We start from the raw sequence: 72,089 nt of genomic DNA, 5'->3' as shown, positions 1-72,089 counted from the left end.
TATATTTCCTACGCAGTCCTCGAGACCGATACTTGGGACTAACACCTATTATTACCACATCAGTAAAATTAGTGCACTTGCTATTTTCCGATCAAATTTTTGGCACCGTTGCCGGGGACTGCCAAAATATATGTTTAAAAAGTGACTCAATTGAAATTTTGTTGTTCTGCGACTAAAATTTTATTTTTTGTTATTTTTGTTTATTTTGATTATTACTACTAATTATCTAATCCTTGTATGCGAGGTAAGGCCTCAGCTGAATTACTTTTTGACGCAGAACCAGAAAAATCATTGTGAGTTAGACTCCAAAAAGATAGACAAGAAAGACTGGAAGCGACAGAAGAAACGCTGATAGTTTATGAGCCTGGACAAGAAGAAATTGTTTCTGTTCATTCGGAGCACTCAGATTTTGAGTCTGAAACTATGGTAGCTGATCCACTTCCCTTCGAAAGACTTCTAGGTTACTATGGAGGAGAAAATGTTCCAACCGGGCGGTTGATAATAGTAAACCAACTAGTCAACGCTGCTCACTTTCAGTTACACCCTTCAACGATACGGCAACTCGAAAGGAGACCTTTCTCTGGAAAAATCAACGAAGATGCCAATAAGCATTTACAGAGGTTTCTCGCTATGACCACATCGTTAAAAATTGAGGGGCATACTGAAGAAGCTAAAAAGTTAGTGATGTTTCCCTTCACTCTGTTAGAAGATGCTGAAGAGTGGTTTTACTCTTTGCCAACCGGGAGCATTACAATTTGGCAACAGATGGAGACAACGTTACTCAACGAGTATTTTCCTGCTTCTATGTATATCCGCAGGAGGTATGACATAGTTAATTTTAAATAGAAGGAAGGAGAATCTCTTGGAGATACATACAAGAGATTTAAACGATTGTTGGTTGCATGTCATACTCTCAATATGCATGCAAGTGAACAAATGCAAAATTTTGTGAATGGCCTCAAGATGAAGACTAAGTAACTCATCGACACAACTGCCAGTGGCTCGAACAATTTTACAACAGCCACTGTTATTAAAAATATCATTGAAGACATTGTAGCAAGTGAGCAATTGGAATTATATGGCTGTAGTGTGAGTAAACCCAAGGGAGTGATTGACTTAAAACCTGCAAATCAAGTGGTAAACATGGAAGATCAAATTGTTGTAGAGGTTGAAAGAAGACTCAAGGGTATGAATTTGGGTACTCAACAAGTAGCTCAAGTTCAATCTGGTCAGACAGTGAGTTGTGAAATTTGCAACGAACCCCATCTTACGGCACATTGCATTGCAACCGCACAACAAATTGAAGAGATAAAATTTCTAAGGCAAAAAAACCCCTATTCAAACACTTATAATCTAGGATGGAAGAATCATCTCAATTTCTCCTGGAAAGATCAGAATCAACCACGGCACCAGCACCAGCAGGGTCCTAAGAAAGCGGATTAGGAAATAGCTTTTGAAATGATGGCAGCTCACAATCTCAAATTTCAATAAGAGACCCAAAATAATCTGAGGAACACCACAACCTCCATCAAAAATCTTGAGGTTCAAATGGGTCAGATAGCACAATAACTCGCCAATGCTCAACCACAAGGTGCTTTACCAAGTGCAAATATTACAAACCCAATGGAGTATCAGAATGTGAATGTTGTCTCAACAAGAAGTCTAAGGAGGTCAAAACTAGAAGGAAAAAGAGACACCGAGTATGATGATGTTATAGAAGTAGATCTTGAAGTGTAAGAAAATAAGAAAGTGCCAGAGGAAGTGATACAACCTTTGAAGTCGACTAAAGAGAAGAGAAAAAAGAGTCAACACCATTGATTAAGGTGCCATATCCTTCGCGAGTAACAAAGAAGGATCAAAAAGAGAAAGACTTTGAGAAGTTTATCACATACTTCAAAAAGTTAGAGATCAATATTCCGTTCTTTGATGCACTCGAGAAAATGCCAATGTACCAAAAATTCATGAAGGAGGTGCTATCTAAAAAGAAACCAACAAGGGATGAAGGGATAATCGATAAGGATAAATGTTGTGCAATCTCACCAGAGAAGAGAATACCAATCAAGCAGAAGGATCCTGGATCAGTCGTAATACCGTGCACGATAAAAAACATAATTTTCAAGAAGTTTCTAATTGATTCGGGTGCTAGTGTGAGCTTAATGTCGTTATCCATCTTCAAAAAGCTCGTCATTGAAAAGGTGAGCGAAAGAGGAACATATTTGAAATTTGTAGAGCACACCATGAAAAGGTCATATGGGGTGGCAGAAGATGTATTAGTAGAAATCGTCAATTTTTTTTCCAGTTGATTTTGAGATTATGGACATCCCCGAAGAAGAAGAAGAGACCCCTATTATTCTAGGTCGACCCTTCTTGCGCACTAGTCGATGCAATGTCGATATTGAAAAAGGTACTATGACCTTGAAATCTTTTGATGAAAAAATAACTTTGAAAGTGTTAGACACCAAGAAGCAAGGTGAAAGTGGAGATAATCAATCTTTAGTTGGAATGATCAACATAGTGGGAGAAAGCAAAAGTTCAAAACCACCTCCAAAAAAGGTCTCAAGCATAATCTCTCATGTGGTAGCATCTCATGTCAAAACTCCAAAGTCCAGTCAAGAAATTAAGGAGAGAAAGAAAAAGGAACATCAAGATGAGGAGATGGAAGTTGAAAGTGACTTGAAGCACAAAGTGGTCCATCCTTTAAATCTAGATGAGTTCTGGGTTGTAGAAAGGACGAGCAACAAGGTGTGGAAGAGGAAGTAACCCCATAATAAACGGTAGTAGACCGTCGAGCCATGCGATGTTAAATGAAGCGCTTCGTGGGAGGCAACCCACGCTTTTAATAACATGGTTTTCTTTTTTTTTAGTTTTGTTTTGTTTTCAGGAAATAAAAAAGGGTATCTCTGGTGAAAGCTAGGAAGCAGCAGCTAGAGTTGCAGTACCCTCTGCGAGCCACCTCTCTCGGGCTTGTTCTTAAACATTGAGGTCAATGTTTGATTCAAGTGTGGGGGGAATTTTATTTTCTTTCTGTTTTTATTTCCAGTTATTTGTGTTTGTTTCTTGTTATATCTATGTTATTTTTTTTACCATGTGTTACAGATTGATGTGATTTACCGGATGGTTGATGGAGTGGTAGTGAAAGGATAAAATATGCAACACAAATTTGCACCTCAGGCATCCTTGAAAGTTGATACAACCGATAGTAATTGTTGGACGCAACTTGATGTCACCGAACTGAGATTGAAAGTTGGTATACCTGTATCAAAGAAGAAGCAACATGACACGACAAGTATTTTGGATCCTATAAGTTATGCCCAACATGGTGAGTGCACAAAAAGCCAGATATATATCATCATGAGAATTCAGTCAGATGTGACTTTATCACTCTGAATTTGCGTAAATTCTGCTCACATGACACTACATGATGACACACACTGAGGCACATTGTTTCTAATTTCCCTTGAGCCTCTCTAGTCTTCCCATGTTTATTTTTATCCATTTTAAAACCCTTTGAGCCTGTATCCCTTGTTTGTTATTAACCACATCTATTAACCCCTGACCAAAAAGAAAATAAAAATTTCCTACCCTGCTCAGCATAAGTGTTGTAATGTTGTTGTTAAATCTGTGCAAAAACTGTAAGTTTGGGGTGGTACACCTAAAGAAAGGCGAGTGCGAAAGAAAAAAATGAATGAAAAAAAAAAGAGAAAAGAAAAATTGGTGAGACACCAAACTGCCTTAAGAAAAGGAAGAATTAGAATTAGCACTCGCCTAAACAAAGAGACTCATTGATTTATCATACACTCAAAGAAAAATATGATTGAGGCAAAAAGAGTCGAAATAAGGGTGTGGTTAAATCCCGTGATGCTAAAAGAAGCACAAAAACAAGAACAACAACACGAATGTTGAGCCTATAACCCTCGTGTATCCTTTTCCTTGTTTATCTCAACGCACCTAAGTCCCGCTACAACCCAGAGACCTCAAAGAGCGTGTGCAATGTGTTTGTATATGAAAGTAGAGTTTATTAAAATTTAAGAGTTGACATTGCATATGATGACTTGTGAGTGAATTGCATTTTAACCCTGAGAGATTTGGTGAGAAGTGTGAAAAAGCTTACAGGTGAAGGAGTACTTTGATGTGGAAGTGAAGAGGGAAATTCAATTCATGAAACCAGAAATTTTTTTGGAAAGGTAGAAGTTGAGTTGCGAAAAACATGGTTGTATTGTGGTAAGCGCAAATTCAGGGGTGATCTTTGTTTGATTTCTCATGCATTGCTTGAGGACAAGCAATGAGCTATGTTTTGGGTTGTGATCAGTCACCAATCCTACCTATTTTCCATCAATTATTTGGCAAGAATCTATCATTTCGGTAATACTGTGGTTTGTCTTTTTATTGTTTTGTTTAAGTTATTTCATCTTTCGCAAACTTGTCTTTGTTTGATTTTTATTGGAATTAGATGCTTTTGAGACCTTGGTTTGGTAGGGTTTTGTGATATCAGATGTAAGAGAACAACTCCAAAAGAATTAGCACAAGAGCGGAAAAATTATGAAGCCTTAGGAAAAAATATGAAAAAAAGCGAAGAAGGAGCGCGCGGGCCTTATGGCCGTGTCAATTTGGCTGAGTCAATTTGGCTGAGTCAAACACGCTTATAAAAAAAGAGGCAGAGGCTAACACGGGAACCCGTGTCAAAATGACACAGCCGTGTCAGCTGAAACACTGAAAATCTTGGTTTTTTGAATACTCCAATTTTCTGATTCATTAAGGGCGTTTTAGACGTCTTACATTGAAAAAAGAATGACCTATCACTATTTAGACCTAGTCTTTAAAGAGCATTGGTATCTTTGATCATATTGGAGAGTTTTTACAATCAAGAGGAGAGCTAACAACGGTTTTGAATAACAAATATCTTCAACAAAAATCGCAATTAAAGATCAAAGCCTTCTAGAATTTTTGTAGTGTCTATCATCTTTTTTTTAACTCTTTGAATATTATGAGTAGCTAAACCCCCAATGCAAGGGGATGTCTCTGAATTGCGATTTTGATGAACCTTATTTCCATATTTCTATGTTATTGAAGTTTTTATGAGTTTACTTTATTCCGCAAATTTCTTAATGCTTTTTCTATCGGAGAAATTGTTCTTGATTTACGGTTGAGATTTAGGTCGGACAAACCAACTCAATGCACTTAGCACAATAATATTACGGTGAAACCGCTTAGGAATAAGGATTTAACCGTAGTAACCGTTAAACTCGTGATAAAAATAATTATATGCTTGATGTTAGCTTTAATAGCTAAGGAATTAGGATTAAAGATAAGCATCAAAGGTTTTCAGGTAAGGAATTTAGGAAAACATTCTTGAGATTCGGTAGTAAACCATCTTAAAAAAATTTTATAAATTTGGCTTAAAAGTTGTTACAAGGCAATTCAAACACCTAACCGTAGCATGCTCTCTCATATATTCTAAACTTTTATTTTACGCTTTGATTTAATTTGTGTCGTTCACCATTATTTCACAATAATCACTAAAACCCCCATGTTTTTTTGTTTAATTGAGTCATTAAAATAACTTATATTTTCTACACAGTCCTCGAGATCGATACTTGGGACTAACCCTTATTATTACTACATCGGTAAAATTAGTACACTTGCTATTTTCCGATCAGTCATTTAGAAAGAAAAATCAAACTTCTTCGACTAAGAGAGGCAGCTCCAAGCCTAACCTTCACCATGCATGTTCTGGATTGGTCAAACTATTTTTTCATACTGGAAGGACCTATTTACACTAATCTGATCCCAGATTTCTGGAAACACGCGTTTATGATATATAAGGATGGTCACATTGTATTTTGTGTCTTGGGTGTCCCCTTATGCATCACTTCTTCTACCATAGTTAACACTATTGGTTGTGCTGAAACTGGCACTACAGTTGAACAGTTTCATCTTAAGTACTCCTTTATTGAGAAGCTAGTTTCTCTCCATGACACGTTGTTTTGTTACGAACCTACCAACCATAAAAATCTTCTCTCCATCCATAAAATATGGTTCAATCTGTTTTTAACCAACTTTCATCCCAGAAAAGTAAAAAAGCACACTCTGTCTCATGATGATCGTCTTTGCATCTTCTTCTTGCTAAATCACGTTCATATAAACTTGCCCCAAACTATCTTCTATTTTCTACAAGAATCAATTGACATTTCAATAAGCCAATATCAATCTTTTATACCATATAGAAGAGTTTTGTCTAAAATCTTCAATAGGGTAGGAATTGTTGAAATTATCCGGAGAAATGAACCTGCTTCTGGTTGCCTTAAGGAGAAGTGTAATGTATTTAATGGGTGATATAGATCTAGTCTTCGATATTTCCTTATTCTTGTTTTTCTTTTTACTACGTTTGTAATCTCTTTCCCCTTCAATAAATTATCTATTGCTTCTATTAGTCTGTCTATCCTCTGGGAAGTGTGCTTACATCACTTATGATTGTTTTCCTCACAGATATCCCAAACATTTATTTTAACTTTATCCTTATCATTCTTTTTGATAGTGATAAAGGGGGAGAAAAACTAATGATTTTGATGATATATAATCTCATGCTCAAAGACCAAACATCATATAAAATACGCTTTTGCTACTAACCCATGTTTTATGTTTGATTCAGGAACTTTGCAAAAGTTCACTGGTTTTCATAGATAGATTGTCTTGCTAGCTATCAGAAGATCCTAAGGAATATAATTCAAAAGACGAGATCAAAATATTGGCGCCAGCAGACGTAATCAAGATCAAGATATATAGAAGATGCCCTGATGAGCTAAAGCATATGTTAGAAAAGATTTCGTTGTTTAGAAGTTATGAACTATCTAAAACGAATCTTACTTTGATATTCTAATCTCTCCATGAAAGTTAATTCTGTTATGACACTGTGATGTGTTTAGAAGTTATAAGCTTTCTAAGAAAAAGGGTTGTGAACTTACGCTTTGATATTTCGCACGCTCAATACAAATGTGCTCTGATACAACGTATGTTTCAAAAGTTGTGAACTTTTTGAAAATATGGTGAAATCAAGCTCGGATACCTTCACTATTCAGAAGTCATGGACTATTTGAAAGTAAGGTGATCTTGTGTTTATTACACCTATTGTTCAGAAGTTGTGAACTTTTTGAAAGTATGGTGTTTTTGATTTGATGCTTTAGAAGTTGAAAAACTGTCCGGAAGCAAGTCAAAGGTAATCTATAACTCAACATTTAGTTAAGAAGTTGTGAACTATCTGAAAGAATGTTAAACGTGTGCTCTAGCGATGTTTAGTTATGTTACAAAGCTCTTCAGAGGTCATGGACTATCCAAAACTTTTGTAACCAAGGTTTTGAAGGACCAGACTCTAATACTTCAGAAGTTGCAAACTTTCTAGAAGTGTAGTAAGTATGCTCTTGTTCTGGTACTATTTTAGAGGTTGTGACCCTTTTGAAGACATGGTCAAAAAACATATTCTAAAATACATGGTCTAAAGACGTCTTCTAAGACATGGTCAGAAGATATATTCTAAGACGTGGTCTAAGATATGGTCAGTAGACATGCTCTACGACATGGTCCAAGACATGCTTAGAAGACATGGTCAGAAGACATGATTTATCAGGAAAAGGTTCAAGTGCTGAACCCTCTGATGATATGTTGCTTGGCACCCTCTGGTGTGTGATCAAGCTTCTAAAAAACCAAAATTATAGTTCTGAAACTCATAGTGTTATGATAGTACGCCAAGTTCTGAGATGAAGACCACACATCTCTAGTCAGACTTTGATGAGATGTTAAATGAAGAGTTATTCCTTCTCTATACTTCATTATGCACTTCAAAATTTATTTTGTGAGTCTTGGGCTCAGGGGGGACTCTGAATAAGCTTAAATGAATTTTAAAGTATTAATATATTCAGGGGGAGCTGGTTAGATTTTATGAATTTAATTTTTATGGTGATTACTCTATATAAATTGTTCTATTAAAATACATGGTTTTTTCATCATAAAAAAAGGGGAGATTGTAAGAAAAAGATGGGTTCTTCATCCAGCCTTATGTTTTGATGATAACTTTACATGTTATCTTAAAGAACGATTGTATACACTAAGAGTTTTCTTTCTAGTATGTGGCTTTGCCTTGCAGGTTTTGACTATGGTAACAAGGCGTGTGACGTCATTAGATTCTGAACTAAACACTCTGGAAGAATACTAGTGGTTTGTTACAATGGTAGTCAGGATTCTGGAATGCTATTTCCACAACGGTTCTAAGGAAAGTTAGAACAAGAGCTTTTTATCGTGATTTTTTAAGGAAGCTTTGGAGGCCTTCTAAAGCTTTGCTTTTGTGTCCCATGTTCTGAAGATGTTGAAGACGAGGTTCTGCAGAATTAGTTTTGAAGATCTGAAGACACCGCTTCTAAAAACCAAGTGATAAAGACTCTGAAGACAAGGTTATGCTGAACAGGCTCTGAAGACTCAAAGCCTTAGGTTCTGAAGATAAAAGTTCTAATCTTCTACAACGTGCTTTAATCTACATACAATCAGAAGCCTCTGAAGACTTAGAAGATCAAGGACGACTTGCGTGTAATGGTGAGCATAAAAGTACTAACGTAAATTGTGACCTATACTCTTATATGGTGGCGTAAGGACAATCCAACCTGTACTTGTTATTTACCTTTCCCACCATGATTGTTTAGGACTTTACAGTTGTACTTTGTATTTTCTATTCTTCTCTATAAAGGAAGCCATTGGAAGAATTTGAAATAAACAATTCAGTTCTACAAAACTACACTAAGGCGCTGCACAAACTCTGTTAGAGAAATCTTTGTATAGTTTTGTATGAGCTTTTGTTCGTATCTTGCATATCATCAGTTTTGAATTGTTGTACTTAAACATTGTGTAATCTGCTTATTAGAAATATCTTGTAATACACACTTGTAATCAACATGGTTGATTAGATTCTATGAGAGACTAGGTGCTAGTCAGAAGCTTCGAGAAGACTGTGGCTACGGTCATAGTAGTTTCACAATAAGGATCAGCTGAACTTGTTGGGATTGTAAGCAAGGTTGATCATAAGCTTATTGTGGTTGTTTCCTTGAGAGACTAGGTGCTAGTCAAGAGTCTCAAGAAGACATTGGTTGCGGTCAATGTGGTTGTCTGTAATCAGTTTGGTTATAGTGGATTAAGTCCTTATTGAGAAGGCAAAATCACCTTGGCAGGTAGACTGGTGTAACTTCGTTAACATTGAACCAGGATAAAAATAATTGTGTTCATCTACTTTTATTCACTTGTTATACCTCTTGTTTTGAGTTATGAAAAAGATTATATTTGGTTTAATCCAATTACAACCCCCCTTTCTTATGTTTCTCGCACCTTCAAATAGATATTTGAAAAATAAGTGGATTTATAAGTTAAACATGAGAGCTACTAAAAGTCCCCAAGGTATAAAGCTATATTAGTTGTGAAAGGTTTCCGTTAGAGAAAGGGTGTTGATTTTAATGAGATTCTCTCACTTGTTGTACAGATGTCATCAATTAGAACTGTGTTAAGTTTTACTGCTACTATTGATTTAGATGATAAGGAAATGGATGTGAAAACGACACTTTCCTTCATGGTGATTTGGAGGAAGAGATCTACATGAAATAACCCGATGGTTTTCAAGTTAAAGACAAAGAAGATCATGTGTGTAGATTGAGAAAAAGTTTATATGGGTTAAAGCAAGCTCCAAGGCAGTGGTACAAAAAGTTTGAGTCTGTTATGTGTGATCAAGGATATCATAAGATTACTTTAGATCATTGCGTCTTTGTTAGAAAAATTTTTAACGATGACTTCATTATCATGTTGTTATATGTTGATGATATGCTTATTGTAGGGAAAAATATTTCTAACATTGACAGGTTAAAGGAGTAGTTGGGCGAGTCATTTGCCATGAAAGACATAGGAGTAGCTAAACAAATTCTTGGCATTAGAATCATGTGTGACAGAAAAGAGAATAAACGTTTGGATGTCACAAGAACATTATATCGAAAGAGTGTTGCAAAGATTCAAATTCGAAAACTCTAAGGTGATAAGCACTCCTCTTATTACATCAAAGTCCTTTGAATGAAGATGAAACGTTTGGTATGAAATATGTTTCTTATGCTACATCAAAGTCCTTTAAGTGAAGATGCAATGGTGTGAGTGCTTTTTAAAATATTAGAAATTTTCTATTTGTTGTTTTTAATAAAAATATTAAGTTTAACATTTAGTAATATTAATATATTATTGAAGATTAAATTATAATCAAAATCACACACTTTTTCAAAAAAATCATTCAAAAAATCTTTTTATAAAAAACTATTTAAAATAACTTCAAATTTAAATAATTTTTTGAAATTTTAAAAAAATATTAAAAAATAGTTATGGTAAAAAGATTATACATCTAAAGTAATATTTTAAAAAATATTTAAAACAATTTTCTATTTAAAAATATTAAAAAATTCATAATATTGTTAAACAAAAATACATAACACTATAAAAATTTTATTAAAAAAACTAAAACAAACTTCATAATCATTTTAAAAATAGTTGAAATAGTTTGTTTGATTAACTCAAAGATAGGAAGATGTAATTTCATTTTGCAATACAAAGTGATAGTATAATCTATCAAATGACTTAGTAATATTTTGAAGATCAATTTTTTTTGTTTATGGAGTCATTAAACATAACACCTAAAAACTTGTTATACTGTTAGTTGTTAGCATGATTGAAAAGTTAAAATTGATGGAATACCTTGACCAGTAGGTAGTATAGTTCAAAGAATGAAGGAGCATTTTGTCAATGTGAATCATAACGTGTCTATTGGACAACGCATGAATGAAAAAGCATGAAATCATGAGGGACATTATTGTCACTCTACAAATTTAAGAATCCCACCAAATGGTCACAGGCAACAATAACATGCATCTTTCAACTGCACACAACCGCTTCCAATAGCCTTTCAACTACGTTTTGTTCTAAAGCTTTTCCTTTTGAATAGTGTGCCACTGATTTTTCAAAAGTCATTTTTATGTTCTTTTCTTTTTCTATACACATCTTTGTGTTTGGACATCCTTTGACGCGTTTCAATTTCGACATGGAATGATGAAATTCTCGCTTTGCGTAGCTTTCAAGTTTTAAATTCCTATTTTTGTATTGTATGTGATAAAAAAAAATCCTTCTCACGAACTTTCCTATTCAGGATATTTTTGTTTTTTTTTTTTTCTATGCTTGTGTTGAATGTGGGGGTGTTCAAAAATATGGTTAATTGAATTGTATACTAGAACTGAATTGCATTGCACCATTAAAAAACTGAACCACTTAAATGGTTAATGAACTGAACCATTTAATTTAAACAATTCAAATTCAGTTTAAAACTAGTTTAAAACCAGTTTCGTTTAATAAACTGGTTCAAAAATATTTGTTTTTTCCTGAAACGAAAAATAATAATTTAGCACAAAATAATATTTAAAAAATGTTTATTTTTCAGAAAAAATTGATTTTCCGGAAAAACGAAAAATCAAATTTTTTTCGAAAAAAAATTTGAGTTTTTTTAAAATTACGAAAAATCGATTTTTCTAAAAAAAATTAAAATCGAGTTTGTCGAAAATATCAAATATCAAATTTTTCAGAAATATAAAAAAATCTACTTTAAGCTTTTTGAAAAACCCACGTTTGCGACTCCATTGCAAAATTCTATTTTCAACTTTTTGAAAAAATCATGTTACAACTTCATTGTAAAACTCTACTTTCAACTTTTCGAAAAAACCATTTTTGCAACTTCATTGCAAAACTCTAATTTCAGTTTTTCGAAAAAAATCACGTTTACAACTTCATTGCAAAACTCTACTTTTAGCTTTTAAAAAAAATACATTTGTAACTTCACTAAAAAAACTATATTTTCAGCTTTTTGAAAAATTCACGTTTGCGACTCCAAACACATCCTTACCAATTCACTTGTTTCTCACTAAAAAAGTCGTGGCGCCAAATGCACCTGTACCCAAACACTAACCTTTAACTATAAAAATTACGCCAAACGTACCCTTACAAATACACTTGTCTCTCACACATGAATTAATTGTAATCATGACTCTATTATTTTAAGTTCGGGTGAATTTCACTAAATTTTGTGATAGTATTTATATTGAAAATTTCTTTACCCACCTCCTAATGGGGGTCACTCCCAGCAAAAACCCCATTTTACCCCGCTTCGGAAATGTATTTCCAAAAAAAAAAATTTCTAAATTTTTCCAGACTTCGGAAGTGGATTTCCATAAAAATCTCAAAAATTTAGATTTTCATTAATTCGGAGATGCATCTCCGAAACAACAAAAATTAATTTAGGATATTAATTAATTCACATATCATAAATTTGATATAATTTATGAGTAATGAATAATAATAATTATATATTTTGATATAATTTATGAGTTATGAATAATAGTTATTATATATTTCTATCCTGATTTATATTTTAAATTTTAAAATAATTTTAATTAAAATAATTAAAATAATTTCACTTATAAAATAAGTTATAATTTTTTATTTATATATTTATAATAATTGTTATATATTTATAAAAAAAATTAAAAAAATGAGTGTTTTAATTTATATATTTATATAATAATTATTATATATTTATAAAAATTATTATATATTTATATATTTATATAATAATTATAAAAAAAATGAGTGTTTTAATTTATAATACTTATTATATATTTATATATTTATATAATAATTATTATATATTTATATATTATATATTTATATATTTCACTTACAAAATTAATAATTATGATTATATATTTATATATTTCTATTCTGATTCATAATTAAAAATTAAAAATGAGTTATAATTTTTTATTTAGTTTAAAAAAATTTTGTCTTAATTTTATTCAATGAATAAATTTTATATTTAATTTTATATAATTCAAAATTTACTTATGAAATTAAGATGTTTTTGATTTATATAAGTTAGTAAAATAATTTTTAACTTTAAAATTGTTTAGGAAATTTTGATTCACCTTGATTTTATTGATTCACCTTCATTTTATTGATTCACTTTCATTTTATACCTATTAATTGTATTGATTCACCTTGATTTTAATTTTTTAATAATTATTGAATTTTTTGGAAGTGTATATCCAAAACATTCCAAGACCAATTTGGTCTAGGAATATTTCGGATATGCATCTCCGAAAACACCTCTCTCCCAAAAACGGGTGTTTTCGAAAATGCATATCCGAAAACTCAAAAAGGGGGTGTTTTCGGAAATGCATCTCCGAAAACAACTTTTTTTCGTGTTTTCGGAAGTGCATTTCCGAAAACACATTTTTTTTTCCAATAAAAGTACGTTTTCGGAAATGTATTTCCGAAACAAGTGGTATTTTGGTAAATTCGCCAGAGGTGACTAAGAAGGTTATGAGGTGGGTAAAGAAATTCTCTTTATATTTGATTTTTATCACCTTGTGTTGTGTTTGTTTAGTTTTATTACAGAACCTGAAACGAGGTTTTATATATACACATCTTAGCCTGCTTATTCTTCTAACATAGTGTTGTGTTTTTAGTAATTCTAAATTTTCAATTCAGTACAAATCACTATTTTTCAATATTTACAACTCAAATAATATATATATATATATATATATATATATATATATATATATATATATATATATATTTAAAGAGAGAGAGAGAAAAATTTAAAAAAATAATTTATATAATAAATTTGACTTTTTAATTGATCGCAAACCAGTTTATAGATACAATCTGGTTCAAAACCAATTTAGAATTGAATTGGAACTGCTTTAACAGTTAATTGGTTTTTTATTAAAGTGGTTTTCAAAAATTGAACTGAACCATTAATTTGGTTCAGTTCAGTGCAGTTCTTAAACCACGAACACCCCTAGTTGAATTCGTGCTTAATGTGTTGTGATTCTGGGTAATGAAAAAGTTGGAGTTTAATGGTTTTTTATGTTGTAAGAAAAAAATTAATTTTATAAGTAAGTTTTGGATAAATAAATTATTTAATTTTTAAATTAAAAAGTGTTGAGTCGGTTATATCTATCTCGATTCAAAAATGCTTTCATGGATCTGACCACCATAAGTCGAAAACGTTCCTGATTGAGATCGGATATTAACTTAATTTATAGAATATTCTCCTAACCATTGGACCATCAGAGGGATGATGCTATTTCAAGTAACTAGTTTCAAACATAATTTGAATACTCTTATCTTTACATACTGACTTGAGCGTCAAAGTGATGACCTTGTCGGTACACCTTCGCTCCGTCGCATCAGAACCTCTCCTTTGCCGCAGCTTCCGTAACTCTCCACATTTTCGATTCCAAAACCGAACAATTGAGTCGTCTATGGGAATTGATTCTCGATTCTCGCGTACCCTACAATTCTCCATCTTTGCGTTCAATCTTCTACTATGGAGTTCTCTTTAACTTCGAAATAGAGGATTCAACAAATCGACAAAAGTTGAGTTGCACTCAATTAAAATGAATTTGAAACCGATAAAGGCATATCGATTATCCAAATCCCCCACTTTCAGTGCTTCTAAAGTTTGTCGGTCCATAGAAATGGATGGATCAAGAACTACTCGTTCCGCCATAGCGCACGAAGCCGCTCTAACGACAACTGTTGTAGCATCGTCAACCACCAATCGATCGAACACAACTCCTCCTAGTATCGATGCTAACCTAGATACTAACGCTCTTCAGCAACCATACCTAATCCTCCCAACGTTTCGGATTCCATCTCCAATTCTTATTGAACGACCTAAGATCTCACGTGGCTTTGGCATTCTTGAGGAGAACCTTAGATCTCAAGGCGCGAACGAGTTAATCAACGATATTTACAACATCGTTTAGCAACAAAACTCAAAAGTAGTAGAGGAAAGGCTCCTTCATCTAGAAGAAAGTCTCCAACATATTCAACCCCGTGTGAATACGGTGCAAGATGTCAACTCGAGAAGAAATTTTTTCGAACATCCAGAACCGTCTATAGCAAAAGAATAAAGGATGTCCAAAAATCAAAAGAATGCTCTAAAGGCGGGAAGCAAAATTCTCCTCCTCAAATTGTAACTTGTCAATAGATGGTTCAAATACTACGGCGTTGGCGATGCTTCCAAGTTCAAGTTATTTTCGTTGATGCTATTCCGATCAACCAGGTTGTGGTTCAATGGTCTTCTTGATGATTGCATCAAAACATGGATGGATTTTAAAATCGACTTACTACACATTTCACCGCATGGAAAAGGCAACTAGTTAATATTGTCACCCTTATCTGCATCGTGAAAAGAGTGAAGGAGAGATTGTGATCGTACATCAATTAATTCACTCAAGTCACAATATAAGTAGAAAGAATCGAAGAGTCTCTCCAATGGTGGATCTTCGAGAATGACCTCATTCGCGATCATCTTTTCCGCACAAAGTTAGGGAAGCAAAAGGTGAGAACAACTCAAGAGATGTTAAACCTATCTCAACCTTACATCTCATTGGATGAGAAGCTAAACACACGCTTCGATAATCCAACCTCAACTATCGATGTTAACTTTGAACGCCGATCTGGAAAGAATTATCCTAAACCCTAAAATCGATAAAGGGAAAATGAACCCCCAAAGCCGAAAAGAGATACTCATACAGAGAAATGGTACAATTACCATACTCATTACAAATTATATCTTCATCACCAGGAATAGTAATCCCCAAAGCAACGGTTCGCACACATCAGAAAAGGCTCGACTTAAGTTTCCCTCCCTAGTAAATATTTGGATAGTTGAATAATATATGGAACCTTCCCACAAAGATAATGGGTTCATGTGATTCCTTTTAACGGTCTACTGAGATCTTTTTGTCATATCGCGTTAACAAATTCAAGAGCGGGAAATAAAAGTTTTAGAGGAGAAAAATAAGTAATCTTCGAGAAAGAGGAGAAATAAAAACCTAGAAGATAAGTGACTATAGTTCTTCCTACTTTTATGAACAGACCATATGAAGCGAAAGGTGTCTTATCAACAGTCACTTCTCTCGCACGTAATACTTGAGTATTTCAGTTTCCTAGAAAGATCATATCACTCCTCCAAAAAGACATGTAGAGTTACAAAATAATGGAAGCAAAGAAAAGTATGGGCGGTAACCGATGACAAGAATCCTTCAAACCCTTTATCTTATTCCCAAGCACGAGGGCTTGGGGGAAGTTGTTTTGCACCGACCATACCTATCTCAATCTGGCCATGCCTTCATGGATCCGACCATCATAAGACAAAAATGTCATGAGTTCATATCATGTGTTTACTAAGCTTCTAGAATATTCTCCTGAACTTTGGACCATCAGAGACTCAGAAGCAGGAAATTTGTGCCTACAACGCATCCAATGGTCCTCCGCATTCCACGTCAAAAAGACAACGAAGCAATTATTCCTCTTCTATATATATACGGGATGACGTCATTTCAGGTAACAAGTTTCAAACACAATTTGAATACTCTGTCATCATTCACATACTAGCTAGAGCGTCAGAGTGCTAACCTTGCAGGTACACTCTCACTTTGTTGCATCAAAAGCACTCATCCGTCGCAACTTCCGCAACTCTCCACATTTCTGGCTTCGGAACAGAACAACAAGAAATGCATCACTTTTAAAGAAATAAAAATATAAACTGCAGTTGTTAGGATTCAAATCATATTTCCTTAATTAATTTCCCATTTGGTCATCTATTTTAATTGAGGGAATAAATGATATTTTTTAAATAAAAAATTAAAACATGGTGTGTCTAGGAATTATACCTCGGTTATTTTGAGGTGAAATCTTTTTCATTAAATATATTATTTATAGTAGTGACTCAAACTTCACAAACATTAACAACTAATGAACCCCCTCTCACTAAATCTCAGACTCCCTTAGAATTGAAAAGCAACCTAAACATGGTAATCTTGCTAGAGGTTTAAAGGGATTTCAGATGCAAACTAAAGTTGTTTAAAGGTGTTATGTGAAAAATAATTTCAAATAATTCAAATATTTTCAGAGTTTTTCAAAGTTATGATGTTATATTGTGAGCTAGAGAGAGAGGGAGAGAGAATTTGATAGATGTATGTACTAGAGATTATGCACAACAAATGAGTAAAATGACCCTCATGATTCGACTCAAAACCAAAGATTATAATTCAAGTCAAATAAGAAAATGAATTGAATCAAGAACTTACAAAATCATATTAAGCATATTTGATTTGAGTCATTGGTTCGAGTCAGTTATCCAATTCAAAAAATTCTATGATTAGAGACACTTTAACATAACCAAAACCCAAAATTTTAATTTTCGCCATGATTTGAATTACCCTCTTATGTGATTCAAATCAATCTCACACCTGATTCGAATCATGAAAATTTGTTATTCAAATCACTCTAACAAAAGAAAATCATGAATTTCATATTTATATCATTATTCAAGTGATGCATAACTCTAATTCAAATCGTATTTCTAAAATTTATTTTTTAAAAGAAAAGTGAAGTTTTCATGATTGAATCGAGAGTTAGTATGATAGGATTTATGCATTTATGAGTTTCTTTATCCAAATTTTTAACTAATTGACTTGAACCATTTCACAACATATTGAGGTACAAAGTTTTGACTTATGCATGCAAAATAGAATTTAGCAAAAAACACTCAATTTTAAGAGATGTACAATGATCTAACTGAGAGGAGATTTACTGACTAAAATGGTAAAGTAAATGATAATAAACAAGACAAGCGGCGAAACCCAAAACAATAAACTATAGAAGAGTAGAGCTTCACTATACACTATCTAATCAATTAAGAGGTCCTTCTAATAGATTATAATCAACATGCAACATCTCCTAATCAATCCAAGATATTAATAATCGACTAAGTGACATAGAATTTCAAAAGTTTACATTTTAGATTAGTTAACCGATTAATACATGAATTTAATTGTTTAACTCATTAAAATAGCCCATGGATTATTTCCTTTTTAGCCAATTTTTTCCTATATAAAATTGACTTAAACTCATTTCAAAATACGCTAGTTTTGCAAATAGAAACATTTCAAATATCTTTCTTCTCTCACTCTTTTATAAATTTGTTTTTTTCCATTAAAGTTGTCTTAGTATCAAGAGAGTGAAAAGTTCCTTCTAAGAGTTATTGTACTGGTATTGTGTTAAAAAATTTAGTTAAGAGTATAATCTCTTGTAATCATTTTGTAATAGTGTTTGAAGGTTGAAAGTTTGACTTGTCAAAAGCTTGGATTTAGGTTTTGATCTCAGCCTATATAAAAGCTCTAGGAAGGTTATTAAGTTTAACATGTGAAAAGCTCTGGTTTAGTTTTGAGTTGAGCCCGTATAAAAGCTATGTTTGTTTGTGAAAGATTTTTGGGTTGATCCTGTGCAAAAGCTCAACTTGGGTTGTTAGGTTATTTCTATTAGGGTTAATACCTATTTTCCCCCCCTGCCATATAGGCGACATTTGAAAAACCCCCCTGCAAAAAAAAAAAAGTTGCAATAATTCCCCTAACATTTGAAGATTCTCTCATTTTAAACCTTCGTCAGATCCAGTCATCCAAAATGACTACGTGGCATGTATTTTTTTTATTTTTTTAATTGTTTCTAATGACGTGGATGCCCAGGTGGCTTTTTATTTTATTTATTTATTTATTTATTTTAATGACACATGTATTTTATTTTGTTTTTATTTTTTGTTAATATAGGTTGTTAAAATGGTAAATATAAAAGCTTAAAAACATGGTCTCAATGGGACTTCAACCCAAGACCCATTGCTTACACAAAATCAATATAACCACTAGGCTGCACGTTTTTGGTTGATTTATTGGTGCCTTTTGTAATACTTATTAGATACTGAACCAGTTAGTCATTATAAACTAAAAATATTTTTATTTAGTTCAGTTAGTATAAACTAAAATAATTATATTTAATTATATTAATTAATTTATAAACTAAATCATTAATTATATTAATTATCACTAAATCATTATAAACTAAATTAACTTGTTTTAATTTAAATAGGTTTTACTAGTTTTAATTTAACTACATTAATTAAAATAGTTTTAAATTAATTAATATATATTAATATAATTTATTTAGTTTATTTTTAATTTATTTAAATAGCTACAATATTTTTTAAATTACATTATTTTATATAAATAGTATCTATATAAATAATTTATTTAATTCTAAAATAATTTTAATATTCTTAACATTAAATTTTTACAGTATATTGATGTTAAATTATTAATTATTATATAAAACATAAAAATATTTTTATTTTGTTCAGTTAGTATAAACTAAAATAATTATATTAAATATCGTTTATATTTTTAAATACTAATATTTAAATTACTATTTAAAAATTATGTACTTATAAAGTAATATATTAGTTAATAGTTAATATTTAAATTAATAATTATTAGTTAATAGTTAACGTTATTATACTAACTGAACCAAATAAAAATATTTTTAGTTTATAATGATTTAGTTTGCAAAAATGTTTTTTTTTAATATTTATTATTTGATTTTAATATTTACAACAATATTTTTTTTAATTATAGTTTTAAATTGTTTTCGTTTAAATATGTATATAAATGATTAAAACGTATTAAATTAAATAAAATATATTTAAATATTAAATAAAAACATGCGTTGTAAATTAAATAAAATATAAATAATTAAAAAATAAAGTAATAGTAAAAAGATAATTGAAATCAAGTAATAAAATTTAATACAAGTAATCAAATGGTATCACATATTATAAAAGTTATTCCAAGCACGAATATTACAAATGGTATCATGTGGCCTAGTGGTTTCAGCCATTATGTTGGGAAACTAATGTTGTGGGTTCAACTCCCACCCAAGACAAACCAAGAGAAATTTTTGGATGCTTTCTAATCTAAACTAAAAATTTATATAATAAAAAATGCTTACTTGGCAATAAAAATAATAAATAAATAATATAAAAAAGCCACATGGGCTATCCAGTCAACGAAAAAAATAAAAAAATAAAAAAAATACAAGCCACGTCAGCTTTTTAGCTGACTGGATGGGATGAAGGTACAAAATGAGAGAATCTTCAAATGTTAGGGGAATTCTTGCAACTTTTTTTTTTGCAGGGGGTTTTTCAAATGTCGCCTATATGGCAGGGGGAAAATAGGTATTAACCCTTTCTATTAATCCTGTAAAAAGCTTAAGTTTGATCTTAGTGGAAATCTCATAGGGGAAACTCTTGCGGACTAGAGTAGACCACGTGGTTTAGTCCGAACTAGGAAAATTCTCTAGTATGATCTTTATATTCCTTCTCTCTTTATTTTGTGTCTTTTATATCTTCTGTTTCTTTTTTATCTTCATTATTTTATTGTTTAACTCTCTTTTTATCCTCTCTATATCTCCGCTGCTCTATCTTTATTTTATTATTTCTAAATATAATATTAAAAGTTTTTATAAATTGATTTTTTTTTTTGGAAATTTTAAATACCACAATTCACCCCTCTTATGTTTGGAGTCTCTTGGTCAGAATAATCAAGTTTCATTTGATAAATTCAAAACTCATTATGAAAATGTCATTGAAAAAATTGCTATATTTGAGATAAATTCAGAAGTGATAGAGATGTGAAGGTTGAGAAAAACACAAGAAATGGGGGTTTGAATTGGGTTTTCAAAAAAAATTCTTTTATAAGCACTATTCACTCAAACAAATGAGATAGACAAGATAATAAAGGAGGAAGAATGACACTTTCGGTTTATACAAGTTCACCTTAAACATGGTTAATCTTTTCCATCCCCCAAGGTGATTTCGCCTTAAAAAAGAACTTAATCCACTAATCTTGAAATATTACAAACCACCTCTAAGAGTCTAGAAAGACACCTTAGTCCTCTCAAGTATACATACTAACAACCTAGTCACTTGAGGAAAACAAATCTCAAAATATTTACCACAAAAAGTGTTTACAAATAATTCTTCTAGATAAGCAAATGAAACAAAGTTTAAGATCAAATGTTTACACACAAATAATGAGCAACAACTCTTTCTTTCACGTTGATGTTTTAAATATTGTTCATCAGATTAGCTAAATACTGTTGAGAAGGACAACACGTCGCTTTCTATGCCAGCTGCCATAACAGCTTCTATGAGATCGTGTGAGACAAAGAGCACACAATTCGTACAAACGTTTGCACCATAGTGGAAATAGTACTTTATTGTTGTACCATTTATTTTTTTGTGCAAGTTTCTGATCTTTCCTTAAAAAAGATATACTTCTAATCTGAAGTAGTGAGAGCATAGAAGAGATCAAGTAACGTGAATGATCCAAGAGTATCAGAGTGTTCAGAGTCAGAACCTTGTCTTCAGAGTTGAACGCAACAACTTATTTGAATAACAAATTTTGATTTCTAAACTGGAAGAAAAATCTTATTTGAGCTTGAGATCTTGACATCTGATCTAAAAGAGTAGCTTATTTTAGAAACACTTGAAGATCCTTTTCTAACAAACATTCGACATTCTTCAAGACTGCTGATGTTTCTTTTAGAAGTGGATGCAATATTTCATTTGAGGTGTTCCAGCGCAGATTTTGATGATCTTTCTAGATGACTATCCAAAATCAAACAAAATATTATATCCGCACACTATAAAAACTATTAGAGTACAAAATTGTTACATATAAAATATATGTATTGTTATCATCAAAACTAGAGATTAACTGCAGAACCAAATTTTGTTCTAACAAGATTGAGTACCATGTCACTATGGTAGAAGAAAAATTAAAGGTAAAAATATTGATATGGGAAAAAAATTTAAGAGTGAGGAATGAGAGATCTTTATGAGGAATTTGTGTCTCAACCAACATATATTAAAAAGAAAAACCATTCTAGGCATTTGGCACTAACACATTTCATGACCCTTGTCTATATAGGTCCAATGTAGGGGGCCTTCAATATGCCACATTAATAAGACTAGATTTAGATTTCTCTATCAATATAGCATGCCAATGTATGACTACTCCACCTGAAAACCATTAGCTGGCTGTCAAGCACATCTTGAGGTATTTAAGTGACGTTGTTTCACATGGTCTTCTTCGCATGTCAGCTCTTCTTAACTAGAGTGTTTCCTATTGTGCTTAAAATGACTATGATTGAACAAGTAGTCTGAATGATAGACGTTATAATTCGGGCTAATGTGTCTTTTTTGGCCCATATTTGGTTGCTTGAAGTTCAAATAAACAACCTCTATTGGCACAGTCGAGTCCTAAAGCCAAATATCATGGTAAGACTCATATTACCTACTAACTACTTTAGATGGAGTCTCGAATCAATGAACTCCAATTCCTTCTATTTCTCTCGCAGTTCTATGTGTCAACTTAGGTGTTGTTCTACTCTCATATAATCGAGTCATTCATGTGTGAATAATATATATTGAGCTTAATATTCACTTTGACAGGGAACAAGTTTTTATCAAGAAAATGCTTGTCAAACATGTTCCTGCGTATGTACAAATTAGATACATACATACAAAGCCACTTCACACAACTCCATTTTAGAATTTATGTGTTAAAATTAAAGCAATTTGTTTAAATCCATTTTAAATTTGTGGGAGAGTAATAGTTAGTTAAGAGTACTAGTGAGACATAGTCACGAATTAGTTATAAATAAGATATGTTGTATAACTAACTCAATGATGTATTTAGTCACTATATACTAAATGAGATGTCATTTATACTCCTTCCGTTTCAAAATGAATGTCCTTTTAGCAAATAAAATTTATTTTAAAATGAATATCAGATTTTATGAAAATTTCAAATTCACCTCCAAAATTTTCAAAAAATTACAAATAATTCTCTAATAATTTTTAAATTTTACAAATTAGTCCCTTCACATTTTTAAAAATTACAAATTGGTCTCTATTTTTCATATATTTAATTTGACCCAAAAGTTTTAAAATTTTATGAAAATGACCCTAAAAATTTAACAATGAATCATTTTAATACTTCATCAAAATAAACGAATTTAAAATGATTGAATTTCAATTGAATCATTTTAATTATTTAAAATTTTAAATTTTAAAAAAAAATTCAATTACCTCATTCAAACACACTCTAAGTCAAATTAAAATAACTGAGATTTCCATTCTAACTAATTATGATTTCATTTCTTTAACTACAATTAATAAATGTGTTTAAAAATAATACTAATATTCTCATTTAATTCAACTAAATCAAATAGTTTTTAAAAAACCTGTGCCTTAAATCTAAAAAAGATAAAGTATTGTTTCATTAACCCAACTCAATTGACTCAATTGATAGTTGTATAAAGATATTAAATACAAAATTGTGAGTTCGAATCCGCGATATTCGACTCAATTAATAGTTATATAAAGATATTAAATACAAAATTTGAGTTCGAATTCGCAATATTATATAGTAGTATATATTTAAAAAGTTTTAAAAAGTAAACTATAACCAATAGACTACTTGAACAAAAAAAGAATAGAAGAGTACTAATAGTTTTGAAGACAAATTTTTTGGTCTAGAAATGATAATCTGACAAACGATTGAGTAAAGTTTTGAAGACAAATTCTTGGTTTATAGAATCATTAAAAACACCTAAAACGCGTTGTTAGTATAACACAAAAATTAAAATGGATAGAATGTATATTGAGTATTGACCATAGCTGAAAGAATGAAGGAGCACTTGTCAATGTGAAACATAACGTGTCAATTGGACAACACATGAATGAATGAAGAAATCATGAGGACATTATTGTCATTCGACAGAATCCTCCCACCAAACCAAATTTGTCACAGTCAACAATAACATGCATCCCTCAACTGCACACAACCGCTTCCAATAGCCTATCAAAATTCTCATCATAAGAACAAGACAATTTCTTGAATCTATCTATCTATAATCTATAATTTTTTAAATATTATACCTTTTATTCCAAAGCTATTACGCTGTAAGTATATTTTATTTTATCTTCTTTTTGAATATTTTTTTTGTCCATTTTTGTGTTGCTTTCCTTTTTGATGGAATTCTTGCTTTGCGTAGCTTTCAAGTTTTAAGATCCTATTTTTGTACTGTATGTGATCAAAGACCCTACTCATGAACTTGCCTATTCTGGATTTTTTTGTTTTTGTTTTTTTCTTTGCATGCGTTGAATTTTGTCTGCTTAATGATTTGTGATTCTTGGTAATGAAAAAGGTTGCAGTTTAATGGCTTTTTTCGGTGCTGTAATTGCTGATTGTTCGTAGAGATTATGTTTTTCTGCTGGAGCATTGTTAGTGTTTTTCATTGGTTATGCATGCAATGTGTTTGCTTTTTTTCTTCACAATAGAGGTTTTTGAATGTAAGATTCTAAATTGTGTTTGTTGTTACTGTTATGCTGTGATCATTTGTGTTGCATGACCTCAATTGTAAGTTGCTATGCCATTGCAGAGATTTTCTAAACCTAGAAATTGAAATATGGAGTTACTCGAGTGATGTGGATCGGTTTCTATTTTGAGTGTTTTATGCTTTAATTATGTGATGTGATATGATTTTGACGTGACATCACATTTTATTGATGGAGTGACCTCGAGGGAAAGTATTGTAGACTAATAATCTTTGTGATTTCACCTTTTTTTTTCCAAATTGATTGACCAATATGGCATCAAGAATTTCAGTTTAAGTGCACACTGTTGATTTGTTTGAGCAATATAGCACCTCTATAATGAGGCATAAGTAAATGCGAATTCTTCAAGAAAGATTGTCAGCTAAAATCTTGATTTGATACGTGATAGGTTTGTTTTTGTTTCCATCTAAAGGGCGTTGATGGATACTGCCGTTGAAGAAGATGTTGGATTCACCAAAGCCCTTGGAAGAGGGCCTATATTTTACTATGGTATGGGACACATGCTCAATGACATAACTTCCGCATGTTGGTTCACCTATCTGTTATTGTTCTTGACAGATATTGGATTTTCACCGAGGTGCATGCAATTTTATGATCAACTTGTTTCTATTTAAGGTTTTGCACTTGTTTTCGACTAGTGTAGTTAACTTTTACGCAATTGCTTGTTAATTGAAGTAATGGAATACTGAAATGTAGGATTCGAGAAAAAGTTAACTGTTGTTTGTGGCTTCGGCAAAGAGTTATCTTTACATTTCTTTCTTCATTTTCCCCTTTTCACAGGAATGCAGCTATTGTGATGCTTTCAGGTCAAGTGGCGGATGCATTTGCCACAATATTTGTTGGTGAACTGGTATTTAAACAATTCTTTTTCTTTTGACACCAGGGAAATACTTATATGCTTCCGTCGCGTGTTCCTAATATAATCATCTTTTATAACGTAGGTAACGGATATCTGTTGTGAGTTTCAACATTTAGTTTGGATGTTACACGAACTGAACACCATTTGATTGAACTAATACTAATCTAGCTTTTACTTTCATATGATTTTAAGAAACTTTAATAGTTTGTCGCTCTGTTTACTTTTGGTTCCGCTCTTTTTTTTCTTATCTGATTTTTTTTCTTCGCTTTTCAGATCTTCTTTTGATAGAAATGCTTACTTCTGTTATTTTGCTTGATAGATAGACAGATACGGACGTTTCAAGATATGGCATGGTGCCGGATCTTTATTGGTGGCTATTTCATTTTCTTCTGTTTTTGGTCGTTGTCTACCATGCACAATTCTTACTTCTGATTCAACTACTTTTGAAACCGTGAGTTACAGCATGTTTGCTGCAATTTTCAACTTGGGGTGGGCTGCTACTCAGGTCTCGCACATGTAATGACTTTTTTCAAAATTTTCTTTTTCTTTTGTAAATGTTATGAATTGCTGATTTGAAAATGTTTTCTGTTATCATTCAAAGGAAAAGATAACGAGTAGTAAATGAAAAGCATAGTTTCTCAGTTCTTCAATTTGAAGTCATGTTCATTAGTGTCTTCATTGAATTGTTTCATGAAGGTCCATGGTGAGTTGCATAACGCTGAACTCAACAAGCAGAGTTGCATTGGCTAGCTGTCGCAATGCTTTTACCATGGTAAGCTTTTCGATAAAGTTATTTATAGATATAAAAGAAATAGGTTGCATGTTCGTATTTCTTGCTAATGCATATAGTTATATCTTTATAGGTTGCCAACCTGAGTTTATATGCAATTGCTCTGATAGTATTCACTGTTGTCAATGGAAAAACGTATGCTAATGTTGAGAATCAGGTATGTTTAAGATGAAATATTTTTTGGTTTTGGATCTATCAATGATCGTATGTTGTCGAGCATACTCACTTTGTGCTAATTTCAAATGAGCAGTACCGTTGGATTGCATATGTCTCGATTTTTATAGGATGTTGCTTTGTGGGCATATTTCATCTTGCGACAAAAGAACCCAGGTGTGTTTCGAGGTCTCCATTATATCTGTATAAAAACTGTCATAGAGAATAGGATTCTTCAGCCCTTTCAGTTATTGTGAAACTGAATTTTATGTTTTCTTAGTTTGCAAATGGACATATACGGAAAGACTCGTGGGAGGATTTCATGGGCTTACTGGTTCAAGAGAGTTTTATATTACCAAGTTGCTATTATTTATGTCCTCACAAGATTAGTTCTCAATGTTTCTCAGGTTAGGATATTTTTCCTCTCTTTATTTTGTGTTCATTATCTTGGAAGATGAAAGGTTTAATATGTCTCACAAGTTGAATTCAATAGTGTTTGAGGAAGACACACCTTTAAGAATATAATTCAAAGGAAACTGAAACTTCATGACTGCATTGAATTTCCAACGAAAGATAACAGTTAGATTAACAACTAAGTTAAGTACTTGTGGCATAAGCAATTTCTATAACAATAAAATGAAGTAAACAATTTTTATTCAAGTTATAAGCTGTTTTCAATTTTCATAAACTATCCTATAGAGTTTATAGAAATAAATAAGCCATATTATAAGTTGTTTCCATAAGCTTTCCCAAATGGATTATTTTCAGGCCTACCTTGCTTTCTATGTGATCAATGACCTACAAATGGCTCAATCAGCCAAAGCTTTGGTACACAACAAATTTTGTCCATTTTTAAATTCATTTCATTTTCTATATGATTATACAGTCTGAAGTTAGAACTACGATGACGCCGATAACACTATTTGATGATGATTGAATAGGTTCCTGCTATCATATACATCAGCTGTTTCATCGTATCTATCGCATTACAGGTTCGCTTATTAAAACTCTATCCTTAATAGATAGATATTTTTCTTCAATACATTTTTATGTTTTCAATTTCCGTCATTATATTTGTTTACTCTTTTGTAGGAGATTGCTTGGACTGGCAAACTTCTCAAGGCTTACTTCTCTGCTGGATGCATTCTTTGGATTTTGTGTGGTGCAGTGATCATGCTTTTAACTAAGCATATGAGTTATGCCATGTACATAATTTCAGTATTTATTGGCATAGCAAATGCCCTCATGATGGTATGATCTGGTTTTTACTTGATTAGATAGATGTCTGTCTATAAAGAAAAAAGAATCTTAAGACCATTTCTCTTGTCAATAATATAGGTAACTGGTGTAAGCATGCAAAATTTTCTAATTGGAGAGAATCTTAATGGCTGTGCTTTTGTTATTGGATCATTGAGCTTTCTGGACAAAATGTCTTGCGGGATTGCTTTATATATTCTTCAGTCTTATCAAAGTAAGTTTCTTAAATTCCTTTTATAAATTATATTATCTTTTTAATTATCTTACTGCACACGCAGAGTACACTATTTGATAACTCTACCAAAGGAGAGTTAGTCAGAGTCGCAAGTATGGTTCTAAATTGTATAAATAGTGTCTGACCGTTTTGTGTGATGGTTGCTAGTTTATATAAGGTCTAGTATGCTTTGAGTCCTTTTTGACCAATTTATTTGTCATTAATATTATGATCTATGTCTCCTTGTCTACCATAGGGCAGTTAACGAGAATCAAGTCTCTTGCTTCTATGTCTGAGTCCGGCCACTTATGGGGCCGGCCTGCTTTTCTTGGCCCATTAAGTTGGACTAGCTCAGTGTTTCCTTATTGGATGGTTTGAAACCAGGGCGGGCTCTGATGAGTCTGAGTTTAGACCCGGCCGAACTTATCTGATATGTACACTTATAAAATTTCAAATTATGAATGCAGATGTCTCTCCACAGCTCTTTGTAATTCATCAGTTCCCACCTTCAATCACAAGGCTGGGGTTGGGTCTTGTTCCTGCAGTTTGTGCATTACTTGGTGTGATAGTAACTTGCACAATGGATTTCCACCATCCTTCCAACTCTTTGACAGCACCATTATTGACATAGTTGTGTAGATGATGAAGATAATTACTATCTCTTCTACAATGTAAATGGTGTGGGTCACACTTGAAAATTTTCATCTGTTTTGACTCATCCAAAGTTTAACCTTTCTAGCAAAGTTATGTATATTTATTGAATTGTCGTTGATTATTTTGCTAACATGTAGTAAAATGTATATCATGTAACAGTATATTTGATTGAAATGAAAGATACACCAAAAATTACCATCATTCTTGCTAAACTTCTTCTTTTGATTCAGTGGTGTGCTAACAGATTTGCATTCCTCCATTTGAAATTTTTTCAGAATTTCCTTTGCATATTTTCTTTGACAAATTAACACTTCATTCTCACTTTGTTTAATCTTAATTCCAAGAAAATAGGTCATGAGACCAAGATCTGTCATTTCAAAAGCTTGCATCATTTCTTGCTTGAACTCGTCAACTAGCCTTGTGTCATCTCCTGTCACTAAAAGATCATCCACATAGAGGGAAACTATGAGAAAATTATTTCCCTTATGTTTCACATAAAGAGTGGACTCGGATAAGCTTTTTGCAAAGCCTATGCTTAATAAGTGATAATTAATTTTGCTGTACCAAGCCCTTGGCGCTTGTTTGAGGCCATAGAGAGCCTTTTTTAGAAGATATACTTTATCTTCTTCACCTTGCTTCACGAATCCTTCTGGCTGGTCTACATATATTTCTTCATGTAGCTCTCCATTTAAGAAGGCTGATTTAACATCTAACTGAAATATTTTCCAGCCATTTTGCGCAGCAACTGCTAACACCAATCTAATTGTATCTAATCTGGACACAGGAGCAAAAGTGTCAGAATAATCAACACCAAAAATTTGTGCATACCCTTTAACTACGAGTCTGGCCTTGTGCTTGTTGATTGAGCAATCTGCATTAAGCTTTGTTCTGAAAACCCATTTAACTCCAATGACTTTTCTATTTTTTGTATCATGGATATCTCCTCCTCCATTGCAATTTTCCATTTCTGGTCCTTTTGTGCTTCCTCGCAGCTAGTAGGTTCACAAACTGCTACATTACATCTTTGATAGATGTCAGATAACAGCCTTTTGCCTCTGACTGGGGGGTCGTCTTCTAATTCATCATGCAATAACTCTGTTGTTTGCTGTCCCGAATGCTTATCATCAATGTTGCCAAATAGTTTAGTTGTTCTTTGCGAGTTCTCCCAATTCCATTGTTGTTCTTCATTAAAGTGCACATCTCTAGTAACAGTCATCTTTCCGGTTTGAGGATGATACACTTTGTAGGCCTTTGAAACTGAACTGTAACCCACAAAGATGCCCGGAGTTGCCATCTTGTCAAGTTTGTCACGCTTAACCTGTGGAACATGTGCAAAACAAACACAACCAAAACACTTTAAGAAAGGTTAGTGACAGCTTATACCCATACCAAGCCTCAAATGGAGTTTTATCCTTCAAAACTTTGGTTGGAAGACGATTTTGGAGAAAAACCGTTGTGTTAGCCGCCTCTGCCCAAAATGTTTTAGGCAACTCCTTCTCATGCAGCATGCATCTAGCCATCTCCATCACCGATCTATTTCTCCTTTCACTAACCCCATTCTGCTGTGGAGTGTAAGGGGCTGTGAGTTGATGCTCAATACCAGCTTCTTCACAAAATTGATTAAATTTTGTTGATGTATACTCTGTCCCATTGTCAGATCTTAAACATTGAATCTTGCAGCCACTTTGAGTTTCCACCATTTTCTTGAACTTCATAAATACTCCAGCCACTTCATGTTTAAATTTCAAAAAGAATATTCAGCACATTCTTGTAAAATCATCTATGAAAAGAATAAAGTATAAACTACCTTGTAGTGACGGTGTTCTTTGGGGTCCTGCCACATCAGTGTGAACCAGCTGCAACTTTTGAGAAGCTCTCCAAGATGATTTGGGGAATGATTTTCTTATTTGTTTACCGAATTGACAAGCATTACAATTTGGTAAATTATCAGAAAGTATTGGCAGACCTCTTGACATGCCTTTTCTTTGCATGTTCAACATTCTTTCAAGATGACAATGGCCAAGTCTCTTGTTCCAGAGTTCTGTGGGGCTGACTTGAGTAAAATAGACCGCCTGCTCCTCGTCTGTTGGATCAAACGAGAAACTTTTACCTCTCATTTTAACCCGTAGAACTTCCCGGCCAGCAATGTCGTAGATAAGACTGTGTTGATTTTCAAAGGATACTTTAAATCCCTTTTTAATCAACTGACCTACACTTAGCAAGTTTTGGTCAATGTCAGGTACATAAAGAACATCAGATATAATTTTGATACCTGAACACGTTGAAATTGCAATGGTTCCTTTTCCTTTTGCTGTAATATAGCCACAATTCCCTATTCTGACCTTTGAAACATCAGTGGGCTTCAAATCCTTAAATAGAGTCTTGTCATATGTCATGTGGTTCGTACAACCACTATCAATCAACCAGCATTCAGAATTACTCCTCGTCGAATAGCATGTTGCAGCAAAAATATAATCTTCTTCATCTTGCTTAACAACTTGGGTATTAGCTTCATGTTGCTGCTGAAATTTGCTCCTACAAATTACAACTTCATGTCCAAGCTGATTGCATTTACTACACTTTGCGTCTGGTCGTTTCCAACATTTGTATGGTGGGTGACCCAACTTTCCGCAGTGCTGACAAGGTGGGTAGTTTTTCTTTTTACCCCTACCATTGTTTTGGTTGTTTGCACTATTTTTGCTGCCTGATGGCTGGTTCATCTTGACATGCTTATTTCTACTAGTTTCTCCATAATGGTGCTTGGCTCGTAAAGAACCTTCGACTGCACCATCTTGTCTCATCAACCTTCGCTGCTCTTGGGACTGCATAGCACTCACAAGTTCTGCCAATGTGATCTTTGAAAGATCCTTAGTATTTTCCAATGAAGTAATAGAAGCTTCAAATTTTTTAGGAGCAGTCACTAGTATTTTCTGAACTATTCTTGAATCAGAAAAATCAGAACCTAACAACCTCACCTTGTTAGCAATGTTAAGAAGTCTGTTTGCATACTCCTTAATTGTTTCAGACTCCTTCATTTTCTGCATCTCAAATTCTCTAACTAGATTCATTGCTTGCATTCCCTTGATTCTTTCATCTCCTTCAAATTCTTCTTTGAGGAAATTCCAGATCTCAAATGTCGATTTGATCGTCATGATTCTGGTGAAAATGTCTTGTGAGACAGCAGCAAACAGAGTAGCTCTTGCCTTTGACTTTCTTGCTTTCTTCTCCTTGTGATTTTTTATCTGAGCCATAGTTGGATTGTTTGGTAAAGGAAGAACTTCATAGTCTTCCTCAACGGCTTCCCAAAGGTCATTTGCTTCTAGGTGAGCCTCCATTCTTGCTGCCCAGATGTGATAATTATCACCGTTAAACCCAGGCGGTGCTAGTTTTGTGTAAGGAGTTTCAGAATCCATCTATTTGATGAATTGAAGCAAGGTTTATTATGGTGGGTTTTTACTGGGTTCACTCATAGGTCCCTCTAAGAAGAAGGCTCTAGATACCAATTTGTTAGTTTAATGGCAGAAAATAACAAATAGAGTGGCAGAGAAGTAACACAGTATGTTAAGGGAAAGGAATTGATTTTTGATCAATAATAACGTTACAATAAATAATGGAAAGGAAAAAACTGAATGCTATCCCACGTAACCAAGATTTTAGGGAATTGAATAATTAAACTAATTTGCTTCTAAAGTATAGTAACTACTACTAACTTGCTCCTAAAGTATAGCAACCACTAAGTATAGCAACCACTAATTGACTAGGTTGCTAAAAACTAAAACAATAAAATAAATAATAATAAAAAATCTAGCAGTTACAAAAGTACATGTTTAATAATAAAAATACTAAATTGTAAGTCAGATTAATTCTTAATGTAAGTTCATCATCATGATAGGCCGCAAGGGTAATGCTATATCAAAGTAATAAAAAGAGTTATATTATTCCTAGCCATCCAACGAAACATTATTTGTTGGGTAGAAGATTTATTGTGTATTATGATCATAAAAATTTGACGCACCTACTACAACAACAAATCACCATGGATAATCAACGAGAATGGATTGCCAAATTGCTTGATTTTTACTTTGATATGGTTTATGAGGTTGTTAATGCCTTATCGAGACAAGTAAGAATAAGCATAAATTAACACGATGTTATCTTACCCGATTTGGACTCAAATGGGACGCTTCTAGTAAAAAGTCTTGCATGACCCTATTCTTTAAGGGAATTATATATGCCATTCAAGATGTCCTTGTGGCTAAACTAGGCTTTTCCTTGAATGGGTGTATTTTGTCCTACAAAAACATATTGGTTATTCTGCCTAAATCCCTAATTATTGATGACTTTCTTAGAGATTTGCATTCCTGTTCTAGTGAAGGATATTTGTATTGCGAAGGAATAATGAAATGAGTGTAAGAGTTTGTAAAAGCATGGGATACTTGTCAAAGACAAAAGTATGTTGCCACCACTCTAGGGGGATTGTTGCAACCTTTTCCCATTTTAGTGTTAGTATGGAATGAAATTTCCATGGATTTCATCACTAATCTGCCTAAGAGTAATGAATTTGAATCTATTTTGGTGATAGTGGACTGCATCTCCAAGTATATCCATTTTGTACCTCTTAAACATCTTTTCATTACTCGTTCTATTGCTTTTATTTTTGTGAAAGAGGTTGTAAGAATTCATGGCGTTTCAAAGTCGACCCTTAATGATTGTGACCCTTTGTTAGTGAGTATATTTTTTTGAAGGAAATTTTCAAGTTGTTAGGCATTGTGATAAATATGTCACCAGTATATCACCCTCAAACAGATGGTCAAACAAAAAGGATAATCGATGGCTTAAAGCTTATCTATGATGTTTCATATCTAACCAACCAAAATCACAGGCTCATTGGATTACGTGGGGAGAGTTGTGCTACAATACCACTTTTCATGTCTTTACTAGTTTTATATCTTTTGAGGTGGTCAATGGCAGAAAGGAGAAGTGATGGTACATTTCTTAGAGGCAGAAACACAAACAGTGGCTCCAGAATTAATAGATAGAGATGAAGCATTTCAATAATTCAAGTTCAACTTGTAGAATGCACAACAACAAATGAAGATTCAGTCCAATAATAGGGAAGTTTGAAGTAAGGATTAGTTCTTCCTTAAGCTAAAGCCTCATAAACGGCCTGATAAAAAATTAATTTTTTTGAAAGGTCAAATAAATCACATTAAAATAGCTAGTTAAGACATAAGAAATTCCAAAACCAAAAATGATACAAAGTCTTCATTGATACATAATTTCTACACAACACCCAAAACTCTAGACACCTAAAAAAACAGTATCAAAAACTGATCTCCAAAAAAAAAAAATATAATAACACACCTAAATTCCAAATCTATTATTAGACCCCTGATACTTAAAAAGAAGATACAATGACACCACCAAGCTTTGATGATAATCATAAATAATTTTCCAATATTATACTTAGATATGTGCAACAGATTGTGAAATCCAAATATTCTATTGACAGATAAAATCTTCCCCTGACTTGGAATCCAAATGCAAAGCCTGATTGAAGGAAGAAATCATCCTACACCTGCCATATTTTCTACGAATACCTACTAGAGCCAAACAACCCAAAACAGACTGCATTGATCCACAATCGTAGCCGAACCAATTAATGATAGAAGATAATTCCCCTCCACGCCGACCACAACATCAACGTTTGATGATTAAAGAAAGGCAACATATATACATGACCAAACCACGACATAGGACACAGATGCCTATCGACTCCAAAAAAACAGCAAGGATCACTAAGCTGCCAACACCGACACCATAGATTATATGACGCCAAAAACCAAAAACACATTAAAATCGGCCCTTAACAAATTATGAACGAAACCGAAATGAAAAGCACAAGATCTTACTGAGTTTTTAAACACTCTAAACTAGTCAGAGTCGCACGGGTGTATTATTTATGGTGTAATATTTTTTTGAATGATATGAGAAAAAATATGAAATAAAAGTTGGACCAAATTATATATATAAAATAGAAATTAACCATTAGAAAAAAATTTATTAATAAGATTTTCATAGTCAATTTCACAATGTTTTGCAATTTCAACATATATTTTGAGGATGGATAATTTAATTATGATATTGTGTAAATAACTAAAAAAAATATGTAGTAATTTAGAATCTTCAAATATTAATCATGAATATATTTTGGGGCGACCGTTGTTGAACTATCGCAAATTTCTTTTAAGGGCAGTTGGGCCTACAGCCGTCGTAAAATGTTTCAGATTTTTAAAAATTTATGTCGCAACCTATATGTCGCAATTTTTTTTCTTGTAGTGTGAGATGGAGAAAAAGTTAATATTTAAAAATAAAGATTTTGTCTCTTGAATTAAAATAATGATTGATTAACTAAAATAAATATTGTCTTGTTAGTGACCCGTGAGATAAATACATTTTTCATCATGCTAATTAAATTAAAAAAATAAATTATACAAATAAATCTAAAATGAATTACTTAATTATTCAATAATTGTACAAAGAAAAAAAAATGATTCATGAGACGGAAAGAGAATAAAAAGAATTTTAACATTTGAAAAAATAAATAAAATATGTATTATGTTGATAGTGACCCGTAAACTACAACATAATATCATGTAAATTTATTTAATATTGTATCATATATATTTAAAAACATGTAAATTTAAAATGAATGATTCAATTATAAATGAATAATAATCATAAATATGCAACTATATTATATTTTCAATTGAAATTGTACTTTATAAAGAGAAAGGAAATGAGGTAGTGTATTATGTATTTAAAATTAAAAAATACATTATACAAATAAATTTAAAATGAATTACTTAATTATTAAATAATTAATCAAAGAAAAAAATTGACCCATGAGACGAAAAAAGAATAAAAAGAATTTTAACATTTAAAAAAATAAACAAAATATGTATTATGTTGATATTGACCCGTAAACTACAGCCTAATATCATATAAATTTATTTAATATTGTATAAAATATATTTAAAAATATGTAAATTTAAAATGAATGATTCAATTTTAAATGAATAATAATCATAAATATGCAACTATATTATATTTTCAATTGAAATTGTACTTTATAAGGAGAGAGAAAATGAGGTAGTGTATTATGTTGTAGAAAGTTGGTGGACCAATGAAGTGAAACACTTGTGCAAAACATAAAAAAGGTGAAGGGTTATTTTGTTAAATGTCCATTAAATAGTGTAAATTTATTTTGAGAAAAGGGCAATTTAGGGAGTTTGGTCAATCTTTTAATATATGTTAGAAAAAAAAGTAGATTCCTAGACAATTTAAGGGATTCAAGCATGTTCCACAAATCCTACATCATTTGTTTTATGTTTACTTTGAGTGTATGTCAGGGCTGGCCTCAAAAAATCGAAGGCCTCAAAATTGAAAGTTGAGTTAATAATTATAACATATAATAATTAATATATAAAGTGAATACTAACATATTAACACAAAATAGCTCTAGCGTAGTGGTAACAATATTGTTTAAGAACAACTTGGTGGTGGCTTCGTGTCATACCTCAAGCATTTTTTACAATTTTATAATTTTACTTTTCTAAAAGGACAACTTGTAGTATACATATTTTTACTTTATTGAAAAGAAAACAAATTAAAATTTAAGAAATTCAGTATTATTTTTAATTAAGTCAACATAAATAAATAGATAATAAATTAAATTATTAAAATTAAAATTATTTTGAACAACTTTATTAAAGTTAATTTAATTTCAGTATTATTGATAAAATTTTATAATTTAATTTAACTAGTTTAATTTCCCTTATAATTATAGATCAATTCTAATAAAATTTTGAAGCTTTTATTGTTATGTCTTAATGTTTTGAAAGTCTCGTTATTTTTAAAATACAAATTTTTAATGTTTATTTTAAAAATCGTAGGATCAATATATATTCTCATATTTTACAATTTTAAAATTAAGTTGTTTATTAATTAAAATACTTGTATATTAGTCATGCAGATATAAAAATCATAATTATATTAGTCAAATTTTATAGATACCGGAAACTATTTTTTAGTTTTTAATGTTGTTTATAGTTTAAATATAAAAAATATCTCCCTTTTGAATGCATCGATTCTAATATAAAATTCACATTTCATTACTTATACATTTTCACATTTTCTATTTATATTTCTTTTAGCTCTTTACTGTCGAACTTTTGTCTTCCACACGCCAGCCACCGCACCGCCGCCACCTCCGTTGACAACCACAATCACCACCATTCTCAACAAAAAGAAAAACTACAATCCAAAAAAAAAATCAAAATTAATTGCATAAATTTTTATTAGGACTCTTTTTATTATTTATCCAAGACTTCTAAAAAGGCAGGACCGACCCTATTGTGTATATGCTTACACAAACAAAGTTAGTGTAAGCTTGTGTATTTGTTTGGACGTGTTCAACCAGTTACAAAATCTTAATAAATCTGATCTTACGAAGGCTTTTACAGGTTAAGATTTACGATTTAATTGTATTAATATGATATTTTTCTGAATATCTCTTTTAGACTGTTGATCTTTGTCCTACATATGTAGTGAAAACCAATGATTTAATGCTGGTAAAATACCTAAATTTTGGATTAAGTATTATTGATCTTTTCTTATTTTGGCTATGTGTGTAGGATTCATTAGTATGTTATACTTGAGATCCATTCACTACTAGAATTCACTACTAGAAGTACTCGAATTTCCTATGGATTAACCCGCGGAATTAAGCTAAATTTCCGCAGGAAACACGTTACCTGCGGATTTTCGTCCCCAGCTAAAACCTTCGTGGGTAATATTTTCGGCAGGAAGTTCCGCAGGTAATTCCGCAGCTAAATCCGCAGGAAAAATCCGCAACAAATTTAAATTCGCAGATAAATTTGCAAGAAATTTTAATCTTAAAAAAAGAATTTTTACTTTTGAAATATTATAAATTGTATACTAAAATAACCATAATATAAAAATTAAAATTCAAAATCCTTTGAATTTAAATAAGACAAATTCGTAGAACAACTTGTTACTATAAAAAATGCTACAAAGTTAGAAACAAGTACTTACATAGTCACATTACTAAAAATGACTCAAAGAACCAAGCTACTAATGATCATTTGTCCACCCAAGTTAAAAAGATACACCAAGTCAACAAAATACACAATACAAATCAGAATTTATTTCTAAGGTCTTCTTCATCTAATTCATCGACGCCATCTTCATTTGTTTGGTCACTTTCATTAGTAGCTTCGTCCTCTCTCAGAATAGTTGGATTCCGAGAAGAAATCCCCAACTTTGCTCTGAGATTCATATAGGCAAGTTGAGAAGAAATCTCCAACTTTACTCTGAGATTTTGCAACTCAGACATCATCTGCCTTTGACTCTGCTCAAGTTCCTGAATAAAAGCTTCAAAGTAGCACTCCATCTAGTCCATTTGTTGAATATAGTATAATAAATAATTAGCAGATATGATGAAATCTGAAGAACTGGCCCTGTAAATGTGCAGTCAGCTGGCAGTGTACTATAATGTGAAATACTAAAAGCGACATACCCCTGTAAATGTGCCGAAACCTCCATTCCAGGCTATGCAGATCAATAGCTACAAGCTCTTGAGAAGGTCTCTTGTAGTCCACAGCCTGTAATTGATTATTAGCCTCACGATTAGTCTTCCAAATGAAAGAAAAAAAACAAAATACTCATTACGAGTCAAGTTTTTGTAACTAACCTGCTCAATAACATCTTCAGGCTTTGCCCATTTCCACTCTGCAAATTCTATATGAATTTTATTATCATTACTAATTTTAGTATTGTCACTTAATTATCAAAGTATGGTCAATGGATTCATATGGTGTAGCGCTAGTTTCTTAGAGAGGGATGCCGTATGTAATAAAAATGTCATGCCTATGACGTAATATACACCACTCGTTTAGAGATAATATTCAAACTTGGAATAATCCACAAGCATGTACTATATAAAGACTGACTTTGGAGTTTGTGAAGGTACTAAACCTTTGTTACTTCACTAAAACCAAATAACATGTCTTCTGCAACAGAAATAGGAACATTAAAAAGAAAATATTCAGAATTGATTTATCAAAGTTATAATATCATGCAGTTAACTCCTATTATCTAAGTACTACATGCATGTGACATTAAAGTTGTCTAAAGAAAATGTGTTGTGATTAGTATGTTTGGTAATTGATGTGATTATGTAATGCTGCTCTCAATTTTCTTCTCCTTCAACTAAAATAGCTTGGACTGACTTTAGTTACTATTTAGAAGTGAAGATGAGAGATAACAACATAACTTATATAAAAGACTTGCTAAAATTTGATATAAGCCTACGTCTAATTCTAGTGCAACTCAAACTCAACGTCAGGTATTGAACCGGAAATTCAAGAGATTTATGACTCAATCAATGAAATTCTGTCTCATTCTTTCCTTTCCTGTTTTGAGCCAGTAGTTTGATCTATGTAACATCAATTCAATTTACTGGGGAGTTTCACCATAAACCAAATGAGCCATAACAAGTTTTGTTTAGAAATGTAAAAAAACACAAGAGGGTGTTTGAAAGATGTTGGGGATGGATGGAAGAAGCAATTGAATGTGAAGCTGGGTTATTATTATCTTAATAATTTGAAAATTTTAACGAGGAAGTGGTCAATGAAGAACGTGTGATTTGGTGTTGGCTGCCTAAAAGAGAAGTCAATTCATGAACAAAATGTTAAACAAAACATAGAAAATGGCATGTGGAAATATAATATTTTAATTGTCCATGAGGTACTTGATATTTCAATTAACCACTTTATCAATTATATAACCTACAAATAAAAGTTTACATTTTGTCAATGAAAAATAGTTAGAAAACTCTTAATATTTCAAATTATATAACCTACAAATAAAAGTTTACATTTTGTCCAATTTATCAATTCTGTTTGAATTTCTAGAATTATTTTTTGAATAACCATATTTATAAAAAAAAAAATTTAGAAATAACCAATATTTCAAAATAATTACACAAATGGCCACTTTTTTGCTAAAAAAACACGTCGCCAACACTTAAATTTCATTGATGTCGCCAGGCCTATTGGCGAATGCATGCAAAAAAACAGGTGTTGTCGCCACCCCCCTCTAGCGACAACACCTCCCCTATTTTTTTTTCCCTATTTTTTTATATAATTTATTTTACCTATTATTTTTAACTATTTTTTTAGTTTGGAAAAATAATATAAATAAATAAACAAGTACCAAATACATTAATCATTAATCATAATAAAAAAAAGTAGATTAAAATTTAAAAAAGTACAAAATACATTAATGATAATATAAAATTTCTATTGACCGCGTGGACCCTGGTACGATCCGCACCCAAGTTGTCTAATAACTCGTGTAGAAGGCTCACGAGTTGGTAGTGCTCCACTATTCCTGCGACGCCCCCCTCTATTTGGTTCCTCTTGTATTTGAGTCGACGGCCCCTCAATGCATTCCGAGTCTACAAAATCTGTGAGTCGTCCTTGACCTCTAGAATTCCCGCTATAGGAAAGACGGGTGTCCGCGACGCCTTCAAAGCTTTGTCTTGGTGGGTTAAAATTTCTCCTAGTGGGTGCGGCCTCGAAGTTTGGTCCTTGGAAGTTGGTGGTGGATTCGGGAAGATTAAAATACATTGGTTGTGGTGGTGTATTGAAGTTCAATGGTTGGTTTGGGTATTGTGATGTTTGTTGGTCGAATGAGTTGTATGGCGGGTATTCTTCTTGTATGTCTATGTCGGGGATAAGTGGTGGTGATCTGGAAGAGCCCGCCATATTGTATGTCTATGTTGGAATTGTTGTTGTTGTTGGTAAATAGGTGGTTGTTGGTTTATTTGTTGTTGTTGGTAATTGGGTGGTTGTTGTTGTGGGTAATTTTGTTATTGGAAATTTGGTGGTGGTTGTTGATGTGGGAAATTTGGTGGCGATTGTTGTTGTTGGAAAATATGTGGTTGTTGTTATTATTGGAAATATGGTTGTTGTGCTCGCGGGTCTGCCAAATAGAAAGGGTTAGACACAAACATTTCAGGATTTGTGGTCGTTCTGTACCAATCGACATATTCAGCCGTTGGTTTCATTTCGGCCGGCGCCACAGGAAATTGCAGGACAGTGGTGGAACGACGAGCCCATATTTTACGGTGCTTTTTAGCGAATGTCTTTCAATTTTTTACATACCACTGTTGGCTGACCTTTTGCAGATGCCAAGGTGCCAAACACTTAGGGGGTCAGGGATACTTGATGCATGCCGAATTGGAGCTTCACACGGTCACTTTGGTGGATCTCCACAGTGGTGAATCGTATGATGGGTGATTTTACTGTCCAAACAGCCGCCTCTTTAGGGTCGGGTTCATGGCCCAATTCCAAGTACGGTCTCCAAATAAACTGCAACGAAAAAAATATTAATTTCAAATTATATAAGATAGTTTATTTTACAAATATAGTTAGAAAATGAAAAGTTTTGGTGGTATTGCATCTTGGGGTCGAAGTCGATCCAAGAGTTGGCGGTAAAAAATTATTTTGTTTACAGGCGTCTTGGTGTAATCCAAGACAGTTGCATTAAACCTAAACACATCCAAAAATAAAAATCAATATAGTTACAATTAATAATAGAATAAATACACTAATTAAAATAAGATCATTAAGTTACCTTGACGCGTAAGGGAAGATGTTAATGTGCGGGTTTTCAGGGGCTAATACCGACATTCTCCACCATCCTCATGCTTGTAGCAAGAATGCACATCCATAAAATGTACAAGTATGATTTGTTGCACTTTTACACAAGGAGCTATAGAGGTAAGCCAACACCGCCGAACCCCAACTATACGTCTTAATTTCATCAGTGTCCTCAAGCAGACACAAACACAAGTACATAAAATTGACACTATTCCCCGTGCCTTCGGGAAATAGAAACCTACCAAATAATAACATAATATACATTCTAGCTTTATATAGTTTATTTTCTTCGCTAGAAAACTGATCCAACCTAAGCTCGCTTAATACCTTGGCCCCTACCTTTTTCTCGGCCCTCACCCTCTATTAAATCTACACCCAACATTTCGACGCATAGAGCATTGGATTGTTGGACATTTCCAAACACAACTTTTCCATTTGTTAAGAGACCCAATAACATGTACACGTCCTCTAGCGTGACCTACATTCACCCGTTGGAAGGTGAAAAGTATGAGTCTCGGGCCTCCAACACTCACACAATGCTAATATAAACTTAGTATCAATTGTGGTATGTATTAAATTCATTACCTTCCCACATCCAGCACGTTCAACATAAGACACAATCCAAGGGTCGGGAGCATCCTTCGGTTTCGAACAAGATTTTAGACCCGTGCGAAACTGATGGATGCTCCCGACCCTTGGATTGTGTCTTATGTTGAGCGTGTGGGATTTGGGAAGGTAATGAATTTAATACATACCACAATTGATACTAAGTTTATATTAGCATTGTATGAGTGTTGGAGGCCCGAGACTCATACTTTTCACCTTTCAACGGGTGAATGTACCGTCACGCTAGAAGACGTGTACATGTTATTGGGTCTCTCAACAAATGGAAAAGCTGTGTTTGGAAATGTCCAACAACCCAATGCTCTATGCGTCGAAATGTTGGGTGTAGATTTAATAGAGGGTGAGGGCCGAGAAAAAGGTAGGGGGTCAACGTATTAAGCTTGCGGGCCTTCAAAGACGTTATGACGAGCTTAGATTGGATCAGTTTTCTAGCGAAGAAAATAAACTATATAAAGCTAGAATGTATATTATGTTATTATTTGGTAGGTTTTTATTTCCCGAAGGCACGGGGAATAGTGTCAATTTTATGTACTTGTGTCTGCTTGAGGACATTGATGAAATTAAGACGTATAGTTGGGGTTCGACGGTGTTGGCTTACCTCTATAGCTCCTTGTGCAAAAGTGCAACAAAGCATACTTGTACATTTTATGGATGTGCATTCTTGCTACAAGCATGGGATGGTGGAGAATGCCGGTATTAGCCCCTGAAAACCTGCACATTAACATCTTCCCTTACGCGTCAAGGTAACTTAATTATCTTATTTTAATTAGTGTATTTATTCTATTATTAATTGTAACTATATTGATTTTTATTTTTGGATGTGTTTAGGTTTAATGCAAATGGGTTGGATTACACCAAGACGCCTGTAAACAAAATAATTTTTTACCGCCAACTCTTGGATCGACTTCGACCCCAAGATGTAATACCACTAAAACTTTCCATTTTCTAACTATATTTGTAAAATAAAACTATCTTTTATAATTTGAAATTAATATTTTTTTCGTTGTAGTTTATTTGGAGACCGTACTTGGAACTGGGCCATGAACCCGACCTTAAAGAGGCGGCTGTTTGGACGGCAAAATCACCCATCATACGGTTCACCACTGTGGAGATGCACCAAAGTGACTGTGTGAAGCTCCAATTCGGCATGCATCAAAGTATCCCTGACTCCCCTGAGTGTTTGGCACCTTGGCATATGCAAAATCGCTAAAGAGCACCGTAAAATATGGGCTCGTCGTTCCACCACTGTCCTACAATTTCCTGTGACGCCGGCCGAAATGAAACCAACGGCTGAATATGTCGACTGGTACAGAACGGTCACAAATCCTGAAATGTTTGTGTCTAACCCTTTCTATTTGGCAGACCCGCGAGCACAACAACCATATTTCCAACAACAACAAAATTTCCAACAACAACAACCGCCACCAAATTTCCCACATCAACTACCACCACCAAATTTCCAACAACAAAATTACCCACAACAACAACCACCCAATTACCAACAACAACCAATTAACCAACAACCACCTATTTACCAACAAAAACAACAACAATTCCAACAATACCACCAACAACAACCATTTTCCAAGAACTCAATATGGCGGGCTCTTCCAGATCACCACCACTTACCCGACATATGCATACAAGAAGAATACACGCCATACAACTCATTCCACCAACAAACATCACAATACCCCAACCAACCATTGAACTTCAATACACCACCACAACCAATGTATTTTAACCATCCCGAATCCACCACCAACTTTCAAAGACCAAACTTCAAGGCCGCACCCACTAGGAGAAATTTCAATCCACCAAGACAAAGCTTTGAAGGCGTCGCGGGCAACCGCCTTTCCTATAGCGGGAATTCTAGAGGTCAAAGACGGCTCACAGATTTTGTAGACCCGGAATGCATTGAGGAGCCGTCGACTCAAACACAAGAGGAACCATATAGAAGGGGGCGTCGCAGGAATAGGGGAGCACTACCAACTCGTGAGCCTTCTACACGAGTTATTAGACAATCTGGGTGCGAATCTTACCAGGGTCCACGCGGTCAATAGAAATTGTATTATTATCATTAATGTATTTTGTACTTTTTTAAATTTTAATATACTTTTTTTATTATCATTAATGATTAATGTATTTGGTACTTGTTTATTTATTTATATTATTTTTCCAAACTAAATAAATAGTTAAAAATAATAGGTAAAATAAATTATATAAAAAAATTGAAGAAAAAAAATAGGAGAGGTGTTGTCGCCACCCCTGGTGGCGACAACACCTATTTTTTGCATGCATTCGCTAATGGGCCTGGCGACATCAATGAAATTTAAGTGTTGTCGCCACCCCCTGGCGATAACATGTTTTTTTAGCAAAAAAAATGGCCAATTGTGTAATTATTTTGAAATATTGGTTATTTCTAAATTTTTAAAAAAATATATGGTTATTAAAAAAAAATCGAATTTCTAAGGTACTTGAAATGTGTATGACCCCAACTAACCACTGACAGTTGCCATTAGCTAGTCAGTTACAATTCTGATTGTATTACTTCTATATTTAGCTTTCTAGAAACATGTTTAGTAGAAGGTTTCCTATTTCTATCATTACTCACTCATGCTATATGTCCCCTTAAAATTTCTAGTTTTTAAAATCATGGAGATACACATAGGACAATGGAGATACATTTGTTCAAAATGACTGGCTTTTAGTTTTTTAAGGTGTTTTTATAAGATTGACTTTTATTATATTTTATGTTCTTATTTGATAAAAATGAAAAAACATAAATTAAACTATCAGTGGGTTGTGTACATATATCTTTCTTACTACCAATATATTCAGAACATTAAAGAAATAGAAAAATAGAAAAATCACAACATTAGAGAAATATTCAGAACTAAAGCTGTAAGTTGATTACTACCAAATATTCAAAATTTCAAATCAATATTAAGCAAATAAGTTTAAGCCTCCAGGGTTTAAGTTACCATATATAGTTCCAACTCCTTGACATCTAGCTGAGAAATCCAATGTTTCTTTAACAGTCATTTCTCCAACATGAACGTCATTTTGACTAATTCCAAATATTCCAAGAGCAGATTCATTTAATGATGAGTTAATGTTGAATATACCTTGATGGTTTAATGATGCCAGAAGCATTTTTAAGAATGGTGAGTTTTGTTCTTTTAGCTATACTAATTCCAAACATTCAAAGAGCAGATTCAACAATGTTTAATGCAAAGGTGATCCTATATGATTCAAACATCACCAGTTCCATGTCTGATTCAAAACTAGAAAAATCACAACAATAAAATAATCATCAGAGAAGATTTATACAAAATATCATATTCCATTTTTCAACACTAATATATGCATATGAAGTACAGTTTCAAGAATAAAAATTGAAGTTGATTAATTTTTCTTACCTTGACAAGTTATCATGTTTTAAAACAAGCATGGCAACGAACATATCCTCTGCGGTAAATTGAAGCACAGAAAGTCCCATGACAAATGTGTCCTTGCATGCACTGCGAGGAATCTGACTCGAGCAACTCCCCGGTAACTTTGATAACAGGGAGCTTTTCCACAGCAGATTTTAACGCAGGAGGAGTCCCGTGCCGACTCGGATCGTTCTCAGCCAGTTGCTGGATCAGATCCTCAAGCCCCGGTCCAAAGAAATAATCCCCCGGATCCGCGTTGCCGGGAAACCGGAACTAACGAGCCAGATCAACACCGTCGTTGACGAAGAACTGAACATCAACAGTGAACTTTAGTAGTAACAAAGAAAAAGCTAGGTCTAACACTGGTTCTTCTCATAAAATATCACTTGACATGAATTTATAAAAAAAAGTCTCATTTCAAAATAGAATTGAGCTACAGATTTGAAGCAATTATGCCTAGGGTTATGAAAAGAGAGATTCATTCAATCATTTCAAAATAGAATTGAGTTGACAAGTAAGATGATCTCACAGGCATGCCTTTGCAGAAGCCCTATCATAACCCTTAGATAAGCAAGCTTGCTGGGAGTACAGATTCAGTTGAGAACTTTCTCAAAAATTGATTTACTCTATGCAATTCTAACACTATCAAGCAATTAGACATTCTCAAGTTATAATTCAAAATCAACATAAGTAAACTCGTTGTGGCATTTCAACAAACACCTTGTTTACAAAAATCAGTTTTCCAATTATTTTCAACATAATTAGCATGAAAACATCGAAACATAAATTATTCTCTTCATATCAATTATGCTATGGCAGAACAAAACACTAGCTAACAACTGAAAGCGAGAATCAATTACGAACAACAACTTACAAGGACAAGCCAGTGGATTCCTGCTCCCAGTAAATTCCTTCTGAAACCTTGTGATGAACTACAGAAATGAAAAGGATGAGAAAGAAACTGATTTCGTGGCACCGGAGTCTAGGATCGCCGGAGAGATGATGAAGCTCCGCCGCCGAATCAACGCCAGAGCGAAAGTGTAAGGCTGAGTGTAGCTTCTTCGTTAAACCCAGCCGCAACACACTTGGGTTAGGGTACAAAATTATGACACTTTCTTAAGTGTATTGCGTCTATTTTATCATTCTCCTTATCTTTTTCAATTTTACAATATTTTACAATATATTATTACAATCTTTATTTATTTTTCAATGAATCATATTAAGACATCTTTAAATTAGAAAAAATTAAATTTTATTTTTGTATTCAACAATTTTAAAATTATTGTTCTAGTGGTAGATTTTTGGCTCAATACCATGAAGAATGCGGTTTCGATACTCACCATTTAAATTTTGGTCAGATTTTATTTTTAATATTATAACAAAAAACAAATATATTAAATAAAATTAATAAATTATAGATAGCTCAGAGAAATATCAACTTAAGTTATTATCATACTAGCAAATTATTTGTTCCAATATAAAATTCATAGTAGGTTTGATTCCGACTTTAAATATTTAACCAAATTTTTGTTTTAAATTCTTTTATATCTTTTTTCAATTTTATTTTTCAAAATTTTCATACTTTTTTTCAAAATACAAATTAAAAAAATCTATTATTATTTTAAAAAATATTTAAATCAGTTAAGTTTTTTGAAAAAAAAAACATTTTACTTTAAAAGAAAAATATTATACAAAAGACTTTCCTGCGGATGTTTATTCAACTTAAAATGTCCGCAGTTTTTGTGTTTATACAAAAGACTTTCCTGCGGATGTTTATTCAACTTAAAATGTCCGCAGTAAAATCCGCAGAACACTTTCCTGCGGAATTACCTGCGATTTTAGATTTTTAATAGGATGTTTATTCAACTTAAAATGTCCGCAGCAAAATCCGCAAAAAACTTTCCTTTGAATTTACCTGTGGATTTTTCATATTAGATTATTGTTTAGTCAAAATATAAATTCAACAGCAAAATTCGCAGGTGCTACTGCGGAATTTTCTGCAAAAACGTGTTCCGCGGGAGGGTTTAATTTATTTAGGAATGCCACAGGAAATTCCGCAGGTATTCCTGCGGATTAATTTCTGCAGGAAATTCGACAGGTAATCCGAGTATTTCTAGTAGTGATTATTAGTCAAATCCATTGTTGTCAAACTTGAGATAAAGTTTTGCAATTCAGATGCATCTTTAACAAATTAGAAATTTTATACGAGGTAAAGTTTTACAATTCAAATGGATTTAACAACTATGCTATCCTCAGTCAACAATCATAACCTTTGTAGTTTTATTATTTCAGTAATTTTGTACTCTACATCTCATAATAAACTCTTTAACTCTCTCTTATTGCACAAACAAAAAATGTTCACTATCTAAATGGATGGAAAGTTTTTCATTACTCTATTCAACATAGGGTTGACAATGGATAGAGTTTGGGTAGGGTACTATAATATTCATCTCCATATCCATGGTTTGAAAGAATCCTCGTACCCGAGACCATAACTGTAACACCCCTTACTAACCCCGCGGTATTTTAAATAATTATTCAGAGTACATGAAATAAGGGTGTCACAATTCATAGAAAAATAAACATTCATCCAGTCATGTCATGCAATCATTGAGGCAACTTTCATTAATTAAAACAATTCATGTAAACACAGCGGATTTAAAACAAACAGGATAAGTTTAACATCTTTCAAAACTAATCCTTCCAACATCAAACATAAATAGAGTTATAAATGTAAACATCAAAACATCGCATCCCCAGTGTTACAACTATCAGAGCATGACACCTGACGCTAACTAAAACACTGACTCATGAGCTAATCCTCACCGAGTCGAACAACCGCTATCCTCAATCTGGAAATGACAACATGTAAGGGTGAGTCTCGTCATAATTAACAAATGTTATAAGGTTATAAAGCAATAACACGTCACAGTTGCATCATTCACCCAATTGTTTCATAAACAGACATTCAAAACAAGTCAAACAACAATCAACACATCATCAACATTTACAACACTAGAATACATCCAATCATGTTATAAATAATGCATATGAATGAACTGACACTATGCATGTGGTACCAACATCATCCAATGGGAATAACCCATGACCGATCCAACGTCATCCAGATACGGCCCTGCCAGCACAGATTCCACACAATGGGAATCATGCCCTTTACTGATCCAACACACCATTATGGATACAGTATCGTCAATGAATATGAATGAATGCAACATATATAACATACTTATATCATCATCATCATCATCAATATCATCATCATCATCAAGTATGTTCATATATATTAACATCATTCAATCACAATTCTATCATCATCCGTTCGCGGCGCCAACCCTGTGCACGCGGCGCCAACCGGCGATTTCAGAAACCCCAACCTGCAGAAAACAGCATTCTACACATTCCAAACTCACCCAACTCATACCAGTACGAACCTAGGGAAATAGAATGCACAAACAACACGAAAAAACACCTCATAATACATCAATTACACATCAATTGAGATCATAACAACATAGATATCATGGATTCAATTATAGGATCAAACCTCACACAATTGGACTCAATCCCTAAATCTATCATATGACTCAATCGACCCGAATTCTACATCTATTTAGCATTATCAACCCCTAACCCGATAATAGATGATAATCAGACAAGTCCCCCCTTACCTTAGACAATTTTCTTGATCCTTGGTCTCTCCCTCTACCATTCACCTTCATGTTCCTCGTTCTCAAGGCTTCTGTTCTTTCACGTTCTTTCTTTGTTCCCAATTCCAATTGTTTTATGAAATAATAATAAAATTAGTAAAAGGATTTACAAAATCACCCCCCCCCTCTTTTACTATTTCCTCATATGGCCTAAATGCCAAAAACCTTATTTATTCATTATTTCCACAAATTCTTTAATAATTCTAATTATTAATTCAATAATCAAATTAAATTAATATTTAAATTATACGGGCGTTACAACTCTCCCCCATTAAAGAGTTTTCGTCCTCGAAAACATACCTCAAGCAAAGAGTTCCAGATAGGAGTCTTTCATCTGACTTTCTAACTCCCAAGTGACGTTTCCATCAGCTGGTCCTCCCCAAGCTACTTTGACTAAAGCTATTTCCTTACCACGCAATTGCTTCAGTCTGCGATCCTCAATCCTCACAGGCAACGTTTCAACTGTTAAGTTGTCTTTAACCTGTACATCATCCACTTGGATCACATGGGACGGATCCGAAATGTACTTCCTCAATTGAGACACATGAAATACATCATGCAAATTTGCAAGCATCGGCGGTAAAGCGATACGATAAGCCACTTCTCCCACTCTTTCGGAAATTTGGAATGGTCCAATAAAACGCGGAGTCAACTTCCTTGACTTCAATGCCCGACCAATTCCTTTCATAGGAGTAACTCTCATAAACACATGATCTCCCTCTTGAAACTCAAGCACAGTCAAACCTACCTACAATACAAGTCAGGCAGGGGCATGGTGCCAAAATACTTGATACTGGGGCAAGTCAGTTTAATATTTACAGAAGGTCCTTACAAGACGAATCTCTTCAAAATCCCTACCGGCTGGGGAAAGACACTATGCATTAGCATTTTATCCTCATCAGGAGGTGATCAGTTTAAGTTCAGGTATGAGCTAAACAACTTATGAACTTGAGAATCGTCAAGGTCGTCATCCTCAACATTCAGAAGCTGAAGGTCCATTACTTGTTGGCATCCTTACAATCAAGGTGAATATGCAGAACCCTATGAAAGCCAATGCTTGTTTGGTTCCTTTGAAGTCAACACTTGCTTGACCCTTTTTAGCCCACTTCCTGGTGGCTTTCTCTCGGAGAACCAATGCTTGTTTGTTACTCTGACCGATACTTGTTTGGTGTTCTACTCAATGCTTTCCTGTTAACTCAATGAATCCATTGCTTGTTTGGAAAGTTTCAAAGCCAAGATGTGTGACAATTTGTTTGCTCTTGCATTTTCTCATCGTGGGTGAGCATCACCATCCTTTGCCATATGAAGAAACCCCGTGAAGATGTCACGCTATATCCTGGGGCATTTTTCATTTGTTTATCTTGCAGGTACGTCCTTGCAAGCGCTTCGCATCAGCATATTGGCGGACCTAGCTATGAGGGATCCTTACTCCCCAGCCGAGTGCTTCCTAATGAGAGATCCTCATTCCCCAGCTGAGTGCATTTAGATGAGGTTTTCTTTGTTCCAAGATTCTCATCCTCTCAGCAAAGCACATCTCAATGCAATCTCCGTGCTTCAGAAGCCTTATTCCCCAGTGGAATGTCTTCTCCCTAGTTGAATCATGATTGAATGGTATCTGATTCCCCAGAAAGCTCTTAATGAGGTTCCTTGCCCGAGTTCCTCATTTTCCCCAGTATATCGCTTCTCTCTCCAACAGATTGACCTGTTTTCCCCAAGAGAGTCATCTTATTCCCCGGTGGAGTTGCCTTAATAAAAGGGTTCTTATGTTAAGTTCCTTATCCCCAGCAGATCTCTCATCTCCTCAGTGGATCATTATGTAGAAGTATTCATTTTCCCCACTAAATCTTTCCTCAGCAGAGGTTCACATGTATCCTCAGCATAATCTGTTCTCATCTAAGACTTCCCCAGCGGAATGCGTCCTACACCGGCGAGTTGGTCACTCCCTGATCGCGACTTTACGTGTCTATAAATCTGATAACTGCAAGTGCACAGTCGTGTCGTGTAGTTTTAAAAGATATCGAATCCACAGGGACTATGAATCGATCTACCGTTATCTAAGGTTACTATGTAAAGCTAGGAGTACTAAAATTTCGATTGTTCCTAAGGGAAAGTGATTGTGAGAAAATAAAGAATAATAATAAAAGACAAGTATCAGTATGTATTTCGTTTAACTAAAGGTAATCCGAAGGTTCATTGGCTTTTGCATAATTAAATTAAAAATCTTTACTAATTCCAATTGATTAAAAATCCTCGTCTCAAACTTTCGCTCTGTTGATTCAGACTACTATCCTAATCCTAATGTACGCTTTCGCCATCCCATTAGATTTTAGAAGAGCTTTTTGGAAACAATGTAATTAATAAAATGCCTATTTTACGAGGTTGTTATTCATTTAAATCTCCTAATCTCAAACTTTCGCTCTGTTGACTCGGAGCAAGCTAATACCCCTAACGTACGCTTTCGCCATCCCGCTCGAGTGTAAAAACAATTTTTGAAAATAAATAAGTTCCAATTAGTTTTAATACGCTTTCGCCATCCTTAAAACTAATGTCCTATGTCTACTATCCAGTTAAAGATCTCAAACTTTCGCTCTATTGATTTTAACCTTTGACCGTCCTAATCCCTCAAACTTTCGCTCTATTGGTTTTAAGACTTACTAATTAAACTAGACATATAAACCAAAAATAAGTGATAATTAATAAAACATAATTTAAGCCAATTTATTTCGGATCCCTACGGTTAACTTACTTTACATACCGACACCTTTAGTATTTTAGCCAGACATATTAATACGATTAAACATACATATATCGGTTCGGTTCATAATAATAAGCATATTAAATGGCATATAATATATCATGCAAATAAATAATATAAATAAGGCGGTAAATAAAAAACCTGAATTAAAATAAATCTGAATTGAATTGAATCTTGAAGTACTCGAACTTCCACCACAGGTTGGCTGGATCGTTCTTCGGAATTTAAATGGCAGAAAATAAAAACAAGGAAATAAAGCGATAAATCTAACGTAAGGCTAGATCTATGAAAAGTTCACAACAATTTCCAGTGTAGAAATCGTTGTGAGAAAATAGACGGTTAAATGAAAACAGAATAAGGAAAAGCAGTTCGCGGTACAATTTCGGCAGCACTTCGTTGGCAGGAAATCGGGCCATTTGGAAGTGGGATAGCAGGTCCTATTTATAGGAGGGGATTTGCAGTTGGAATCCGTGAATTGAGGGACCTTTTTCTGACTGGGACTTGGAGACGTGCGTCTCCGATTCTTCAGGAAGACTTGAGACGTGCGTCTCAAGTGGAGAAAATCTAGGGCAGTTGGAGACGGGCGTCTCCTCTTGGTGACGTGGCTGAAGAGAACGTGGAGACGTGCGTCTCCACTTGCTTGCAGGTCTGGGCCACGCGCCTTTTGATTCATGGTGGGCTGAATATCTCTTTTGGGCCTTTTGGGTCCTAATTGCACCCTTCTTTCACTTCAGCACTCCCTTTTCATCTTTTAGGCATAAATATTGGTCATTTAAGCTCAATTTTCTTTCCTTTTCGCAAATAGTCGTAATTGAAGTGTAAAACCTGAAATAAAGCAAATACACGCGTAATATCATAATAAATTAACATAATAAACGGAAAATGCTATAAATATCTATGGATTTTAGGCTAAATATACGATATAAAATCGTGTTATCAAATTCCCCCAGACTTGAACCTTTGCTTGTCCTCAAGCAAAATAAGAAGATAAAGATAAATGAAACACACTTCCACCACGTCGTTCAGTCATACTTAGCTACATAGTGTTCTTATTCGGAAATAACGAATCTTAGCAATAAACCTATAGTAACAACACTAAACAACTCCCAGTATGCATACCAATCTGAATCATGCCATTATAGCTCGACCTATTTGACTTGTCATCATGTTTCACCCTTTTCATTCGCGCGCAATCACATTAAGCCCATTATCCTGACACGCACATAGCAGAGTAGTCGGTTAGTGACTATGATCCTTCTCATGGAGTTCTGGCACAATATGTGGTATACTCCTTAGCATTCACTTGTAGATTGTGGGGAATCGGACAATAGTCCTTCCTACCAAGTTCATTACCAGATGACTTCTGAACCAATCGACAGTGAGTTTTTAAATTCTTTGTATATGAGATCTGCGACCGTTAGGTTAAATGATCTTGTGAGGATCACCTTACTTAGTAGGCACATTTCTTTTTATGGCTGAACACATAATTATTATGAGGATCATACACTTATATTCATCGACTCTCTGCGTAGTTTGTATCTAAGACGGTGCCGACTGCTAGAATAAACTACTAAGGGTTATTTCAAAACTTAAAGTCGATGGTTTTGGTATAGCGGGTATTCAAATCGGTTACGCATACTCGGGGGTTTTAGAGTGTTGCGACAATAAGGATATTGACCAATTCAGTTTTGGTGCGTTGAGTGATTGAGTAGCTTTGTATTTCTCGAACGTGTGGGGTTTGCGTTTATCGTTTAGGAGCAAAATTTTTTTGTTATGGCTCAAGAAAATGGAAGAAATTGAAATAACTACGGAATTATACATATAAGACTTAAATTCCATAAATATTCTTTATTGAATTAGAAAAACATTACAAGGAAGGGAAATAACTGAAGGAAAAATAAAACTAAAGGAAATATAAATAATACGACTCCCCCAGACTTAGATGATGCAATGTCCTCAGTGCATAAGAACTACTCCTCATTGTTGCGGTTTCGAGAACTGCTCGCGCCTCTTGTACGAACACGGCGACGTCTATCAGGAGAGTCATTAACACGAATGTCAAGATCATGCAAATATGTGGCAATTTCAGCGTATTGACTTTCGTTCCTAATAGCATAGTCACGGTGCTCCTGTTGCATCTCTCGGATGAGCCTAATTGTTTCAGTTTGGTTTGTCTGCATAGCTTGAACGAGTTGATCTTGGCGTTGAATAGCAGCATACATGGCTTCAAGAGTGATAGGCGGAGGGTTGTTTGGAGGAGGTTGGTTGACATCAGCTTGCCCTTGGTTGAGTTCTTCTTCATTTGCATCCATAAGTTCATTAGGATGTTCTTGTTGGTCATCTTGAGGGTTGTCTTCAATAAGCCTCCAACGTTGAACATAACGGATGTTAATTCTTTCAGGACAAGGAAGGATGACATAAGGAATAGGAACTTTGTTGACGACCAAAGTGTATCGTCCATCATGGCGGGGTGAAACCAAGTGGGAATCGCGGCAGTAAGTGAGATCGAGTGACTGAGCAGGCTTCATGAGATGAGAGAGTGATAGGAGCTCGTCGCCAAGACCTAAAGCACAGGCCAAGGTAGTAATAATGCCTCCAAGCAAGAATGGATTTGTAGCGGGGGCGTTAACTAAACCTTGGATGTGTTGGAACATAAACGGTGCGGCATTGAAACGGATATTGTTAAGTGCACAGTAAAGGAAAAATAATTCATTTTGGTTTACCTTGTGGTTGTTGGATCTCGCAAAAATAATATGCCCCAAGACACGTTGAAAATAACGTATAGCGGGGTTTTGAATGTGAGAAGCATGAAGAGCTCTCCAACCGGTAGGATTTTCTCCAGTGAGATGGAACCAAAATTCAAAAGCGAGATCCTCCCAGGATCGACCATTGAGTTCTTGAAAGATTGAGCGGTGAGCAATTGGAGCATGATTAAAATGCAAATATGAAGCTACGACATCTTGATCTAGAGCATATTCACGGTTGAACATCCGAAATTGGATGCTACCGGTTGAGAATGGTTGATTAGAGGGAGTGTCGTAGTTGAAGGAACTCAAAAATTCTAAGACGAGCGGCTCATAAGTAGGTACGGGTTCGGTACAAAGATGGTGGAGGCTAGATTTAGTTAGCAAACGGGTGACACCATCAATGAGACCCAAAGTTTCTAGACACTCGGTGTTCACAAATTTTGTGGGAACAACCGAACGTTCGTAGAAAGCAACATATTTTGTTCGTTGAGCATCATCTCGGAAGATAATGTTTGAAAGGTCGGGAGGTGGTCGCTCGGGACGCTCACTACGGATTAATGAACGTGGAGGCATGGTGAGTATGGAAATGAAAAATAAAAATGTAGTGTAGAAGGGTAGAGAATGGTATGATAGTTGTGAGGAAGAAGAGTGGTGGTGGTGTGGTTTTATAGTGAGGTTTGAAAATGGGGTGGTTAATGGAGAATTAAAATGGATTAATGGTGGTGTTTGAAGTTTGAATAGAATAGAAAAATGGGAAATGAATGGAGTTTAAGAGGTGAATGATGGAGGATGAATGAGGTTAATGGAGTTTAAATGGAATAAATAGGGGAAGAATGAGGAGAATGAATTTTGAAATTCAAAATTCAAGAGGGAGAGAAGAATGGTCTGCGTGGTCAAATGCAGACTGCTGGCTTTGGGAGACGCGCGTCTCAGGCAGTCAGTCTGCTGGGGGACAGGGCATGGAGACGTGCGTCTCCTGTCCTTGCATGCTGAGGTCTGGTCCCACAGAGGTGGAGACGTGCGTCTCCTAGCTTAGGGAGGTGATCTCCACGCATGCAGTTGTCAAGACAAGTTCTGACAGATAGCAATAAGTATGGGATACTAGTTCAGAACAGTGTCATTTTTTCATACTTTAAACAGCAAAAAAAAATAGACTGAGTGAGAGATATGCATTCATGAATATATAGCAATCAGACAGCAGAATATTATAACACAGCAGCAAAATATTATAACACAGCAGCAGTAGTGAATAAAATATTGCATTTAAAATTAAACCAGTACTGAGTGTTAACAGAAGCAGAAAGCAAAAGTGCAGAAAAATGTAAATCTAAACTAGGAATAGAAATTACTAAAACTAGAAATAAAAATCTAATAATCTAAACGGTCACATCTCGCCACGTCTATTGTTGTTCTGATTAGACTGAATGTGTTTGAAAACTTCGTCGAACTGAGCATTTACGGTGTCGATAAAATCGAAGAAATGCATTTGCAAAGTGTGTAGCTCGTTGCGCACATGTTGTATATCTTGTTGTAGCGCAGTGATGGCTTGCTCGTGCGTATTCAGATTAGGCATTCTTTGATTCACCGATGCGGTAGATGTAGCGGGTTGTTGTTGCTCGACCTCGACATCAGTCATATCAACAGTGTGATCATCAACGGAATCTTCAGAACGAGTTTCAGGTTCATACTCAGATACAGGTTCATCAATAGGAAGAGGTTCATAATCAGGAATGGGTTCATCAACAGGAAGAGGTTCATAAGCTTGAGGGGTTTCAGGGGATGGCTCTCTCTCAGGAATCTGACCATAGTAAAGCCAGTTGGTAGGGTTGTGCACACTTGTCCTAGGATTCGGTAAGGTGAACTGATACCAAACTTTGTTATCAATGAGCAATTCAAAACGATCAGGTCCAAGATTACCGATGATACCTCGATTAAAGCAGAAATTGATGTCCATAGAGGTATGGGTACCAAAAGGTGTCAATCTAAGCAAAGGCACTCTCATTCCTATGGCATTAGCGATCATAGTGACAAATCCGCCAATCCTAATGGGTGAAACTTCGTCTTGCGTGATGCGCTCGAAGTTTGTTAGCATGAATGCGATGGCATTGACCGGGCGATTCTGAGATGTACAAAACATGATGAACAACTCTTCTCTAGTAACTTCAGTGACATTATCTGGTTTGCCAAAAATATAGTGAGCAAGGATCTTGTGAAAGTAGCGGAAAGCAGGATTGTGGATGTTCTCAGATTGAAATTCATTCTCTTCAGGGTTGTCGTTTCCAGTGATCTTGCCCAGTATTTTTCCAACTCCCAGTATGGAAGATTTTCTTCAGCTACTTGGGCGTATGCATCAGGTCCATGAGGTAGTTCTAACATTTCAGCAAAATCTCGGATGCAGAAATTAAACTCCATACCAAAGAGTCTAAAGAGAATAACTCCTTTTTTCAGTCCTTGTCCACAGTTTGGAAGATAGGTCAGGGAGCTCAAGAATTCCAGAGTGAGCTTCCGATAAGTGCTAAACTTGCGGAACAAGTGAGAACCAGTCCAACCGATTTGGTTAAGCAGGTGTAGGATGCTTTCTTCGATACCAAGCTTCACCATAGTTGGTTTGTGAGGATAGCAAGTCAACTCCATGTGTCTTCCAGCCAGCTTGTTAAATCTTGCTTCTTGTCCTCTACCACGGAACACAACTTCCATATTATCAGCTTCTTGCATCGTAGTTAGTAGTTAAATGAAAAACCTAGAAGTTGAAAATATTAAGATTAAGTTAGAACTAGGCTAGTGTTCATTTTAAAAAATAAAATTAAATAAAACAAGTTATGATAATAATTATAATTATAAAAAGGAAGTATTTTCTCGAATGAAGAAGGCGGCTATAATTATAATAGTTATTATAAGATGTATGAAAAATAGTAAGAAAATTAAAATCTAGAATAATTAAAAATAGAATAGTTAAATGGAAATTAAAGATTAAAAATTTTAAAAAATAAAATAGAATAAAATTAAAAAATAAAAAGAATAAATAAATGTGGGTTGTCTCCCACCAAGCGCTTTGTTTAATGTCGTAAGCTCGACGATTTTAAAATAGAAAACTATTTTTTCGAAAGAGCGGGCAGTTCGTCAAGTTTAAAAACTTCGATGTTTTCATCGTATTCGAGATGATGGTAATACTTAAGACGTTGCCCATTTACGACAAAAGGTTTGACGGTTTCTCCTTTGATTTCTATCGCTCCACTCGGAAATATGTTAGTTATTTCGAAAGGGCCAGACCATCTAGATCGTAACTTACCAGGAAATAATTTTAGTCTAGAATTAAATAAGAGCACTTTATCGCCTATGCTAAAATTTTTCCTAGATATACGCTTGTCGTGCCATTTTTTCGTTCGCTCTTTATAGATTTTGGCGTTTTCGTAAGCGTCTTGTCTAAGTTCTTCTAATTCGTTTATGTCTAGAAGTCGTTTCTCACCAGCGGCAGTGTAGTTTAGGTTTAAGTTCTTAATGGCCCAATAGGCTTTATGTTCTAACTCTACTGGTAGGTGGCATGATTTTCCATAAACGAGTTTGAATGGGGTAGTTCCTATTGGAGTTTTGAAAGCTGTTCTATAAGCCCATAAAGCTTCATTTAGCTTGGTTGACCAATCTTTCCTAGATATAGCAACAGTTTTCTCCAATATTTGTTTTATTTCGCGGTTAGATACTTCTACTTGACCGCTTGTTTGTGGATGGTATGGTGTGGCTATTCGATGATTTACTCCATATTTTCGAAGGAGTTTCTCAAGTATTCTTGAAATGAAATGGGAACCACCATCGCTAATTACCAATCTTGGCACACCGAACCTAGGAAAGATGACGTTTTTGAAAAGTTTAATAACTACTCGTGTATCGTTTGTAGGAGAAGCAATAGCTTCTATCCATTTTGAAACGTAATCGACGGCTACGAGTATATATTGATTTCCAAACGATGACGGAAACGGTCCCATGAAGTCTATTTCCCAGACGTCAAATATTTCTACTTCAAGAATGCCTTTTTGAGGCATTTCATCGCGTCTTGAAATGTTTCCAGTTCGTTGGCATCTATCACAGCTTAGTACAGCAAAATGGACGTCTTTCCACAGGTTGGGCCAGAAAAGTCCAGATTGAAGGATTTTGGCGCAGGTTCTAGATGTGCTATGGTGTCCTCCACACGGTGCAGAATGACAATGTGTTATTATGCTTCTTATCTCTTCCTCGGGTACACAACGTCTAAAGATTCCATCGGGGCCTCTTTTGAAAAGGAGTGGGTCGTCCCAATAGTAATGTTTTAGGTCATGGAAGAATTTCTTCTTCTGTTGGTAGCTTAGATCAGGAGGAAGCACACCAGCAGCTAGGTAATTTACGAAATCTGCATACCAAGGTGCGTCAGATCGGGCTAAAGCTATTTCAGCTAATTTCTCGGTTTCAGAGTTTGGACGGTATGGTTCGAATTCATTTGCTTCTAATTGGGCGATGAGTCTTTCATAAGGGAAATCATCGTCAATTGGTACTTGTTCGGGTTTCAGATTTTCCAATCGAGAGAGGTGATCTGCTACGACATTTTCAGTGCCTTTCTTATCTTTAATTTCCAGGTCGAATTCTTGTAGTAACAAGATCCATCTCAAAAGTCTTGGTTTAGCGTCCTTTTTGGTTAGGAGGTACCTAATGGCGGCGTGGTCAGTGTATATGATTATTTTGGCTCCTACCAGGTAAGAACGGAATTTGTCTAATACGAATACGACAGCTAATAATTCTTTTTCTGTCGTGGCATAATTCATCTGAGCTTCGTCTAGGGTTCTACTCGCATAATATATGACATGTAGTTTCTTATCCTTTCTTTGTCCTAGAACGGCTCCTACAGCATAATCACTTGCGTCACACATTATTTCGAAAGGCTCATTCCAGTCGGGAGGTTGCATAATTGGCGCAGAGATCAATGCTTGTTTAAGCGTTTGAAATGCTTCAGTGCATTTATCGGTGAAAATAAATTCGGCGTCTTTCATGAGTAGTTCAGTTAAGGGTTTGGTTATTTTAGAGAAATCCTTAATGAAGCGTCGGTAAAAACCAGCATGTCCCAGAAAACTTCTTATTTCTCTAACGGTTTTGGGAGGTTGAAGGTTTTCGATAATTTCGATTTTTGCTTTATCAACTTCGATTCCTCTATCGGATACGATGTGTCCAAGTACAATTCCTTGTCGAACCATGAAATGGCATTTTTCCCAATTAAGGACTAGGTTTACGCTTACGCATCGTCTAAGCACCATTTCAAGGTTTTCTAAACATGTTTCAAAACTTCCTCCACAGACAGAGAAGTCGTCCATAAAGACCTCCATTATTCCATCTAGGAAGTCGGCAAATATTGCCATCATGCATCTTTGGAAGGTCGCGGGTGCATTGCAGAGTCCAAAAGGCATTCGTCTATAAGCGAATGTACCATAAGGACAGGTGAATGTGGTCTTCTCTTGGTCGTCAGGATGGATAGGAATTTGGAAAAATCCGGAGTATCCATCCAGATAACAAAAATGTGAGTGTTTAGCTAGGCGTTCGAGCATTTGATCTATGAAAGGTAAAGGGAAATGGTCTTTTCGGGTAGCTTTATTTAGCTTCCTATAGTCAATGCACATCCTCCATCCAGTTTGGGTACGTTGTGCTACAGATTCTCCTTTTGCGTTAGTGATTACAGTGACTCCTCCTTTCTTTGGTACGACGTGAACAGGGCTAACCCATTTACTATCGGATATAGGATATATTATTCCAGCTTCTAGCAGTTTTTGGATTTCCTTTTTAACCACATCGCTCATAATAGGATTTATTCGCCTTTGATGTTCCCTAGAGGTTTTACTATCGTCTTCGAGCATAATGCGGTGCATACACATAGAAGGGCTTATACCTTTCAGATCTGATATGTTGTATCCTAAAGCGGTAGGGTATTTTCTTAGGACATTAAGTAATTTTTCAGTCTCGGTCCGTCCTAAGTTGGCGTTCACTATAACTGGTCGGTTTAGTTCTTCGTCTAGAAATTCGTATCTAAGATCGGTAGGAAGTGTCTTCAGCTCTATAGCAGGTTTCTTAGGTCCAGGTATAGGATCAGGGGTTAAAGCTAAGCATTCACTCAGGTGGTTATCTTGATATTCCTCACGCCAGTTGTCATCTTCAAAAATTGGCGGCATAGGAATTCTTAGGATTTCGGTTTCCTTATTTGGTTCGGATTTTATTTCCTTGACACACTCGTCGATTATGTCAGCAGAACAGCATGTGTCAATTATAGAAGGTGCTTTTAGGAATTGAGAAAGGATAAATTCTATTTTCTCTTCTCCTACTTCGAAAGTAAGCTTTCCTCGCTTTACATCTATAATTGCACCAGCGGTCGCTAAAAATGGTCTTCCTAAAATGATCGGGATGTTAGAATCTTCTTGGATATCCATAATGATGAAGTCAGTTGGGATGTAGAATTGACCTACACGAACAGGGATATTCTCTAACATTCCTACAGGATATTTAACTGAACGGTCTGCTAGTTGAAGAGACATTCTTGTTGCTTTAAGCTCACCTAGATTGAGTTTCTTACAGGTTGATAGAGGCATCAAACTAACACTAGCTCCTAAATCGCACAAGGCTTTCTCTATGATGGTTTTTCCAATTACGCAGGGTATAGAGAAACTACCAGGGTCTTTCAGTTTTGGAGGCATGTTGTTTTGGATGATAGCGCTACATTCAGCGGTAAGCGTTATAGTTTCGTTATCCTCGAGTTTCTTTTTGTTTGATAAGATTTCTTTTAAGAACTTAGCGTACGAAGGCATCTCAGTTATGGCTTCTGTGAATGGTATGGTTATGTTTAATTGCTTCAGAAGTTCTACAAATCTTTTAAATTGCGCTTCGGTTTTTGATTTGGCTAATCTTTGAGGGTAAGGAATTGGTGGCTTATAAGGTGGTGGTGGAACATAAGGTTTCTCTTTTTCGGGTTCCACTTCGTTATTGTTCTCATCAGTCTTAGCAGTTTGTTCGTCGGTTGTTTTCTTTTGGGTTTCCTTTGGCTCTTGTTGTGACATGGGTACGTTTTGGGTTCTAGGATCTATGGGTCCATCGTAATTAGTTCCACTTCGTAGTGTTATCGCGTTCGCATGTCCTTTAGGATTAGGTTGTGGTTGAGCAGGAAACGTGCCAGCAGGGGCAGCAGTAGGTGCTTGTTGTTGAGCTACTTGTGAGATTTGAGTTTCTAACATTTTGTTATGCGTAGCTAAAGCATCTACTTTGTTCGATAGTTGTTTTAGTTGCTCGCTATTGTGGATGTTTTGATTCAGGAAGTCTTTATTGGTTTGTTGTTGGGAAGCTATAAAGTTCTCCATCATGATTTCTAGGTTTGACTTCCTAGGGGTGTTTTGAGCAGCTACAGGCGCTTTTTGGTAGCCAGGTGGTACAGCAGGTGCTTGTCCAGGCGCGTACAACGCATTGCTGTTCTTATAAGAAAAGTTCGGGTGGTTTTTCCATCCAGGGTTGTACGTGTTAGAATAAGGGTTTCCTTGAGCGTAATTTACTTGATCAGATGGGACTCCAGTCAAGAGTTGGCATTCAGCAACTACATGCCCAGTGAATCCACAAATCTCGCAGTTAGGTGCTACAGCGGCAGCGGTGGCTGAAGGAGTGATGGTCAAATTCTCGATCTTTTGAGTTAAAGCGTCTACTTTAGCGTTAACGCGGTCTATACCACTAATTTCGTACATTCCTCCTTTGGTTTGGGCTTTCTCTAGAGCGGCGCGTTCTCCTCCCCATTGGTAATGGTTTTGTGCCATGTTCTCTATGAGTTTGTATGCTTCATCATGGGGTTTGTCCATTAATGCTCCGCCAGCAGCGGCATCTATAGTCATTTTAGTGTTATATAAGAGACCACCATAAAAGGTATGGATGATCAGCCATGGTTCGAGTCCATGATGAGGGCATATTCTAAGCATGTCCTTGTAACGTTCCCAAGCTTCGAAAAGCGATTCGTTATCTTTCTGGGTAAATCCGTTGATTTGACCTCTAAGCATAGCAGTTTTGCTAGGCGGAAAGTATCTTGCTAAGAATACTCTCTTCAATTCGTCCCACGTAGTTATGGAATTGGAAGGCAGGGATTGAAGCCACGCTCTCGCTCTATCTCTCAAGGAGAAAGGGAAAAGGCGTAATCGAATAGCTTCGGAACTAACGTTGTTGGCTTTGATAGTGTCGGCGTATTGCACGAACACAGATAAATGGAGATTGGGGTCGTCTACAGGGCTTCCAGAGAATTGATTCTGTTGAACAGCTTGGACCAGTGAAGGTTTCAGTTCGAAATTGTTCGCTTCAATCGCAGGTGGTGCGATACTTGAATGCGGTTCAGCGCGTGAAGGAGCGGCATAGTCTCTAAGAGGACGAATAGCAGCCATCTCTAACTTCGGGGTGATTTGATTGATTTGATCAGTAAAAATCAATTCCTGATTTATCGGAATTTCTGCTACTTCGGGAAGGTTGCGAGCTCGACGTTTAACGTTAATGAAACGTTCGATCTCGTTAATTCGTTGTATTAAGTCTCCTCCTTGTGAACGAGTATTTGGCATACAATCGTTCAAAAAGAAAGGGAAGAATTATCCTAGTCTCTACGATGTAACAGTGAGTTACGATATCGACTTAAATAGTCCCCGGCAACGGCGCCAAAAACTTGATCGCGACTTTACGTGTCTATAAATCTGATAACTGCAAGTGCACAGTCGTGTCGTGTAGTTTTAAAAGATATCGAATCCACAGGGACTATGAATCGATCTACCGTTATCTAAGGTTACTATGTAAAGCTAGGAGTACTAAAATTTCGATTGTTCCTAAGGGAAAGTGATTGTGAGAAAATAAAGAATAATAATAAAAGACAGGTATCAGTATGTATTTCGTTTAACTAAAGGTAATCCGAAGGTTCATTGGCTTTTGCATAATTAAATTAAAAATCTTTACTAATTCCAATTGATTAAAAATCCTCGTCTCAAACTTTCGCTCTGTTGATTCAGACTACTATCCTAATCCTAATGTACGCTTTCGCCATCCCATTAGATTTTAGAAGAGCTTTTTGGAAACAATGTAATTAATAAAATGCCTATTTTACGAGGTTTTTATTCATTTAAATCTCCTAATCTCAAACTTTCGCTCTGTTGACTCGGAGCAAGCTAATACCCCTAACGTACGCTTTCGCCATCCCGCTCGAGTGTAAAAACAATTTTTGAAAATAAATAAGTTCCAATTAGTTTTAATACGCTTTCGCCATCCTTAAAACTAATGTCCTATGTCTACTATCCAGTTAAAGATCTCAAACTTTCGCTCTATTGATTTTAACCTTTGACCGTCCTAATCCCTCAAACTTTCGCTCTATTGGTTTTAAGACTTACTAATTAAACTAGACATATAAACCAAAAATAAGTGATAATTAATAAAACATAATTTAAGCCAATTTATTTCGGATCCCTACGGTTAACTTACTTTACATACCGACACCTTTAGTATTTTAGCCAGACATATTAATACGATTAAACATACATATATCGGTTCGGTTCATAATAATAAGCATATTAAATGGCATATAATATATCATGCAAATAAATAATATAAATAAGGCGGTAAATAAAAAACCTGAATTAAAATAAATCTGAATTGAATTGAATCTTGAAGTACTCGAACTTCCACCACAGGTTGGCTGGATCGTTCTTCGGAATTTAAATGGCAGAAAATAAAAACAAGGAAATAAAGCGATAAATCTAACGTAAGGCTAGATCTATGAAAAGTTCACAACAATTTCCAGTGTAGAAATCGTTGTGAGAAAATAGACTGTTAAATGAAAACAGAATAAGGAAAAGCAGTTCGCGGTACAATTTCGGCAGCACTTCGTTGGCAGGAAATCAGGCCATTTGGAAGTGGGATAGCAGGTCCTATTTATAGGAGGGGATTTGCAGTTGGAATCCGTGAATTGAGGGACCTTTTTCTGACTGGGACTTGGAGACGTGCGTCTCCGATTCTTCAGGAAGACTTGAGACGTGCGTCTCAAGTGGAGAAAATCTAGGGCAGTTGGAGACGGGCGTCTCCTCTTGGTGACGTGGCTGAAGAGAACGTGGAGACGTGCGTCTCCACTTGCTTGCAGGTCTGGGCCACGCGCCTTTTGATTCATGGTGGGCTGAATATCTCTTTTGGGCCTTTTGGGTCCTAATTGCACCCTTCTTTCACTTCAGCACTCCCTTTTCATCTTTTAGGCATAAATATTGGTCATTTAAGCTCAATTTTCTTTCCTTTTCGCAAATAGTCGTAATTGAAGTGTAAAACCTGAAATAAAGCAAATACACGCGTAATATCATAATAAATTAACATAATAAACGGAAAATGCTATAAATATCTATGGATTTTAGGCTAAATATACGATATAAAATCGTGTTATCACTCCCCATCAGAGTTATCCCCATGACTTGTCCTTATGTCCACACCCCTAGGGTGTCGATAATTTGCTTCTCTAATGAAGTTGCCAGGGTATTCCCCAAGCAGTTAATAGGGATATCCATATCCCCAATCGGGATTTATTCCCCAAACAGAGCTCGCATCAAGATTTGATCATCTCCGGCAGATTCCTGAGCCATCTTTGCAAGCTCACATTGATGACCCTTGGTCACTCATCTTGTCCTCCCCGCAGAGTTCCATATTCTCTCCAGGACTTCTTCAGCAATTTAGTGCTCTTCCGTTGTTTCCTTAAGCAACGTCTGAATCATGCATCATTCGCATTGCATTCTCTAAGCGTGTATCGTCTTCCCTTTTGGGAACGTTATTCCATAAACATTCATACATGCATCATCCATAAGTCATATCATATCTGTTTCTTTCTGCAGGAAAGTTTATCCAGGTTCAAATGCTCCCTCAGAGAGCAATATTCGCCTAATCATTACGGGCGTTATCCTGATATTGAGATCAGAAGAGGATTGTCATTTCATCCATTGAAGACATTCCATTCCCGGCGCACACAGTTCGGAAGAGATATCTGTTCCTATCCTAATATTCAGATTCAGATTAGTTGAAGGAACCGCCTCTGGATCTCTGTCGATCTTTCGAAGGAGCAAGCCATTGATATCATCAGATCAGATAGAGATGTCTACCTGATTAACTTTGTCTTTCAGATGAAGATTGTCCTACTTATTTTCTGGCATCATGTCCAGATCAGTTTAAAGGCATTCTTTCCCCGACGTACACAGTTCGGAAGAGATATCTGTTCCTATCCTAATATCCAGATTAGTTGAAGGAATCGCCTCCAGATCTCCCGAGATCTTCCGAAGGAGCTAGCCCACTGATGCCTCAGATCAGTCGGAGATATCTCCTGATGATTTATTTCATCAGAAGAGGACTGTCTATTATTCCTGATATCGCCAGGTCAGTTGAAGACACTCCTATTCCCGATGTCCCCATATCGGTTGAGGATATTTGTTCTTATCCTAAAATTCAGTTCAGTTGAAAGAACCGCCTCCGGATCTCTAAGATCTTCCGAAGGAGCAAGCCCTCTGATGCCCCAGATCAGTCGGAAATGTCCATTCCCTGACGATTTAGTTCGTTCAGAAGAAGATATGTCTGCTCAGTCCTGATGTCCACAGATCAGTTGAAGACAATCTTGATTCCCGATGCCCCCAGATCGGTTGAGGAGGTCCATTTTCTTCCTGATGCCCCCAGATCAGTAGAAGGCACAATCCTGATGTTTCCAATCAGTTGAGGACTTCCACCCACCTGACGATTTATTTTCGTCGGAAGAAGACTTGCTTGCTCGGTCCTGATGTCCCTAGATCAGTTGAAAGCATTCTTTAAAATTCTCGATGCCCCCAGATCGGTTGAGGATATCCATTTTCTTCCTGATGTCCCCAGATCAGTAGAAGGCACAATCCTGATGTTTCCGATCAGTTGAGGATATCCACCCACCTGACGATTTATTTTCGCCAGAAGAAGACATGGCTGCTCAGTCCTGATGTCCCCAGATCAGTTGAAGACATTCTTATTTCCGATATTCAGATCGGCCAAAGACATCTATTTTGTTTTGATACACAGATCAATCGAAGATGTCGACCTTCTCTTGATTCCCAGATCAATTGAAGTTTTTCCCCCTGCCTGTGGGGTTGCCTGTTCCTTCTTATCGCAAGTTGGAGCTACTTAATTATCCAGATCAATTGAAGTTTTTTTCTCCTCGCCTGCGGGGTGGTACATTCCTTCTTTTTGCAAGATGGAATCTTCTATTGATCAAGAGCGCAAATTTTCGAGTTCATTCTGGTATTCAATCTCCTTCCACCTCAACAGTTCGAAACTTTCGTTTCTCACTCGCCAGGTTCAAGAAGTTTGAATAAGGGCAGCTGTTGCACCCCAAAATTTGCCCTCTTAATTTGAGCTATAAGTTATGATGACGTTTATTTCGTCATTCAAAAATTCAAGAAAAATAATAAAGAGTTCCTGAGGTGGTAAGGAGGTAAGGTGTGAAGAATGGTTTAAAATAGTGGGAATACGAGAAAATTCACAAGTCCTATTTGGGAGGTGATACGAGCTAATTTCTCGCGTTGTCCCCACTTTTTCGACGATATCTACAACTTTCGTGCTCGGCTCGGAAGCGAATTCTTTGAGGAAGTTCGTCAAATTTGCAAATTACTTGAGGTTTCGCAGTGAAAAACATTGTTGAATGTAGGGTTTCGGACCTCGGAAAATTCATATCTCACAATCCGCTCGTCGGATTCGCTTGAAATTTAATTGGAGCTCCGTAACATCATTACCAAGATTTCATATGTTCGGACCAAAGGCCAACTATGCACTGAAAATTCCCAGAATTTTAAGGATCATCGCGTCGTTTCGGTAAAAAGTGTGTTTTCGAGTATGTCGCGCCGAGTTCGAAAATTCATAACTTCTTCGATTTGTATCGTATGAAGTCCATTCCAGCGGCATTTTCTTGGAAATTTCGTTAGCTTCGATTCTTCGTCACACATGCCTGTTCAGATTCTGAGTCGGAGATAGAGTTTTATCTAGTTCTCTGAGCGGTGCTCACAAAATTTCGCACAGTCGCGCCAGATGAATCGACGTTTCTCGTCATTCAAACACGCGTAATTTCTTCATCGCTTATCGGATTGAGACGATTCTCGCGGCGACGAGTCAAGAATTTGGTCATCTTCATAGTGGCATTGGTTTCGTTCCGGAATTCAGAGCCGAACCGAGTTTCCTTAAAAACGAGCCAAAATGAGACGCACCGAGGGCAGTTTGGACATTTCGCGTTGACAATATATAAACATTTTGCTCTTCACAAATAAAAAAGGGGAACTCTCATAATTTCAATTCACCAAATTTTCATAAACACTTTCTCTCAATTCTCTCTCAATTCTCAAAGATCAAAACCACAAATTACATAAAGCTTTCATCAAGATTCATCAATTTTCACTAAGATCAAGAACATGGATTGAAGATCTCAAGCTCGAATTCTCTCTCTTCTCCTTGCATCTTGCGCGCCTCTCCCTCTTCTTCCTTGGATTTCGCTTTCGCGTTTGTGTCGCGTTCGTATCGTGCTCGCGTTCGTATCGTGTTCGCGCGTCGGTTAAAGATCTTCATCCGGTAAGGTTTCGAATCTTGATCAAGTGCTTAATTGTTGATGTTAACATGATTTGAATGTTAGATCTAAGTTTGTTTATGCTTAATTGAGGATTGATGATGATTAAATGTTTGATTCAAGTGTTAGATTGAAACTTTGCTTGCGATTGCATGTCGATACAAGTTTGGTGCACTATGTGTTTGTTATAATGCTTGCATGAACTTGTTTGCTTGATGATTAATGATGATGAGTTGAAATATATGTGAATTGATGCTTAATTGTAGTGGTTTGATGTTCATAATGCTGTGTGAATTGATGCCAACTCGTGCTTGATAGTATCTTTGATTGATGCATGAGTAGATTGCTCTTGAATGATGTAATTTGTTGTTTTTTGCACTTCTGACTTGAAGTAACCGGTTACCTCATTTCAAGTAACCGGTTACCTGGCTTTTTTTGGCACTTCTGACTTGAAGTAACCGGTTACCTTATTTCAAGTAACCGGTTACCTGGCTGTTTTTTGCACTTCTGACTTGAAGTAACCGGTTACCTCATCTCAAGTAACCGGTTACCTGCCTGTTTCTTCACGCTGCCTGACTGAGGTAACTGGTTACCATGTCTGGAGTAACCGGTTACTTGCCCTGTTTTTTCACTAAAATTCCTGAAGTAACCGGTTACCTCATTTCAAGTAACCGATTACCACTGAGTGTGGGCAGATTTATTTCAACTTTGAAAATTCATATCTTTTTGCTCGTAACTCCGATTTGCATGTTCTTTATATCATTGGAAAGCTTGTGAAATATACTATTTTGTGGAATGATTTGTATTGCTAAATTTTGTGTCTTCCTTGATGGTATTTTTGTCGGCTTCCGATGTAATGTTTGCATGCTTATTCGCGTATTATGCACCTTTTCCATGTTTGCTTTGTCCGTTTTATTTTAGAATAGCAATAACGCAATTCCGATTGCGGTGTCTTGTTATCTCTAACGTGTGTGCTAGTGTGCGAGGCTTTTGAACGGTCACCGATCGATGCTCATTCTATGAGTGTTCCGCTTTACTTGCGGGACACGATTTCATTCGCTTGCTTTGTGTTCTCATCCTGGAGACACATTCCTATTACTTTATATCTGCTTGTTTGGTTTGCCTGTCCCTCTTGCAGGTGTATTGTGATTATGCTCGACGCGCATGTCGACCTTTGTGTGCTTTTGTGGCTAATCGGTGTGCTGACCATTTGCTTTTCCTTTGCTAGCTCGCTCGCGGGATTCGAGTTTCTTCGCTTTTGCTTCGCTTTATTTTACGGATCATCATCCGTTTGGTATTGATTCCGTTTCATTTTATCTTTCTCGCACTTTATCCCTTTCCCGCATCATCCTTTAACATGAGAAGTAGGACCTAGACATGCATCTAGCCAAGCCCTCGAAAGAGGCTCTGTTTTTGTTGGTGTGTTTACATTTGTGCTTTGCGGCAGGGAGTCACGGTGTAATAAGTCCTATATGGCACTCCGTTAAGTCCTCATGGAAGGCATGCAGAAAGGGTTAGCAATCAACCCCCGCCTAGTTCCATCGAGTCTGTTCAGTATACGCACACTTCGCGTCGCTCGCTTCTGAACCTGCACAAGATCTTGTTATCGAGTATGTCAGGAAAAGGGTTCATGTAGTCGGACCCTCTCCTTTCCTATAGCTCGCGTCGCTCGACGTTGATGCTCGGTGTACGCACGCACTGTTTTCCTTTACGATCCGTGACGGCTTGGTTGCTGAGAGGGGTCCGCCCTCTTGTCTATGGCCCGATCATTTTTGCGAGGTCTAATGCTTGGTTGACTTGGGTTGAGTTGCTCCCCTTGGCTATGGCGGGACCGCTTTTCTACCACTCGGTCAGTACCGTTGGTTTGTTTGCTTTACGAGCGGATGCTCGTTTGTGTGATATTATTGTTTGCTTTCCCTTTTCCCTCGTAGGTTGATAACTTTGCTTAGACTTGTACCTTTTGTATGATAACATTAGGTAGCAAGCTTTCCCCCTTAGTTTAGGTCTTCCTCATGCATCTTTTAAAACACAAACCACACTCTTTGATTTTCTTTTCTTAAGAGCTTGTTATTTCCGCTCCATTCCCAGCATAAGTCTCCAAAGGTCGAGCAGCGGAGTGTGAATGTAACTCGTTCACCTAAAAAACACAAAACAAACAGAAATTAGTTAGCCGAGCTACGGTACCTCTGATTCCGCAAAACGGATACGTAGGCAGCGGGGTAGGGCCCGTGCGAGTTTAATCTTTTCTTTTCCCTATATTCTGCATTCATTTTAGTCCAGATTAGCGTAGATTTGTTACACACCCATAGTTTTAGACACAGGCGTGGATACCATCGAGTACGATGGGCGCGAGGGGTGCTGATACCTTCCCCTCGGGTAACCGACTCCCTTACCCTTTTTCTCTGGTCGTGAGACCGATGTTTTGTTTTGTGGTTTGCTGGCATTCCCTTCCTTTCCAGGATAAATATGTTAGTGGCGACTCTGTTAATTTTCGCGGTAGCGACAGCTAGCGACTCTGCTGGGGACGTCTTGACCTGTTGCTGGTCCGGACTCAGCAAGTCGATCCTAGCGCTTGTGTGTTTATCTTTGGGTGTTTTACCGCTTTGCATATTTATCTGTTTGCATTGCATTCTATGTGCGCTTTTACTTTTCTGCATCATATTCTGGACTGTCTGGATTTCTGTCTGTGGGTGGGTGTTTCAAGAGGTAAAAGGCCCAATACCCAGGCTATGAGTGATACCATAGGAACTTGGACTAGAGTGGCCGTGACGGACAGAAGGCGTATTCCTGATTGATCTGATCACGTATCCATGGGTAGAGCTTGGTGGAATGAGGCAATATCGTATGATAACGCCTACATTCGATCCTCTGTTGGCTTTTTTGACCTACCTTGGCCTAGATTCACCCGTGAGTGGGGCGGGAATCAATGATCATTTAACAGGTACATTGTTGGTGACCGTTGTTCTTGTTCGTGGGTTACCGTTGTTCTCGTTCGTGGGTTACCGCTATTCCTGTTCGAGAGTTACCGTGGTTCTTGTTTGAGGGTGACTATGGTCCTGTTTCTATTGATTATGGCCCGTGATCTACGGGGATTTCCGAATTGGTGCCGAACCTTTGAACCTGTGCCGTGTGATTTCTCGGCATCCTAGATATATCCAGTATTGTGGTTCCCACCACTTTGTATCATTGCATATTTACTTTCCAAAATATGATGTACAAAAAATAACTAGCATACTAGCATACGTGTTCCTTCCATTTCTAAAGAATCATATCTTTAAGCCTCGCGTCGAGCTTTTCCATCTCTTGTTTGCTAAAAAATCAAAACATGAGGATTCCTTGGAAATCGAATGAACATGGCATTGCACTCATATCATGCATCTCATACATCTCATGCATAACAGGTGTTCAGGATCGAGGATTTCTTATTCAGATTTGGCACTATCTCTAGACTCAGAGACTTGACTTGTTCTTGTAGTGTGCTCAAAGATCAGTCATGAAACAACTTTGTGGGGTAACCAAGATGAAAGCTCAGTTTGGGGTTCTTTTTGAAGACTTGTCTTATGCTCATACGCTTCCATGCTTGCTTTATTTGCAACTGGTTAAGCTCCGTATTGTGTGGATATCTACAGATTCTCTGCTTGATGATGATGATGACGCTAGGTGTGAGTTCTATCCTAGGACACCTGGCCGTAAAGTTAGTATCTACAAATCTTTGAAATTGCTTGGGGCTCCCGAAAGAGGGATAAGCAAGATATTGTCTATCTTGAGCATTGCACCATTTGCATTGCTCGAATCCCTAAAGCACTTACAAATTCCGTGTGACTACACCAGAATTTTCTGCCAGACCATAATCAAGAGTGATCTGCAAAGGCACCTCTCATTCTCAAGGTTTTGTTTCATATCCAGAGTCACCTCTTCCTCATGGAGCTTCCTTTTCAGCAACCATTGCTTGTCAACAGAGACGGAAAGAGTATAAGAAGCGGGCTGAGGTAATCCTAATGCCTGGTGTTCAGATGCTTTCTTGCTTGTTGGAATTTCAGTTGGTTAAGATTCGTGCTTTGGGTCTTTCTCACCACAGATAGCTCTCCTGAT

At 35.4% G+C, this 72,089-nt stretch overlaps 3 protein-coding genes and 1 non-coding gene across 17 annotated transcripts; 2 read left to right on the top strand and 2 right to left on the bottom strand.

Moving 5' to 3' along the window:
- The first annotated feature begins 23,725 nt into the window (after positions 1-23,725).
- LOC131599293 (uncharacterized) lies at positions 23,726-28,552 on the top strand. 7 transcript variants are annotated; one of them, XM_058871700.1, is made up of 13 exons: positions 23,726-23,989; positions 24,813-25,001; positions 25,205-25,274; positions 25,603-25,799; positions 25,980-26,055; positions 26,147-26,230; positions 26,324-26,403; positions 26,507-26,633; positions 26,995-27,054; positions 27,168-27,218; positions 27,319-27,477; positions 27,565-27,697; positions 28,165-28,552. In XM_058871700.1, the coding sequence occupies exons 2-13, from the start codon at positions 24,844-24,846 to the stop codon at positions 28,326-28,328; spliced, it is 1,359 nt and encodes a 452-aa protein (XP_058727683.1). In that variant the 5' UTR covers positions 23,726-23,989; positions 24,813-24,843; the 3' UTR covers positions 28,329-28,552. The 7 variants fall into 7 exon arrangements, with proteins under 7 accessions (XP_058727683.1, XP_058727685.1, XP_058727684.1 ...); XM_058871702.1 differs by lacking the exon at positions 23,726-23,989 and adding an exon at positions 23,998-24,112; XM_058871701.1 differs by lacking the exon at positions 23,726-23,989 and adding an exon at positions 24,122-24,379.
- Positions 28,553-37,415: 8,863 nt separating this feature from the next.
- LOC131594945 (ABC transporter G family member 51-like) lies at positions 37,416-46,287 on the bottom strand. 8 transcript variants are annotated; one of them, XM_058867146.1, is made up of 6 exons: positions 46,036-46,286; positions 45,147-45,470; positions 44,709-45,011; positions 38,127-38,173; positions 37,953-38,037; positions 37,416-37,826 (listed from the first exon to the last, which is right to left on the bottom strand). In XM_058867146.1, exons 3-6 carry the CDS (start codon positions 44,878-44,880, stop codon positions 37,810-37,812), a joined length of 321 nt encoding a protein of 106 aa, XP_058723129.1. In that variant the 5' UTR covers positions 44,881-45,011; positions 45,147-45,470; positions 46,036-46,286; the 3' UTR covers positions 37,416-37,809. The 8 variants fall into 8 exon arrangements, 5 of the variants coding, with proteins under 5 accessions (XP_058723129.1, XP_058723130.1, XP_058723127.1 ...); XM_058867147.1 differs by having other exon boundaries at positions 38,127-38,164; XR_009281622.1 differs by lacking the exon at positions 44,709-45,011 and having other exon boundaries at positions 38,127-38,445.
- Positions 46,288-60,624: 14,337 nt separating this feature from the next.
- On the bottom strand, positions 60,625-61,203 carry LOC131599772 (uncharacterized; the record flags this gene model as incomplete). Its single annotated transcript, XM_058872037.1, has 1 exon — positions 60,625-61,203. A coding segment is annotated over exon 1 (579 nt), but the record flags the coding sequence as incomplete, so codon positions are not given.
- Positions 61,204-62,323: 1,120 nt separating this feature from the next.
- Positions 62,324-62,430, top strand: LOC131600795 (small nucleolar RNA R71). The gene has a single exon (XR_009283403.1). It is a non-coding gene; the product is annotated as a small nucleolar RNA R71 (small nucleolar RNA).
- The last annotated feature ends 9,659 nt before the right edge of the window (positions 62,431-72,089 follow it).

Source organism: Vicia villosa, linkage group LG4, assembly GCF_029867415.1.
Source record: "Vicia villosa cultivar HV-30 ecotype Madison, WI linkage group LG4, Vvil1.0, whole genome shotgun sequence".
In the NCBI taxonomy this organism is placed as follows: domain Eukaryota; kingdom Viridiplantae; phylum Streptophyta; class Magnoliopsida; order Fabales; family Fabaceae; genus Vicia; species Vicia villosa.
The sequence above is the reverse complement of the archived record's forward strand: the minus strand, read 5'-3'. Positions and strand labels throughout refer to the sequence as shown.

Bases quoted from the DNA above. Each gene is read 5' to 3' on its own strand.
- LOC131599293 (XM_058871700.1), top strand. From the start codon at position 24,844: ATGGATACTGCCGTTGAAGAAGATGTTGGATTCACCAAAGCCCTTGGA. The intron at 26,634-26,994 runs GTTAGGATATTT...GATTATTTTCAG, and splicing joins TAGTTCTCAATGTTTCTCAG to GCCTACCTTGCTTTCTATGT. The intron at 27,219-27,318 runs GTTCGCTTATTA...ACTCTTTTGTAG, and splicing joins TCGTATCTATCGCATTACAG to GAGATTGCTTGGACTGGCAA.
- LOC131594945 (XM_058867144.1), bottom strand. From the start codon at position 44,880: ATGCTTCTGGCATCATTAAACCATCAAGGTATATTCAACATTAACTCA. The intron at 38,174-44,708 runs GTAACTTAAACC...AAATTCATATAG, and splicing joins AGGAGTTGGAACTATATATG to AATTTGCAGAGTGGAAATGG. The intron at 38,038-38,126 runs GTTAGTTACAAA...AATCAATTACAG, and splicing joins CTGAAGATGTTATTGAGCAG to GCTGTGGACTACAAGAGACC.